The sequence below is a fragment of the Cololabis saira genome, chromosome 4 (assembly GCF_033807715.1).
Source record: "Cololabis saira isolate AMF1-May2022 chromosome 4, fColSai1.1, whole genome shotgun sequence".
Lineage (NCBI taxonomy): Eukaryota > Metazoa > Chordata > Actinopteri > Beloniformes > Belonidae > Cololabis > Cololabis saira.
In genome coordinates this window covers 29392858-29463990 of record NC_084590.1, presented here as the reverse complement: position 1 = coordinate 29463990, position 71133 = coordinate 29392858, and the positions used below count along the sequence as shown (strand labels likewise).

General features: G+C 39.8%; 6 protein-coding genes across 8 annotated transcripts in view; 3 read left to right on the top strand and 3 right to left on the bottom strand.

Annotated features, from left to right (window-relative positions):
* sik2b (salt-inducible kinase 2b) overlaps positions 1–8506 on the bottom strand; it is a 51552-nt gene extending 43046 nt beyond the window's left edge. For all 3 annotated transcript variants that reach the window (XM_061719355.1, XM_061719357.1, XM_061719358.1), the window contains exons 1-2: positions 8035–8506; positions 2943–3059 (exon numbers count right to left, since the gene is read on the bottom strand). In XM_061719355.1, coding sequence (XP_061575339.1) covers positions 2943–3059; positions 8035–8172 — 255 coding nt within the window. In that variant the 5' untranslated portion in view covers positions 8173–8506. The remainder of the gene's footprint in view (positions 1–2942; positions 3060–8034) is intronic.
* A 3738-nt stretch (positions 8507–12244) lies between these two features.
* laynb (layilin b) lies at positions 12245–16693 on the bottom strand. The gene is made up of 7 exons (XM_061720327.1): positions 16482–16693; positions 14863–15169; positions 14518–14672; positions 14127–14171; positions 13627–13704; positions 13348–13465; positions 12245–12996 (listed from the first exon to the last, which is right to left on the bottom strand). The coding sequence occupies exons 1-7, from the start codon at positions 16552–16554 to the stop codon at positions 12669–12671; spliced, it is 1104 nt and encodes a 367-aa protein (XP_061576311.1). The 5' UTR covers positions 16555–16693; the 3' UTR covers positions 12245–12668.
* Positions 16694–24135: 7442 nt separating this feature from the next.
* LOC133442353 (zona pellucida-like domain-containing protein 1) lies at positions 24136–27453 on the top strand. The gene is made up of 10 exons (XM_061720325.1): positions 24136–24260; positions 24425–24651; positions 24787–24977; positions 25095–25167; positions 25249–25346; positions 25466–25549; positions 25635–25806; positions 26602–26701; positions 26786–26809; positions 26904–27453. Exons 1-10 carry the CDS (start codon positions 24167–24169, stop codon positions 27059–27061), a joined length of 1221 nt encoding a protein of 406 aa, XP_061576309.1. The 5' UTR covers positions 24136–24166; the 3' UTR covers positions 27062–27453.
* Positions 26814–29081, bottom strand: zgc:162608 (uncharacterized protein LOC100037332 homolog). Its single transcript, XM_061720326.1, has 2 exons — positions 28709–29081; positions 26814–28622 (listed from the first exon to the last, which is right to left on the bottom strand). Exons 1-2 carry the CDS (start codon positions 28819–28821, stop codon positions 27770–27772), a joined length of 966 nt encoding a protein of 321 aa, XP_061576310.1. The 5' UTR covers positions 28822–29081; the 3' UTR covers positions 26814–27769.
* A 5387-nt stretch (positions 29082–34468) lies between these two features.
* On the top strand, positions 34469–45552 carry LOC133442524 (uncharacterized). The gene is made up of 19 exons (XM_061720533.1): positions 34469–34706; positions 34835–35058; positions 35624–35785; positions 36146–36325; positions 37101–37221; positions 37356–37448; positions 37566–37767; positions 37861–38023; positions 38565–38753; positions 38845–39019; positions 39623–39762; positions 41603–41779; positions 42074–42207; positions 42314–42471; positions 43195–43422; positions 43929–44267; positions 44348–44496; positions 44741–44999; positions 45518–45552. Exons 1-19 carry the CDS (start codon positions 34589–34591, stop codon positions 45550–45552), a joined length of 3246 nt encoding a protein of 1081 aa, XP_061576517.1. The 5' UTR covers positions 34469–34588.
* Positions 45553–46241: 689 nt separating this feature from the next.
* On the top strand, positions 46242–63412 carry LOC133442523 (uncharacterized). The gene is made up of 13 exons (XM_061720532.1): positions 46242–46513; positions 46606–46763; positions 47032–47172; positions 47499–47640; positions 47859–48010; positions 48212–48337; positions 48490–48679; positions 49253–49327; positions 58335–58463; positions 59315–59374; positions 59442–59543; positions 63048–63199; positions 63287–63412. Exons 1-13 carry the CDS (start codon positions 46348–46350, stop codon positions 63410–63412), a joined length of 1719 nt encoding a protein of 572 aa, XP_061576516.1. The 5' UTR covers positions 46242–46347.
* Positions 63413–71133: the final 7721 nt, after the last annotated feature.

The following is a 71133-nucleotide window of genomic DNA, read 5'->3' as shown; positions in this document are numbered from 1 at the left end:
CACAAAGCAAGATTACTCCAACACAATGTGATTGAATGTTTTCCTAATTAAAAGTAAATAATTTCATTTAAAACAAAATCCACAACATTTTTTTAAAGTAATAATAACGATTGGTAGGGTTCAGTTCACAAAGAGCTGTTTTATGTATTTTGCATTGGAAAAATAAAAATACAGGAAAGAGAGATTGACAAATGATACTAAACTTCTTAAGCAACAACAATTTCCATCTGTCATCTTGTAAAAGCATATTAATATAATTAAAGGGAAATATATTCTATTGACGTCATACCCGATAACTTTTGAGAGTTTGATGAATCAACATGGTAAATATATGGAGCTGGAAACTAAAGTAGAATCCAACCATGATTAATATCCTTCTTGACACTTACAGTTTACAAGAAAATCTACTGTTTGTAATTTTTGTCCTGAATTTAAACTTCAGATTTAATAGTGTGTCTAACGTGTCCAGAGGATAAAATAAGTACGACAATTCATAATTCCAAACACAGAGATCCAAAGACATCAATCTTCTAAATTTAAAGAACTCTTTTTCCACATTTCATCACGAATGCTGGAAAAAGAAATACAAGACAGTGATATTAATGTAACTGTGACAGTAGCCAAGCCACAAAAAATAAACAATCACTTTCAAAATAAGACAACATTAAAAAAAAAAATCTTAAAAAAATGAATGAATAAAAAAAAAAAAAGATAGATATCTTCTTCTTGACTTATTTGGGTATATTTGACTAAATAATAGTGTAAAAAACCAACATTGCTGTGTAGACAAACAAAACTAACAAAAATGAATAATGCTCATCAGACTAGTAAAGCATCTAGTAAGGCCGCTGTATGTAAGGTGTATGTAAGGTGATGGTCAATAAAAGGTTGATCCAAACTAGATTCATGTTGGAATCCAGATACAATTGAGATTTAATATTTCTGAACATCTTATCTTACCCATAATATTTCAGTGCCACCTTCATGTAGTGCAGAACACATACAGACGTGCAAACAGTGGCGACAGTCAGTCAGTCATTAACTACGCCCCCACATCCAACTATCCACCGGTGCAGGCTCTGTTCAGCTGCAGTTGTTTGCTAATGCATTAGAAAATGACCTGGATCGGTTCTGTGCTTCAACAACCTGGCTGTTTAAGTACCAGGAAAGAAGATCAAAAGCAAGCAGCAGTGAATTCTGCTCCGTGAAGCAGATCTCTGGGCGCTGCGCACCCCCCCCCCCAAACAGATGACACACTGCGCCTTCACTGCAAGTGTTACATATTACATTCTGACCCCTGCTCTTTGATGACAAACCGCGAGCAGGTTTCGACAAGATAAGATTAGACTTTAACTTAGATCTAACTAACAATCAGACATGAGTGATATGTGCAATTACCAAAAGCACCAAGCTGTGTAGTTCTTTACCGACTTATTTAGGACTAATTTACATTTTAGCTCAATAAAAAGGTTAAAACAGAGAGAACATGAGAGCAAAAAGCATCTCGACTTCAGCAGAAAGCGTTTCTTCAAAGACTTTTCAAATCATGGACTTGGATCAATTCTTAAAATTAGATATTATTGTTAAATTCAATCAAAACGTTGGATAGATTCCCATCTGTCCAAGACCTAGGATGAACATATCTAAAAGGCCACCCTGAATCCAATATCTCTACCTCTGCACAGAACAGACAGGAACTGTATCAGGCTTGTTGCTGAGGATGTTTCTGAAGCTGTTCTTTGTTTATACGAAGTATTGTATATAAACAGTTTCAGTACTAATGATTTGTATGTTGATTGTGAATGGTTTACTTTGTGTGATTAGCATGTAAATTGTGTGTACGGATACAGGGACGCCAAATTTCCAGTATGTGTTCACATACATAGCCATTTAAACAGACTGATGAGACACCTTTAAATGTGCATTATTTGGGAGTCTTTTTTCCCCCCACAGTTAATAGAAACATTAAAGAAGGTTTAAGGGCCTATAATGCCTTTATTTTATATTCTTAACATGATTTCGAAACCTTCTCTCCCCCAAAAGAACAAATACACACACATACATGCTTGTTCTCTTAAGCTCTTTAAGTACTTAAAAAAAAAAAGGCCATAAGTCAGAGGACATCTTAAACCTCCACCACATGCACCCACGTGTTAATGATCCACCACTGGTTACTTCCTCTAGACATATCTTGTAGACCAAAGTCTTGCTTTCCATCATCTAGGTTCATGTTGATTTACACATGCCACACCCTCGGAAGGAACACAAGCCAAAGCTCGGGCATCACGAGCATCATTGCAAAATGGATCACAGAACATTAGCCTTCACCAGAGGCTGTGTTTTTGGCTCATCAGCATCCGTCAGAGGAGCTTAAATTAGAAAAATCAAAAACAACATCTATGGATGAGAGACAAACAAGCCCACATCAAGTTGGGCCTCTGAAACACTCATCACATCAATCACAAACTAACTTTCTCTTTAATTAGCACACTCTATTTTTATTTATTCTTTTTTTTTTTTTAAACTAGCAACCTTGGTTGTGGTTTACCAACTGGAGTCAATGTATACAGTCCTGACACATTCTTCTAACATTGGTAGAAAAATACCAGTGCAAGACAGAAAAAACATCCAAAGAAGGAAATAAAAGTCTTTCAAACATATCAATTAAGACAACTTATAAATTTATAGACAAAAGCAAAAATAATGAAAAAAAAACAGACAGTTATTTCCACAGAGAGACAGCATGAGGGGATATACATATTTTCATTTGGGAGTGATCAAAAACAAATACCGTGGGTAAAAATAAGGAAATTCTGTGATAAATGAATGAGGGGAAAAAGCATTATCTTCAAAAACGGATTTATTTTTCCATATTTTGCATGAAAGGAAGGAAGACAAACAATCCAGATCACTGTAGATAAGTGCTAACGTTATGGACCCACCTGGTAGAGCTTAATGATGTGAGGGTGGTCCAGCATCTTCATGATTTTAACTTCCCTGTAGATCTTTTCCAGGTTGACTGCATCCAGTTGGGTCTTGTCGATGATCTTAATGGCCACCTAGACAACAAACAAGCATCAGCAACAAAACCGTAAATAGTCAGTTTCTTGATAATATGCAGAGGCACTGTGAGGTCTCACTGGGCTCAAAGGACACAGATAAACACGTCTCCAGACTCAAAAAATGCTGGTGTAGACAGCAATTTAATTTTCAACAAGCAGGAAAAAAAGACAGTGTTCTTTTTAGCTTTTTATAAAAACTGTTTATAGAGACCTAACTCAAATTGAGCAGGAGCTAAAACCTATATAAGCAATCTCCATAATGAAGCATATGATGACACAGCAATGTAGAGGCATCCCCTCCCACACACACGAAGGACATGAAGATGTGCAAAATGCACACTCAAAATGTTATCATTACAGTCTTAAATTAAAGATGTCTGCAAGGTAAATAGACAATACGACCCTCTTCTCCTTCAGGCTGTCTCATAAACAAGGAATTCATCAGCGTGATCTGAAGTGCTCCAAGCATCTGTGAGCCAAGCTGGAGAGGTAAACAACAGGAAACCTCAGTTCTCAGCAGTCACACCACAGCTAGACGAAGCTAAACAACTCATGTGAAAGTGACTTGGTTAGGCTTTAGCTGACAAACTCTTTTGATTTATCAAACTATTTAAAAAGGGATAAAAAACAAAAAAAGACTTTCAGGAAATAATCTATACTCCATCACTTAGAAAAGAGAATATTTGCTGATTTTTCTGATCACCTATGATTTTAGACTGTTTTTTTCTTTGGCTTTTGGGCAGGGATGCTTATCACAGTGTCATTTTCTCTTCTTGATGCTCAGATAAGCAGCAGATTTACTCTCGTCATATTACAAAAGAATGTGGAGCTGGAGCAGTGTGTTTAAGAAAGAGATGAGCAGCTTGATGACCCCTGCAGTTGTTTCTTCAACGTGCCCACTGTGTATGAGCAGCACTGAGATGAGTGAAAAGGACTACATTTTAAATGTAGGAGCTCAATTAATTGCAAACAAGCCCTGATAATACTCTTCATCTAAACAAATTCTGTAACTTAATTGTAGCCACCTTCAGCATATTTGTAGTTGCTGCTTAAAACGAGCATTCATAGGCATTTTAATAGGTTTAACACTAATTATTATCTCCCTTGCGACAGCACAGACAGGTTTGCAATCTGGGACAACGTCCTGTGAAGAAATCTAAATCTTATAACGACATTCCAGCTACAAATTAAGACTCCTAGGGCCATGAAAATGCAAATCCCTACTCTTGTAATGAGGGACAACCTTCCCGTTTAAGGATCTAAAGTGATTACAATGGAAACAACACTTAACACACAAACATAGTGCTCTTTTTAACACTGCTAACAGAAGGCCAGTTGAAGACGTACTTCAAGTTAGTGGGAATTTAGCTTTCATGAAAAGCGACGATAGCAGGAAGGCTGGATACTTTAATGGTCAAATATGGATAAATGTATGACCTCATGTATGAGCTCATAGATAAGACCACATGGGCCCTGAACAAACTCACAACCTCCAACTAGAAGTTAATTAGACGAATGTGTCTGTATTAACACACAGAGACAACTGGTACAAAAAGTGGGTTATGCACACAGAACTACACCTTCTAAGAACGTACACTCACGTTCACATCAACGCGATCTGCTGTTTCACGCGTTATTAACCTCAGGTTATGTTGTGTACATGCCTCGGGCTAACAACTCTGATGCTCCGTCACTGTTTTCTAGGAAGGTTGCAATATGAAAAGTTAAAAACCCGCCTCTCAAGCCACCCTTGACCACGGTAACAAGTACTGACCAGCATCGGGTCACCTCCTCTACCAAACCAGTGACCCGAAAACAGCTGACAACATGACTGTTTTCATTCGACAAAAAAAACACCACACCTGCTGAGGAAAATTCCATTCAGAAAACAAAAACAAAAAAAAACAAAAAAAAAAAACACACTGGGTGTAGTGTTCACCTGAAATTAAAGCTTGTATTTCTTTAGCTGTCTATTACATTGATGCAGATTAACTGGCTAGACTAACGCTGCACCCCTTCACATGCTTTAATAGCCAGATTAACATGATAAGAGTCTTAAGAGACATTTGCTTGCTCTGTTATTTAATAATCTAGCCAGGGTTTCATATGAATGATATAAATATCTTTGTTTTTCTGTAAAGCATAATAACTCTGCAACAAACAACTAAAAGCTGCATGTTTCATAGATTGAAAAGTGTGCAAATGTCCTTTTACTAGAGACTCCTGGCTTAATCACTCCCTGTCTCACAAGACAGCTTCTGTACGCACTCTGAACACTGTTAATGGCAAATTCCTTCTGGCTCTCTCATTGCAATAGATAACTATGGCATTCTTTGGTTCTGCTTGACAAAGTTTTATCTGCAGACATCTGACATCAAACTCCAAGTTAACTCAGTGAGTTAATATGAGTTAATATCAAACCCTTAACAAACTATGTTAAGACCCCAAAGCAAGTGACAGAGGATGACTGTCTGCGAAAACATGAGTGCAAAACACTTTGCTATCCAAATACAGAGCTCTGACTTGCACAGCTCTCTGCCCTGTTGGGACAAGACGACACTGAATCGCATCATTATTTGGATTACATAATGGGACCACCGACCCATGCTGCATGCCCCACATGCACAGCAACTAGGAAGTTTACACTGGCCAGACTCCGGTATTGATGTGCATTGGCGCTGACTGTGTAATTACCACGGGGGAGTGCAGGTGTACGATCTGGTGTGAGACAGAGCATGCATATTTAGACTTTGTGTTTCCCAGCAGCAGTGATGGTCCGACCTCTTACTGGAAGTGATGATCCTAAAGGGGGATGAACGTGCAGGAAGTCACTGCTCCTGTACCTGCAGGATTCAAGCTCATCCAGCCTGTACAGGAGCAGCAAAGTGGACGGCAGCTGCTTGAGCAAAAGTTTGTATTCAGGGGCTTTGAAGCGGAGAGCAGCACCTCGCCGTCTGCTGAGAATACTACAATTGTCAACTGGTGTATAAAAGTTATATTTTAGTTTAAAAACCTACTGCTGGTCTACAAAGCACTGAATGCTCTTGGACCAGAATACATGCTGGATCTGTTAGTTCCTATGAAGCTCCCAGACCCCTGAGGTTCATCTGGATCTGGTTTGTTGTGTGTCCCAAGAACCAGAACCAAGCAAGGTGAAGCAGCATTCAGTTATTCTGCTCCTCACCGGTGGAACAAACTTCCTGTAGACCTGAGGTCTGCTCCAACTGTCAGCTCCTTTAAATGAGGCCTAAAAACATTACTGTTTACTCAAGCATACTCTTAAATTAAATACTTAACTGCTGTACTCTACAGGTACTGCCCTTATTTTTAACAACTTGTGCTTTTTATTATTTTACCTTCTTTTCTCATAATTTTATCTCATTTTATTTGTTATTTACTGTCTAATTATGTCTTGCCGCTTTTATTGATGATGTAAAGCACTTTGAATTATACGGAAGCGTATTGCATTCACTTGAGAAAAAAAAAACATAACATAATTATCTCAGAATTACGAAATTTAACGACTTGCAAGAAGCTGTCACTCACTTGAGAGCTGGATTTCATGGAAGCAAACATGCTCCTGTCCAGTTTAATCCAGTTTTATTTTGCTTTTGGTTTGAAACATTGGGAGATACTCTTGTCTTTAAGTTTTATAGATGGTATTGTTATTAGTTTGTCGACTTTGCGCCTCAGGCACCTCAGGACTTTGCGGTTGTTCAGACGGAAAGCCCATTCTGATCTACTGGACATTATCTCATTAATTCAGAAAAACAGAGCAGATTTTTTTTTTTATTAAAATGTAATCTAGTTAAATCAGATGAACAGAGCAGATTTTTTTTAAATTAAAATTTTATCTCGTTAATTCAGAAAAACAGAGCAGATTTTTGCAATACGCTTCCGTAGAATTACCCTGTGTTGAATTGTGCTATATAAATAAACTTGCCTTGCTCCTGTACCTGCAGGATTCAAGCTCATCCAGCCTGTACAGGAGCAGCAAAGTGTCTGCTGAGAACACTACAACACTGCAAAAACTCAAAATCTTACCAGGAATATTTGTCTTATTTCTAGATAAAATGTCTCATTTTTAGTAAAAAAAAAAAAAAAAAAAACCTGTTTCAAGTAGATTTTCACTTAAAATAAATAAAAAAATCTGCCAGTGGAACAAGATATTTTTGCTTGTAATGAGAAGATAAATCTTGTCCCACTGGCGGATCTTTCTACTTATTTCAAGTGAACATTCACTTGAAACGGGTGAAAATTGTCAAATAAGTTATTTTTCTGGTAATGACTCTTGTTTTAAGTGTAATGAGATTTTCTGACTAAAAATGAGACATTTTAACTAGAAATAAGACAAATATTCCTGGTAAGATTTTGAGTCTTTGCAGTGTAAGGGGGGATGAACGTGCAGGAAGTCACATTTTTAGTAAAAAAAACAAAAAAAAAACTATTTCAAGTAGATTTTCACTTAAAATAAGTGGAAAAATCTGACAGTGGAACAAAATTTTTTTGCTTGTAATGAGAAGATAAATCTTGTCCCACTGGCGGATTTTTTTACTTATTTCAAGTGAAAATTTACTTGAAACAGGTGAAAATTGTCAAATAAGTAATTTTCTTGTTTTAAGTGTAATGAGATTTTTTGACTAAAAATAAGACATTTTAATTAGAAATAAGACAAATATTCCTGGTAAGGTTTTGAGTCTTTGCAGTGTGAGGGGGGATGAACGTGCAGGAAGTCACTGCTCCTGTACCTGCAGGACTCCAGCTCATCCAGCCTGTACAGGAGCAGCTGCTTCAGCCAAAGTTTGTATTCAGGGGCTTTTGAAGCGGAGAGCACCTCGTCGTCTGCTGAGAATACTAGACTAAGTGTCAAACTAGGAGTATAAAAGTTATATAACTCAGCAGGACAGGACAGCAGCCTGAAGTTAGCTCCCTGCAGGGCTAACTTAGTTCCCCCAGACAGACACTCACTCACCTCGGTCTTGGTAATGCGGTGTCTGGCCAGCTTCACGACTGCGAAATTGCCCTTTCCTAACGTGCGCTCGATGTCGTAGAAGCCCACTCGGACCGGACCCCGGATCTGCGGCTTGTGGGCGCTGTCAGCCATGACCATGCTGGTCTAAAGGACTGTTTTAGTGAGAGGAGGAGGTGGCAGAGACACACACACACGAGGAACCCTGACTGGAGCAGCTAGAGATAAAGAGCAGAGGAAAACAAAACACCCGCCACCTCCACCACCAACGCCGCCGCCGCCGCCGCTGCTGCTGCTGCTCGAAGCGTGTCCATTAAGAGAAAAGAAAAGGACAAAGTTAACGTGTGCTCTGCCCCGCCAGCGTGAAGCAGGCCATTTACTGTCACACCGCAGTCCTCCGCTACAATAGAGCTATAATATTTCAGCTCCAGGCACCTCTATCAGCTACAGAGCACACGAGTTGACTCGCAAAGAGGCATCATGTTCCCCAGTTTGACGTGCATTGACGTCAGAAGAATCGACGCAAAACTTACGCCGTAGGGTTACGGCGTAGCCTACGGCGTAGGTTACGCGGCGACGCGCTGCGTATCTGCGTTGGTGTAACGCGGAACCATAAATCAGCCTTAAAAAAGCCATGGGGGTATTTGTACAGGGGGCGGGGCCACGGAGCGGCTCCACATTCAGTGCCAATTGGTCGCCAAGGCAACCAGACCCACCTCTTACGTCAACCGGTAAAATTGCTATTCTGAAATCTGTTTGCTTGCCTGTCTGTCCTCCTTGATTGCACGCATAGGTAACGTTGACATTTTTTTTTTGCCCTGCAGGTGTTGTTGACCAGGTTTTTTTCGTCTTTGCTGCAGCTTAAGAAAATGGGTGAAAAAATGCATTTTAAACCAAACCTGAAACTGCCACTTCGACTTGCTGAGAGAATGCCCTCTGCAAAAAATGAATGTCAAATTAATGAATTAATTTGTAAAAAAAAAGAAGATATGCACTGAATTCAAATATGAATTCCAAAGTGCGCTACTTTAAATTATATACGAAATTACACTATAAAATATTTATATGATACGATTTAATATGCAGAATATTATAGGAAAATAGACGTATTATTAGTCACAATGACAGTTTTGTTGCCTACACGACAGCGCCATCTGTTGGTAAAAGCAGAAAATTGACACAAGAGCCCACATTTCCCTTTCCTCTACTAAAATGTTAAGTTAGTAATACGTTTACTCGCGCAATGCCTCACAAGTACAAACACAGTTAAATAAGTAGAGTCATTTTTTTAATGTACCCACGTGAAGAATTGCAACCACAGTATATTGTAACCAAATACATCAAAATTACTTTCAAAGATTGGGATGCAGCACACGTTCACACCCAGCAGTGGTCCTCTTCCTGTGGTGCAGTGACAGTCTTAACAGTGAACAGTGGATTGGTAAGCAGACAGGCAGAGCAGAGCAGAGCAGTGCTCCAAAGGCCTCTGCTGTCACGCGCAGACTTCCTGAATGTAAGAGTTCCAGATGTGCTTTTGGCATTTCCTGTCTAACATTCTCCAAGAACACACTCGGCTTCTCCTCACTGGGCTTGCTACATCTTTCCAAATCACTAACCAAGCAGCCCACTCAGTGCATATTCAGAAGGGGAAAAAAAACACAGGCATTTGTATTCAGAAGTGTGCATCCAATTTGATTTAACACATGTATAAGAGAGGTACATGTGATAACAAGCTGAAACCGATTCCACATTTGTAACCCTTAAAAAAGTCTCAGGGTCGTCAGATAAGTATTGACTCCACAATCAGGTGGAGTCATGGAAAACCCTGAAGCTTTGAGGTTTGCTTTGACCAGCAGACTTCTGTCATCAGTCCTTCCGTGCATACTGTCCTGTTCGCTGACATTAGGGTCCAAACAGGAAGCTTTATGCAGGAATGGTAACACGCTTCAAGTTTACACAAAAGGCTGAAATACTCCCTGAAGGCAGAGGGCCAACGGGATCTTTTTGTTCCTCTGTTACAGTAAACCAGGTGACGTTATCTCTTAATAGCTGTGTAGTTTAATTTGGGATTGTTACAGAAAGAGTAACCTTGTGTGAGTCCTCAAAATGTGCACTTTCAGCACTAACAGAGTCAGATGTTTATCCTGCTAACAACACCTAAACCAACAAGCTGACGTTTCTACATTTACTTTATTTAACATATTGAAAACATTTTTTTTTCAAAAGGATTAAGCAGAACACAAGACTAAAGTAGATGGGTGTCAAATACACAAAAATGTTAGGTTTTCATAGAAATGGTTGTAATTACAATCATTGGCCGGGTTTCCCAGATCAGTTAAGTAGTTCTTAACAGCGAAAGACTTCTTTCAAACCTTCTTAAGGAGCCTGTGAAAGAAAATCGCGTTTCCCAGAGTCGCTCTTAGCTTAAGTATCTCTTTCATTAAGAAGGAAATGAAAGATGCTGCTGACCCAGTCTTTACAACCATCTTAGTGAACAAAGACTCACAGATCCAGCCGCGTCAGGCAAATCAATATCACACCAAGCAATGAGATATTAAAACAATGCACCCCGCACAAGTTTTGATCTATTTTATACTTTAGATTTATATTGTTTAGCATTTATTGGTGACAGCAAAGGGGGGAAAAAAAAGAAAAATAAGGAATAACAAGTGTGTTCCTGTATATGCTTTATGCATTACGCACAAATAAAACGATCATCATGAATATCATTTATTTGATGATTTGGCTGCTATACAGCATGTTCTCGCTGCAAATCAACCGCGTCGCCGTGCGCGAAGCAGAACTGTTTTTATGAACGCATTCGCTGTCGGACCGCGCTGTCCAGGCAGCCGGGACACCGATCCTCCTGCGCCGTGCCCGAGCGCATCTATGTGATGACAGGGAAGCAGCAGCTGATCAACGGGATCCTTTGATGAATCGTTCATTACAGTCTCAAATATAATCAATGGTGTCGGTTTATATTAAAGAATCTTTTTGCCCAGAAGAAAAAAGAGCGAAGACAACGACCCATAACTATTTTCTTCTCTTGAAAAAACCCACCTGCGGGATGCAGCAGCTTCAGAAGAGCAGGAATACGTGCGTGGCGGGGATGATCTCTGCAATCTGAAGCCCTCTATAATTGTAAAAAGAATTTCACTTATCACGGGTTCTTTTTGGAACATAACCCCTGCGAAAAACCAGGGATTGCTGTAATTCCACGTTGCGATTTGCGAAACTCGCCTTCTCTTGGCTCATGTTTTTGAACGAACACACACGCCCACCACGTTTCCTCCCGGTTTCTGCGTGTGGGGAAAAAAAGCCTCACTGTAGCCAGAAATAACGGAGTAACGCACCGTTTGGATGAAAAAGGGTCATTGAATTATATTTATCATCTTAATTTTTCATTATAACGCACAGGCAGCAGGGAATTAGTGCGTTAGGTAGCAGTGCTGCGTGTGAAAATGCGCTGATAGTGATCGGTGATCGATTTGCCTGGCATCGATTGATTTGGTTTCAGAACTGGACAGCTGCTCCAAAGAGCTTCTGAAAGAGCGAAACTAAAGAACGGTGTTAAGAAGTCATCTGGGAAACACCCGTATCTTAGGGTTCTCTCTTAGTTCAAACCTTCTTTGAACCTCTCTTAAATCCTTAAGAGAGGTTGGATCTGGGAAACCCGGCCATTGTCTGTTAATGTTGTGTTTGAGAGCCTGTGATGTGTCATCACGTCCAAATGGGGTCATTGATTTAAGCTATTTCTGCAAGCTGTTTTATGACTTTTGCAGCTATTCACATTTTTTCTTGAAAACTGTTCAAATTTTAACCAAAAACATCTCAGCAACTGTTAGATATTCTTGGAAATTTGGAACCAGCTATGACTTTTTCTGACTTTACCATTAGTTTCCCCACTTATTTAATCAAAAGTTTACCTTTTGTACAAATTATGTACGTCTGTGATTAGGAGCCACTTCAAAGCTTGACACCCATCGAAGTGTTTCAGCACTTTTGGTCCAACTGCCATGAAAAATCTTACGTGTCTTGGTGTTTTCCCCAAAATGACTTGATGACTCCAAACTTTTTTTTTCTATTCAGCTATTTGTTTTGTCACAAAATGCTTACAAAAAATATATAACATAAGCTTATCTACTATCTGGTACATATGGAAAATGTTATATATTTTGCTATGATGGCGAACATGGACATTTTTCTGTCACTGTGACGTTATTAGCCTTTGTGTCCAAGTTATCAGGGTTAACCGTTAAACTCAGAGTCGCATTAGTAAGGCTGTAGGCTTTTATTTGGAGTAATGTTAGCTTTTATTAAAAGGAATTGACAAATATGATTATCTTTAGTGGGTAAATATGGAGTCATAGCTGACAAAAGAGTGGGACACATTCCAGATGCAATGCTTGAGATACACACAGATAACAGATTCAATGTTCCACAGCCAGTCCAGTCCACATACGTCCAGGCCAACACAGGCTGGTGTGTAGTAATCCCACACCTCACAGGTAACCAGTAGTCCTCGTAGCAAGAAAGGTATGGAAAACAATTTCAGTTCTTCCGTCGAGCCGGGTCATATTCATTTGTCGGGATGCGACTGATACACTTCTGCAGAGCCAAGATGAGCACCAGCAGCTTTATCCATAGATCTCATTTTCCACCCATCCAGTCTGACCACGGCCACGCCGGGTTTGAGCTTTGCAGGTCTCATAGATGTCATTGGTCACAAAACCGGTCTCCTTGTTCACACTTGGCACATTCTCATAATCGTCACAGTGGGAGTCCGGTGAAGGAGCACGGGCAAACTTCGTCACGATGTCCGCTGGCATTCTGTAGTCCACAGCAGTCTGAGGCAGTCTGGTAATGTCACTAAAGGCATAAGGTCCTTGTACGGGGCAAGATGAAGCTGTTGTTGACATCCACGGCTTTGATCTGCCAGTACAGCTTTTTGTCTCCACTTTCCTCCTGAATATGCATTAAAAAGCAGTTTGAGCATTCTGATACATATTTCATCAGTGAAATGACAAATTTTCATATAAAGGAAAAAAAAACCCAACTTATTTTCTAATAGCTTCCTGCCACAAAATTTCCACAGACTTAAAATATCAAAGCTGTAGAAGTAACAAAAACTCAGAGGAAATGTGTGCACAAGCTGCCAAACTTGAGCAATACATGGGGAGGAGCTGCTTTGGTGTTTAATACTGGTAGAAGAGAAAGTTGTGTAACAGCATTATATATGGAAATAATATTCATCTTCCTCTGCAGAACAACACATAGTTTCCTTTAATTCTTCTAACATCTTTTACATCGTTTTACCTTTTTCTATGTTGTTTGTAGCAGAAGAACCCAGAAACTGCGAACAGCAGCAGCACGATTGCAGGAATAGTTGCATAAAGGACATAGGAAACGTGGAGGGTGTTGTCTGAAAAAGATACTGCAAAGAAAAGCAGATTCTTTTTTTAAAAACTCAACTACATTCAAACATGACCTCTGAATGTTTACAGAGCCTCAGCACCCTGTCACCACTCAAAACACACATTTTTACAAGTTTCCCTAAAGCACAAAGGCAAAGGCACAAATGTATTATTCTGTCACCTGATGACTCAGGAAGTCCTATTTTTATCCTCTCATCATCTTCTGTAGTTGACACTAAATCTGGCCTTAGAGATGGAACTGGGGCAATCAGAAAACAAGAGACAAAGTTGAAAATTATAGTAAAAAAAAACAAAAAAACAAAGCAAATCATGACACATGACTTGTTTATCTAAGCACTGGAAATGGTTTCAAATAACAAATTAATTCCTTTTTGTAAAGTTTAATTCATTTTTTTTTTAAATGTTCTATTTCAATAATATATAATGACATTCAACTCCGAGCAAGTTTAAGCAGTTTAACCCATGTCAGACGAAAGTAAACAACTCAAACCATGATGCACTTTCACCACTAGAGGTCTTCATTTTGACACGAAAACGTTGGCAAATAAATATAAAACATAATCGATCACAAGTAACAAGATGGTAGTTTACATGTTCCTGACATTTGTTAATATAACTACACATGGATTTACAGTTGCACGTGCTCACAGTGTGTTGTACCTGGATGCGGCGTGTTCTTGTCACCTTTAGATTCTGGTAGTTTCTCTGCAAAAGATGGAGGAGCAGAGTCGGTTCAAAGATTCAGATGAAAACCTTTAAACAAATACCAGGCATATAAGGTGTTAATTGTTAACTGTGTGCATAGAAATTCAGTGAAGTCACTTCCCAGATTCATATGACTAAAACTCAGATTTTAAGCATACATCTGTCTAAACATCCAAACTCTTTGGACTCGCTGCTTTTGCTTTGCCGAGAGCATTTGAGAAAAGGTCTCTTTAAAAAATAAAAAAAAAGAAAGAAAGAAAGATTGCTCAGGATGTTAATATTTCCGATATTAACATCCTGTGTAATATTTCAGAGAGCTTCAGAGCCAGGTACAGCGTCTGCTCACCATCACGGTATTTGCAGACAAAGTTGTTCTTGGAGCTGCAGTTGTCATCGTTCCACTGGAACAGGAAATGACCTTCGTCAGGTGGTGCGTCGGGCTTGTGGTACAAAACCACACACATTTCAGTACCACATGAAGGCTCATCCCAATGCCAGTTCCTACGGAATATGAGAGGCACATATTCAGGGTTAAAATATTTATTTTGCATTCTTACTGTCAGTATTACCTCACATTTAATGAATAGTCACAAGGCACGTCCCACATAAGCCTCAGGTGATCACATTATCTTTTCTCAGATGCCATATGTTCCAATTTACTGCATCCACAACATTAGAAAAAGACAAAAACCTGTACTTGGCCTTGCTTCCATCCAGCCAATAGTATTGCGAAGGGCAACCTGGGCTGGTGTTCCTGGCCATGTGATGTTGTGGATTGCGGCGGAGCCCGATCCAGAAATCACCATCTCCAACCCTCAGCTCTCGTATGATCCTCTCTATCAGTCGCTGTTCGCCCTCCGTCTCAACGCTGAGCAGTTCGCCTCCATCCACCCTGCAGGCCTGCACGGCACCCTCAAAGGTCAGCCTCCGCCTGCTGTCCTGGATGTAGAACGCCTTGTAGCATGGGCGCTCTGTCCCGCGCCGGCAGATTCTCTCACCTGGACACCGAAGTGTTAATTGAAGACACGAGAAGATGATCAATACATGCTTTTCCTTTTTTTTCCCACGTGCCAAGAAAATTATATACATCCTGCAGAATCAGCGTAGTGTGTGAAGCACGTGGTACTGACACTAGGGCTGGGCGATTTTGGACAAAAATAAAATCCTGATTTTTTTCTCTGAAAACCCGATTTTCGATTTTGATTTCGATTCTTTTGGTAAAACTACAAAAGACAATGGAATAAATTGTTTCAAATATTTTATCTTCATTTTTAAAGAAAAATAGCAAACAAATTTCCCTATTGGGAATGAAGTGCAATTGAAAGATACTGTAAATCCTCCTTGAGTTTAGTAAAGTGACATTTACAATTTTCTTGACCAAACAAAGATGACTAGACGAGCTCTGTCTGTAATGCAGCCAGCTGCAAAAAAGGAAAATCGATTTTCCGATTTTCCTTTTTTTAACATCGTCTTGATTAATAAATCTTAGATTTAAAATCGATTAATCGCACAGCCCTATGACATGGTAGCATTTTATTGTATTTTTTACAGTCTTGTTTTTGTTAGACAAGATATGGTGATATGTTCTGTCACATCCAATGTGCATATTATAAATCCTGAAAAAAAAAGTAACTGCTGTTTTCAAGACTGATCTACCATTGCTTAAAGATCAAAGTTAAAAGTGGAGACATTTGAGTGGACATGAAATGTAAACAGCCCACCTTATGAAATAACATGAATGATATCAAGCTGTTAGATCACTGTTTGGTTAATTGCCTCCTACTATAACCTAAAAGGCGCAACTGTTGTTTATTTGTAACTATAGTGTAGTCATATAAGGGGTCTTACGAGTCCAGTAAGTAGAAGGCTATAATCACAGTGTTTTCCCTATATCAACACTGGTGAAGAATAATACTACTTTGTTGTTTCCAACCAGTAATCTGAGTGGAGAGCTGCTGTTTTTTGTGTGCGTCAGTGGGTTTCAGTGCTGCGTGTGTATCAAGGCTGATTTATGGTTCCGCGTTACACCAACGCAGAGCCTACGGCGTAGGGTACGCGGCGACACGCACCATATAGTGCGTATCGCCGCGTACCTTACGCCGTAGGCTACGCCGTACCCTACAGGCTTCACTCTGCAGCAAATAGACTGCTGCTTGCCCTCCAACTTAGTAAAACTCGCAAATTTTAAATACACTTCAGGGTAGGAGGGTTACATCTGGATATTCTCCTAGGTAGGACTCAAAAAAGCTCATCGAAGTGTAAAAACTCAGTTTCCCCCTCTTTCTTCCCTCCCCGGGGCTGATTTCTTACCGTTTAATTTAGACGCAGATCCAGGGTGGAACAACACGGCGATGACGGTCCCAAACAGCTTCATAAAATCCATCTCTACATGTTCACGCGATGCTTGTCACATATTTTGTGAAGTTTTTCTTTTTCTTTAGAGGAATAAAGTTAAGTTTCAAAGGGTGTGAAGCACCAACTTGGCCAGTAGTTGACGGTCTGTTCAGTAAAAAAAAAAAAAAAGTGGGTCGACTGCTGAAGGCTGAAGGCGTGCATATGGCGTAGGGACGGAAAAAAAGACACAGTCCAAGATTTTTTTTTTGAAAGAAAAAAAAAAACAACAAAAAAAAAAACCAAAACACTAATCAGTGTTCAGCAAAAGAAAAGCACCAAAATATAAGTTTCTACATGAATGCAGCCAGTGTGCAGTTCCACAAAAACAGCCCAAGTTTACAAAATCCCATTTTACATATAGTTGCCTAATGTCATTATGGACTAAAAGGAGCTCTTTGTGCGTACACTATGTGCTCTATCATGTGCACTGAGTTAAAACAATCCGTGTAGCCTATGTGTCATCCCTGCTCCACACTCAGTGTCAGGGGGGAAAGGAAAAACAAACCAGGCTAATTTTAAATCTTTAATTGGCATAACTATGTGTGAGGTGGCTGGTGAGTCACAATACTGGCAGAAAAAACCCCACTAAACTATCTAGCAAGCATTAGAAAGGAAAGTGACCAGAGTTTGCTCTACAAAGAAGTGTTTCCGCCATGACAAAGAGGAGGATAGTGTAGAGACAGAAAGATATAGAGGGAGGAAGACAGTAGGATCAGCCAATGAAAAGGAAAACACCCAGAGGAGGAAGAGACAGTACCCCCCCCCCCTCTCTCTTTTATCTAGGCTCTCACTTCCTGCTCATTGCTTTGGTTCAGTTTCCAGGCATTTTTTCTTTAATTTCCAGTCTATTAGAAACTGAATTTGTACAGTAAGTGGAGTTGAAATAGCAGCAAACGATGTAGAACAGGGTTTCTTCAATACAGCTTTTTACCAGAGGGTTATTATTGATGTTTGGTTGTATTTATTGTAATTAATGCAGCATAAATTCGTTTTTTATGTTAAAGACAGGAAGGAACAGTCTATTACTTTTAGAATGTACCATCAAGCTCTTGTCGTCTCCTGTCTTTAGTATCAGCCAAAACCATCTTAAGTAACATTGAGCGGCTGTTTTGGACGTGTCTTGTGAATTGCTTCGTGGCACTATGTCAAATATTGTTGAAAGCCGCCCATAGAGTTGTGGTGGACATCATGGCTGAAGTAACAATTCTATCAGACTACGTGACTTTCAGAGCTGGTAGATTGCAGGGCTGTTCAGACTATACAACTCGCTAGTTGATACACCCCTCCTGCCCACCTGCCCACCGGCTCTGTGACTGGTGAGTCAGGTCTAAAATCATGTAGTCTGAAAGTTCCACAAGACTCCAAATATTAATACTGGAAGAGAAAACAAGAGACCGAACAAGTGTAAATCTTTGTGTTGTAAAAGCAACTTAACGTCAACCCCTACAGGGGGACCATCTTAGCATAAACTTAAAAAAAGTTGGATGGACAATGGGGAACAGCTGGAGAAAGAGCTTCTTGTATGAAGTTTTCTGTTCATTTTTGTAGTTGTAGTTTGTATTGCATTTTAGTTTTTTGTTTGTATTGTATGTTCCTCAATGTCAGCACAGCAGGTAGTCATGATATCAGTCAACAGTTTCACTCTTTTCTGTATAAACGTTGCAGTCACATTGCAAGAAAGATTTATTCAAAAAGTTCACATTAGTGGTAAAATCTCACATTTTAACAAACAAAATCAATAATAATAATAATAATAAAATTTCAGGAAATTTTGATATGGGCATGCCCTATTGCCCATTCGTCCCCTCTTGCTGCTTTGGTTTGGGGCTGTAGTATTTGTGTTCGGGGTGGTTCTATGTCAGTTTGAGGTGTTTACGGTTGCATTTCATTCATTCCTGTGCTCGCTGCAGGGGGTGTGGTTTAGGGTTGTTAATAAACCTTTGGGGATGGGGCCGTTTGGCATGGATTTTGACATAAAGTTTCCTTAAATCACAGCTTCATGAAATTTGAATATGTTGAAGTCCACAGCGTGCCGAGTCTGGGAACATTTGTACGATGTCTCTACGATAACCTGTTGCCTAGCAACAAGCGTCCAAAGTCAAATGGAAAAAAAGAAAAAGAAAGTTAAATATTGCAAAAACCGTAATAATTAGCATGATGAGGTTGTACGGTCCTTTAGTGCCAATCAGGCCGAGTGTTTGTAAATTTGAAAGATGTATCTACAATAATGTTCAACTGAGCAATAAGCGTCCGAATTTTCACCTTTTTTTTGCTTTTTGGCATCTAGCGTTGCCACGGTAACACTTTTGACTGAGAAAAGTAATGCGCGGCGTCGCAGGATGGAGATGCACATTTTGATGTATAACACACCTGGGTGCACGTTACGGTTCGGTCGAAGAAGCGGCTGAAGAAATGGAATAAATTTCGCCAAAATTACACAATTAATTCAAAATGGCCGACTTCCTGTTTGGTTTCGGCCATGGCGCCAAGAGACTTTTCTTTAAGTTGCGACATAATACAGGTGTGTACCATTTTCGTGCACGTACGTCAAACCGTATTGTGGGGCTTGAGACACAAAGTTTTCTAGGGGGCGCTGTTGAGCCATTAGGCCACGCCCATTAATGCAAACCGTGAAATATCAAATTTATCGCCAGGCCTGGCTTGCGTGCAAAATTTGGTGACTTTTGGAGAACTATCAAATATGGACCAATCAGATGAAGGGGGGGCGCGCTTTTTGGCATCTAGCGTCGCCACGGTAACGCTTTTGAAAGAGAAAAGTAATGCGCGTTGTTGCAGGATCGAGACTCACATTTTGATGTGACACACCTGGGTGCATGTTACGGTTCGGGCCGTATTAACTGCTGAAGGAATGGCATAAATTGCGCCAAAATTACGCGATTAATACAAAATGTTCACAATGGCCGACTTCCTGTTCGGTTTCGGCCAAGAGACTTTTCTTTAAGTTGCGACATGATACAGGTGTGTACCGATTTTCGTGCATTTACGTCAAACCGTATTGTGGGGCTTGAGGCACAAAGTTTTTTCTGTCTGGACCAATCAGATGAAGGGTGGGCGCGCTTTTTTGGGGTCTAGCATCGCCACGGTAACGCTTTTGACTGAGAAAAGTAATGCGCGTTGTTGCAGGATGGAGAAGCACATTTTGATGTATAACACACCTGGGTGCACGTTACGGTTCGGGCGAAGAAGCGGCTGAAGAAATGGCATAAATTTCGCCAAAATTACACGATTAATTAAAAATGACCAACTTCCTGTTTGGTTTCGGCCATGGCGCTAAGAGACTTTTCTTTAAGTTGCGACATGATACAGGTGTGTACCGATTTTCGTGCATGTACGTCAAACCGTATCGTGGGGCTTGAGGCACAAAGATTTCTAGGGGATGCTGTTGAGCCATTTTGCCAAGTCCATTAATGCAAACCATTAAATATCAAATTTTTCGCCAGGCCTGGCTTGAGTGCAAAATTTGGTGACTTTTGGTGACAAAGATAACAACAGGCATTGCTTGGATAATGTTTCATATCAGAATGTTTGTATCATTTGTGGCTGATACACATTCAGAGTCAGCAACAATGATGTTTTAGTAATGACAGATGGAAGAAACATGGGATGTCAATTAAAAAAATAAATAAAGGTGAGGCGAGAATGCTCTGTGGTGCTGTTCTGTATTGATCTCCCATCTAACAGAGTTCATTTGCTGGTTGTCATCTGCGGTATGACTGTTGCTGTGAGTCTCTGTGCTCATGATATGCATTTCAGTCATGTGTGACTGGGTTCCTGTAACATGTGATCTGGACCTTTTTCCAACACCAATTCAGTTCATTTAGTTTTGAGTTTGCGCTGGAAAATGCTTGTCATGAGTGCGTCACAGATACAGTCTGCATTAACCTTTCACTACATAGTTTGTAAGATTTGCATTTTAACAACTGTCATGGCATTGCTGTAAAATTTCTTAGGAAACTGAATAACATAATTCTCATTCTCCACACCCCACAGCCATTTTCAAGACGGTTAATACTACACTTGTTACCAATTTGTAATTACGTAAACACAAACTGTCAAAATGAGGTCATGAATAAAACAATGACATGAAAAAAAGCCAGGCTGTTTAAACTCCCCATTTGCCCCATTTGATAGTCCAGCTCTGAAGCAAGAGTCCCAAGCAAAAAATGTTTATCCTCTTTATTTGTGATTAATCAATCTTTTGCTCATTTAATATTTTTCGCACCTCTGTTCACTGGAAGGAATGTTAATTATGCTTACATGAAATCAATACAAAATCTATCGCTCTGCTTGTGTGAAAGTTGTATTTCTGAGCTTGTTTTCTTCTTCAGTATACTGGTGAATCAGTCTTTTAGATGCGGAGGCCAAAGAGACATTTAAACTTTACTCAGTTTTGTCCAGCAGATGACACCAAAAACTCCTGTTGCCAGGCTTATCAACAGCATTCATTCACTTCTACTATGAGTAATGTATATTTCATAGACACAAACAGTAAAAAGTCATTTACAATGTGCACTGCAGATAATGATAATCAAACAACTGGTAATAACTTTAACTGGTAATAACTTTAACAGTAAGCATTATTGTTTCACAACACTACACTTTTTTGACAGCTGTTCACTGACATTTTAAAAACATTGCTGCAAAAATGTTATCAAGCAGAACATATTTCACAAATAATATAAACTGAACATTTAAATGACAAATAATATTTTAAAAAGACAATTAGAACCCAAATATATATTTTTTGATATAAATATATGTTTATCCCCCCCAAAAAATAAAATACAAAAATGGTGTCATTCATTTTGCTGCCAGGGCATTGGGCTTTTTAGCCAGGCATGGTCTCAGCGGTCTGTTTGTAGAATTAACAGCACAACAAAACATATGATCTTTAAAATAAGAATGACTATTAATTTTTAGGCCACAGCTCAGAAGTCAATGACGTCAACCATTGCTATCTGTAATAACTAACTGATTTTGTACCAAATTATACATAGCTTACACCTATTTCTGCTGCAAAGTTGGACATTATCACAGGGTCCAAACAAAATGTGCCTGTCCACAGTAGAGGTAGGGAGTAATTCACCACTTTGTGAAGCATTACGACTAACAGTGTAAAACTTCAAAATTACAGTTCATAAATGATTGAAAAATATCTGTAAGGGCGAAGGAAAACAAATAAAACCTGTATTGGTCGCACGTCCTCAAACAGCGCTGGATTGAAAACAGATTGTGGAAAAAAGTAGAAGGAACATTTGAAAACCATAGTCTGTGAATACATTAATATAAATTAAAACTCAATCAAAGGAACAAGATGCTGTAACCCCTCTGATTTCTTTGGAGCTAACCTGTAATTGAAGCTGGACTGGTGTGACTGCAAAAAACTTTCTGTTATCTGACAAATTAATATTTCAAATTGGAACCCTGCATATCCAAAAGCAGATATCACAAACATAACACTTCAGGTCAAGTTGAACTAATCTCAATTTTGCCACTTTATCCCAGCCATGTCTGGTAGTAAAACCTTTTTAAATGTTATTTTGGGGGGGACATTTTTCCACATTGTGTCCTCCAGACTAAAAAGTATTATCAAACATAGTTTAAAATCCAGCATCCATGTTGTTGAGCACTGGCCAATCTGTGAAAGCACCATTAGTGATCAACAATATTTAGGTTTTGCAACATTTGCTGTCATCCAGTTGAAGGTAAAAGTCGGTACTTTTATTTTTGCACAGAATTATCTGGGGATTTTCCAACATTATCTCATAAAAGTGTTTTGATTCATGACAGACAAAGGTCCTTTATAAGGTTGCAAATGTCGATAAGCAAAAGAACTTCTCAAATATTTCTGCAAGTGATGTATTATATTCAGACCCAGAAGGGCCATTAGCTATACTGATAGTTTGCTTTGCTGTGCATGTCCACAGGACAACACTCATAAGCTTCCCAGTGTATCCTCTTTCTTCCACGTCTAAATCAATGCCTCCTCTGGGGCTTGTTTGCATTGTTCCCTGATGTGCTTGCATGTAACTTTTGTTGCTCTTGATAAAAAAGAAAAGAAGAGAAGAAGAAAACATCGTAGTTGTTCACAAGTCACTGTCACAGCACATTGTCCTTACAATCCAGTCGATTTAACTCAATTTATCTTACTAAAGATAACAACTGTTACCCTATATGTATGCATTTACATTTCTCCAAGTTCCTGCCTCATCAATCTCTGTACAGGTAAACACTAAGTCCAGACATGCTTATATCATTTCCATCCGGCCCCCGCAGGCAGGTTGGATGGCAGGATTATTTGGAAATGAAGCTGATATCGTGACTGAAGTGCAGAAGAATGACCACTGTGCCGTTTCTAATCATGCTTCCTTGGAGGTATGTTCAGGTGGGGCTGAAGACATTACAAAAGAGTGACGCATAGTGGATTGTGTGACAAACCGGAGGGACTTCTGTAAAAGCTCTGACGCCTCCTTTCATTTTATATTTCTGATAAACAATCGGTGTTCTCAGTGGAGCAGTGACAGTTGTTGCCTACAGGTGTGTAGAATGTTTGCAGTGCTGCTTTATGGAGACAACAAACACGCACATACAGGAGACCTTGACAAAGATTTCTCTTGTTTGACAGACACTGAACACTCATATTGTGATCATCTTTCAAGCTTTTCAGGTGTTTTACTCTAAAGTCACGAATGCAGGATTGAGGACAGATATCGTTTACACAGATTTATTTTTTATGTCTTGGAAAATGTACATTTTAATGTTTTGACATAATGATGTATAAAGTTTTTACATAAATATATTGAAATTACTTAAATACATCTATTTCCAGCATTTTCTTTTTTTATCAGCTAATCAACCAATTTTAGAGTTAAAATCTGTACAATCTGTGAATAAAGGAAAAGAAGGATGAAGGAGACCGGTAAAAAGGCATATTCTCTTCTAGCTGTAACGCTGTTATTTAATTGCAACAAGCTCAATGATGCTCACTGCATCAGTCACACAGAGCCAGGTGTGACCATCAATAACAACATCTCTAATATCGGTCCTTAATAACCATTTCTGATGGGGGGAAATCTGAAACAACATTTGCACTTAACCTGAGGGATCCCACTGACACATTCATCTGTTGGAAGAAGATCTGACAATGGATTGTGCCAACGGGTGCTTGTGGGTGTGGGGGGTCTATAATGAGTCGAAGGAAGGGCTTGAGAAACAATCTGCTGCAGCTTTCAGTGTCCTGGACATTATAAAAGCTGTATTACTCATCTACCTTTGTGACAAACACCTGCTCAAGCGACAGCAAGGTAAGACCCTCATAAGACCCTAGTTTGTTTTAAAAGGGATACATATGCATTGCGTACGTGAAGTTTTATTGCGCAAAACAATATTTGCAGTATTTATTTACTTTGCAGACTGCATTCACTTTAGACTCTGAAACTGAAAGATTATTTTTAAAAAGCAATCCTTATTGCTGCATTGGTGCATTTCTTATACTCAATTGGAGAATTCTGGTCCTTCTGTTTTGTCTCTCCCTACCCATAACAGGAACAACCAAGCTGAATAAGACTCCTGCGGACAGCATGGCCCTGTCCCTTTGTCTCCCTCTGTTGGCTGTGCTCCTGCAGCCTGCTGCATCTCTTTACAACTGCTCGTCTCAGTACGAAAGGACCCCTGGTAGGCTGTTTTCACTCATCACAGAGACTAAATCCTTGTCTCCAGCCAAATAAGGAGTTGTTTGTCACAGATGTACATTTTAAATCAATCGACTTAGTGCCTTAAATTGCTACAAAATAATCCTAATTCTAAGGGTTTCTCTGTTTTTTTTCGTCTTTTTTCAGACAACTCAGACATAATAGTTGAGTGTGGCACACATACAATCACCCTGGAGATCAACCTGTGTACGGCTCAATGGGCAGGCTTCAATGCCTCTAACTTGGCACTCAATGGGAACCACAACAACACACAATGCCAGGGGTCTGTGGACGACAGTGTGGACCCTCCAATCATCCGGTACCAGCTTCCTGTTAACAACAGTCAGGATAATCCTTGCCGCCAGTCCCTGCAGGTCAGAATGTTTCTGCCAGAAGATGTTGAAAGATATTTATGTGAAATGATTCTTATATTGTGAATCCTTCATGTAGAGTTGTTTGATAATTTATACAACTCTAAAAACAGTTGTGTCTGCTGCTGTCTTGGTCAGATTGTGGATGAAGCCCCGGATCCATCAGGCCCCTTCAGTAGCTTCTCAAGTATCCAGTCAGTTATCATCACAGGATACGTTGATACCCCCAGATCTGATGTCGGGTTGATCAGCTACTCAACAGACCTCTATTATCATTTCTCCTGTCGTTACCCTCTGGAATATCTGATCAACAACACAGAAATTGTTGCGTAAGAAATGAAGAATTCTTACTCTGTGCAAAAATCTGATTTATATTGTATGCTTATGATCTGTTCAGAAAGTGTGATTTAAGCAAAACCTGTAATCTTGTACTCTGATTTCTTTAGCTCCTCAGTCTCGGTGGCAACTAGTGAAAACAATGGAACCTTCATTGATACACTCAAAATGGGTGTTTATAATGTAGGTGAAGTCAAATTATTATTAAAAGGATTAAAAGGATTTATTTTGATTAGTCTTTTTTGCTTTGTCTTTTTTCGTCAGGATTCTGACCATATCTATCCATTGGTAGTGCCCTCAACAGGACTTGAGCTACGAACCAGGATCTTTGTGGAGGTCAAGGCTGTGAACCTCACAGGAAAGTGAGGAAATCCTTTTTCACTGAGTGGATATCCATAATGCATTAGCTCGTGATAAAGCAAATGCTAAAAGTGAATGTGGACCTCTTATCCTTCTAACTCGATGATTGTTCTGATTTTAGTTTCCATTTGCTGCTGGATCACTGTTTTGCGACTCCCACTCCTTACAACATGTCTCAGAGTGAGCAGCACAACTTTTTCACTGGGTAAAGAAGAGCACATCATTGGTATAGCATTAGTATAACATTTGTAAGTAAAAAGAAAAAATGGAAAAATCCTGTTCTTCACCAGATGTTCAGTCGAAGACAGGACAACTATGACCAACAACGGTCTTTCCACTGTTGCCCGGTTTAACTTTGAGGCCTTCCGCTTTGTTCAGCATCGTGACAGGGCCAAGTCCAGCATCTACTTGCACTGCATACTGAGGCTCTGTGAACCGACTAATTGTCAAGTGCTGCTGTCTGTAAGTCCAAAACCTGAGAATAAGCTGTTCATAAACAATTGCATTAGAAGGATGCAGTTAATCGGCTAATGCTCATGTCAGAATGACTTGAGAAAAGTTTACATTTTAAAGAAATTATACAGGACTGTCTCAGAAAATTAGAATATTGTGATAAAGTTCTTTATTTTATGTAATGCAATTAAAAAAACAAAAATGTCATACATTCTGGATTCATTACAAATCAACTGAAGTATTGCAAGCCTTTTATTATTTTAATATTGCTGATTATGGCTTACAGTTTAAGATTAAGATTCCCAGAATATTCTAATTTTTTGAAATAGGATATTTGAGTTTTCTTAAGCTGTAAGCCATGATCAGCAATATTAAAATAATAAATGGCTTGCAATATTTCAGTTGATTTGTAATGAATCCAGAATGTATGACATTTTTGCATTACAGAAAATAAAGAACTTTATCACAATATTCTAATTTTCTGAGACAGTCCTGTACGTAAAATGTGCCAATAATGATCCTTTTCTTTCGCACCCATGATAACAAGCTGAAGTCTATACTACTGCCAGTATATTAGCTAGCTAAAAGTAATTAGAAGATCATTCTAAAACATTTGTTACAAAGGTGATTGAATGAATCAAATCCAGGTAACCCCCATCCCTCCTCTAGAATGCTATTCTCCTCAATTGCCAAATGACAAAAGACAAATTAACCATTCACTATTTCTCAAGCTTGACATATATGTTAAAAATGTCTAGTTTTTATGTATTTGCATAAAAAAAATTCGAAACGGATGTTTTTCAGTCTTGTAATGCCAGAAGAAAACGGTCTTTGAGTCCATTTGGGGAAGAAACCAACGACTCAGCCACTGTCTCAGTTGGACCTCTTTACACGGCTAGAGAAGGTTTAATTTTGCTGTTTTGTCATTTCAAACATTACCATCATGAACATTTTTACTGACCTTGTCTCTTATCCTCCCTCAAAAAAGATGTACCAAATGCAGCTGCCTACAGTGAGTATCCTTTATTTGTTTTTAATCAGGTTACACAAAAAATCCAGAAATATTTGTTGTAATGTAATCACTGATCTCTGTTTGTGTGTATCAGGTAATAATGTGGCTCCAGGGAAGGATGACGTAGACGTGGCAGGTCTGGTGGTGGGGATGGTGTTTGGATCAGCTGCTGCTGCCTTACTGGTTCTTGGTGGCTGGTTTGTCCTGAAGAAGTATTATTGGGTTGGAGGACGATCTCAAGCATTTGAATGAGCTTTCAAATTGTCTTGGACTTTTTATCTCTTGCCAGGTTGTAATTTAGGGCACAAAATTAGATTTTTGTTGTTGATTAATCTTAATACCAGATGTTCTTGACAAGTGACCATGTAATTCAAGCAAGTGCTTTTTATTTTTTAATTATTTTTATTTTACATGTGTGTACTAGTGCATTTAACAGTCACTTAACAGTTAGGAAGGAACAGTAAACCTGAACTGTGAAAAAGAAAAGTTAGTTCTGTAAGCTATTGAAAAAAAACACAGAAACTTTAATGAAGGTATACGTTTTCTTTTATAATAAATGTACATCTCTCTGCAACATGTATTGCACATAATCTCTAATCCATTGCTTAAAGCACTTTTGAGTAAAATGGAGTGTCTGTCTTAAATAAAAATGAATGAAAATTTAAAGCAGATTAATTTTGCATTATTAACTAGCTGGCACTACGCACAGTGACTGAAATAGAAAAAAAACAACTTAAAACTAACTTTACACTAGTATGAAAAAAATACCCAACTTTTCTCTCACCTACTATCTATCACAAGGCAGCACCTTTTGAACATGGTACAGAAAACAGTGGAAAGTGGAAGTGGAAAAAAAAAACGGTCAAATTAACATATTCACAAATATTTACAATGAGCTTGCTATGAGTGTATAGGATGAGTCTCTTAATGTGATTTAGCCTCAGCTAAAGTGTATTCATATCAACGCACAGAGTGCAGAATATCTTGGATCAGGGCAGAGAGTTTAACTGAGAAGTCCCCTTGTAAAGACCCACCCTGGTCCGTGGACCAAGAAGAAGGCAGAGACAGGACGGAGGCTCCCCGAACCTCCTCCTCCACGGCAACCAGCACCCTCTCCATCCGGCCCTGGAGCTCTTGGCTCTGCTCTGCTGCACTTTGGCAGAACTGCTCCATGGTGCCTGCCACTTCAGCTTCACGAGGCTGTGCAGATTCTAGCAGAGCTGCAAGCTGTGCTTGAAGGGCCCCGACCCTGTTCTCTGCCTCCTCCTTCAGTAAACTCACTTCGTGTCCCAACCTGGAGCTCATTTCCTGCCAGACCTTTGAGTCAGCTGCCTCTCCCTCAGGATCGCTTGTCTGTTTCAAATGTTCAATCACGCCACTAGCAGTGGTATGGAATTCATTGATCATGTTGGCCAACTGCAGGCTGCTGTGCCTCAGGGTTTGGCTGATCCAGTGGAAAACTTCCTGGTAGAAAGTTGGGCTGGCCTCTGCCTGAGCAACTGCTGTCTCCATGCCCTGCAGATAGAGCTTCAGCTGGCTGCACAGACCTTGGGTGTTGCTGCTGACCGAGCTCTGAAGCTGCTGGGTGAGAGGGTTCAAACGCTCTCTCATGCTGGCCAAGGTGGCGCTGAGTTGGGCCGGAGATGGGGACAACCTCTCCCGCAGCTCGGCCAGCTCTTGCTGCAGACGGACCCGCAGGCGCTCCGACTCCATAGTGAGCTTGTGCTTCATCTCCTCTGCCACAGGATTCAGGGTGTCATCAGATTCATGGTTGTAAAGATCACTTTTGTCAATGATGCTCTTATAAAGCTTACTGTGGAAAAGAAAGAGTAGAAATTTGTTATAAATATATTGAGCTATTTCTTGGTGAGTTCACTGTCAGATTTGTGGTCAACTTACTCAACGTTTTTTGCAAGGTCTGTCTTGTCATGAGCCTGGTTCCCCTTTGAGTCAAACCAGGTCGCCTCCCTTGTGTCACCGCGTAGAGGGTATGCTACAGACCAAGAAAACATACATCAGAAAACAATACAACATTTTTTTTTCAAAGTAAATCTTTGAGGAATAATAAATACCTAAAGTTGATGAGAGTGACAAGATGAAGATCACAAGCTTTAGATGCATTTTTTTTTCTCTGTGGAGGGACAGATGAAAGAAATTGATAAGAATTTCAAGTACAAACAAACCCAGGACTGAGATCTGAACATTGCCGAAAATAATTGATAACAGAATCTTCACAGATTCCCTCTTACAAACAAAAGATCAGTGTGAGCGAGTGTGGCAGGCCTTTACCTGAGGATCATGGGTCTGTAGAGTGACTTCTCATCTCAGCGGACTTATAAAGGTCTGCGTTATCAGTGGGGCTGCCCAAGCTTTGTGTCAACAGTCAACACGTGGAGGGTCACATTAATGGTGCAACACAACATATGCATACACACAGCACTGTACATACACACACATACGCACTGAGTGAGGTCATGTCAATATGATCCACTGTGTGAGCCTCATAAAACTGAATCCGTCAGAAAATTCTTAGAGCATTGCTGTAGAGAAATGACATCACACTGATAAAGATCAATTAAGTCCTAAACAGTGATAAAAAACATATACATTATATATATATATATATATATGGGTGATTATTTAATTAAGGGAGTTTTTCTGTCCCCAGGGTAGATTTTCAAGAAAAAAAATATTTTTAGAAAAAACAATTATTGCATTTGTTAAAGTTAGGTTGTAGTAGCTATGAAAAAAATAACTGTGTCTCAATGATGACATTTTAATACTTTTTCAGTGTGTTGAAAACTCAAATGTGCAAGAATTTCACTGTTTTGGGTTTGTCCCCAACCCAGACTTTTTGACCGCCCCTCTATAATAAAGCAATAAAAAGTGCTAAATTCATTAAAACTTTACTTTGCATTTCCTTGTAACAACTTAAAAAGGCCTTTTTCAAATTCATATAATTTATATTTGTTCAATTTGCAATTTATTTATAGTTAAATATCGCTGTCCCTCATACATCTGTCATTACCATCACACGCAACATTTTAGAGAGCAATAAAGTTTTTACAAACAGTTATTTACATTGTTGCATGCAAATTGGATGCTCCACAGGAACATTCCCAGACATGAGGCAGAAGCCTGATCTTTTGATGCTCACATATGTAAGTAATTTGATGTTTTATACATCCTAATCTGAGAGTAGGTTTATTAGGCGTCATTACCAAACAAGTCACTAGTTGAGTATTTTAATTCATTAATAGGAGATTTCCCTTTATTTACATATATTCAGTGTACAGTGTGCCTAGCTAACCAGTTAGCTTAGCTAATCAAAAAAATTTGCCAACATTTTCTGCAAAGAGGGAGAATTGTCATTACCATCACGTGTCATTACCATCACAAAAGTGACTGTGATGGTAATGACTATCAGTGATGGTAATGACAATTTATCTGTTAATCACCTTATAACTAGAATATATTAGCTTAATTTATCATGCACTACTTTACTATGATACATAATTGAACAGTGACAAACCATAATTTACATTATTTTTGTTTGAAGATGTCAACATGGCCCCAGCTAAACCAGCTTAACGGTCAAAAAAATACAGAGACAAAATCAAGGAAGATCCTGAGAAATATCAGCAATATCTTGAAAGAGAAGAAGAGATACAAAAAAAGAAAAGAGACAGGAAAATTGAAAGCCATCTCACAATTATCAAAGCGGGAACAAAGATGCAGGAAACGACAGTGGAAAGTTAATCAAAGAAACAGTAGGGCCAGTAATAATTCTGCAGTGTCTGTACAACCGCCTGGATGAGCCATCCAGTGTGATGTGGATCTACGAGCCAATAAGATTCGCCGCGTTTTCATTACGTAACCAAAATGCAAACCACGCCCACAACTATAAAACCGTGTAACTGCATGCGAGCGTCCGACTATCGTAGCACTGCGTGACATCAGACGCTCTCTGTCCATCTCCCTCCAGCAGCTGCCACTTAATTGAGGTTTTTGTAGTGAAATGAGGAGATATCATAGAGATAACTTCTCATTTCAACTAACTGGATCAGCCGTTCCCCATCCGTGACCGTTTCCTACAGCGCTTTCAACCGGCTTTCAACGCGAGCGACAGGAAGAAAATAGAAGCAGGGCCAACAAATGTTCAGCTCAAAACGGCGCACTGCGTCGTGCTGCGTCGCTGCGTCCAGTTAGAACAGTCCAATAGAAAATAAAAACATGGAATTGATTTTGTCGCTGGCGCTCGCTCGCATCGCATAAAGCCTGAATTATGGTTCCGCGTTAAATCGACGCAGAGCCTACGGCGTAGGGTACGGCGTAGGGTACGGCGTAGGGTACGGCGTAGGGTACGGCGTAGGGTACGGCGTAGGGTACGGCGTAGTGTACGGCGTAGGGTATGGCGTAGCCTACGGTGCGCGTCGCCGCGTACCTTATGCCGTAGGCCAGGGGTGGGCAATCCTGGTCCTCGAGGGCCGGTGTCCTGCATGTTTTAGATGTTTCCCTGCTTTAACACACCTGATTCGAATTAATCAACGTCATCAGCTTGTCATCCAGGGCTGCACAATTCTGTTAATGACACGGTCACTTGTATCATGTTCCAATGAAGCAGGGAAACATCTAAAACCTGCAGGACACCAGCCCTCCAGGACCAGGATTGCCCACCCCTGATGTAGGCTCTGCGTTGGTGTAACGCGGAACCATAAATCAGCCTTAACTCCGCCGGCTGGAGCTTCCACCATTTTTTCGTAGCGGTGTATTTCGTCATTCAGGCAGCCAATCAGCACAGTGCCTCATTATCATAGCCCCGCCCACTCAGAATCCCACATAGAAAATTAGGTTAGAAACGGTAAAGATAAAGACATGGCCCAGAGGCTGAATTTCCAATTTATTTAGAAAAAAACAATCAAAAGCTTGTTTTTAAGACATTCAAGGCCTGTTTAAAAAATACATTAAATGCCATAATAGATCCCCTTTAATATGGGTCACGCCACTGTTGCTGTGCATGAATTAAAATGCTACACACTAATTTGAGAGTGCTGAAATCTTTATTTTCTATTTTATCATTTTTGGATTGACACCCATCATATGGGAAATTTGAGTTGAGCATGCCAATTCTCTTGTTTGATCCTTTTTTATGTCAGAATCGAACCAGCCGGCCCGAAGAAGATATTATTACATAAGCAATGCTGTGGTTGTTCACCAAATAATTATTTTAGTGGAAGGTTAAGTGTTCAAAAGGTGTTGTTTTTAAAAAGTAGTGTTTTCTTTATCTTTGTTGTCAAAAAAACAACAAAAAAAACACCAGTGTTAATTTTTATGTCATTACCAAAACATGTTGTCATTACCGGAATACATTGTCATTACCGTCACAATACACTTTTTGACAGAAAATGTTGCTTTTTTGTTAACTTGGGTTTTACCTCAATCATTGTGGTAATGTTTAATTGTCTAAATTTGCATTTTCTGAAAAAATATGCATTGCAATTCAAATATTCTCATTAGTATGCAATATTTCATTGTTGTGACGAGGCAATATATTAAAAAGTTAGAGAGAACATGGTGTTAAAATGTATTTTAAATGTACTTACAAATATTTAGAACATGATTCTTAAAGAGCATGTTTTGTACTTACTGGAATGATTGTGAAAACTTTGCTTGTCAAATCATTTTGTTTTAAAATCAGTGTTTTGTTTTTGTGATGGTAATGACATTTTACTGTGACAACTTTGAAAAAAGCATCATAATATCAAAATGATCATGAAGTACAATCAAAGCTATGCTAAGATCTTTGTTCCAGACCAATTGATAAACCTTTTGAAATAGAAAAAACAGAGATTAAAGAACTTTTTTTTTTCAAAATTCCAAAAGTCAAAAGTGCCCCGAATTGAATAATCACCCATATATATATATATATATATATATACACATACATACATATATATATATATATATATATATATATATATATATATATATATATATATATATATATATATATATGTATATATACACATACATACATACATACATACACACACACACACACCACATGTACATAACATAAAACAATGTTGAACAAGATCATGCTTCATCGCAATAAAGGTTTAATGGAACAACCACTACTAGTTCAAGAGGTTCAAATTTGTATGTTAAAAGTCAGATAAGAAATTTGGCGGAACTTCTAGCTTTTTAGTTAAAAAACATTGTTTTCCAGGAACTTGAAATATTGTAATATTTACCTTTCACTTATTTTTGAACTGAAAACTACAGAGAATAAATTATATTTTCTTTAATTACAGATGATGTAAAGTGAGTTTTTTCTTTTTATATTTTGTTTTAAACAAAAATAAGGCATTGAGTTTGGGGCCAGGACACAGAGCTCCTGTTTTGACTACGTGATTTGGATGCTTGACAATATACAGTTTACTTATGAGTGTTTGATCTACTTGTTAGAAGAAAACAATTCAAACTTCAGAAGTCCAAGTACATGTAAATGGTGATGATTAATCCAAATTCTGTACTAATTTATGTTAAAAACTATTTGAGGTTGAATTTTGGTTTGGTTTTTTTGTGAATGGTTTGTGCTCATTTGTATTTATGAATTGCAGTATGGAGGGTTTTGACACAAATGACATGGATATATGGGTGAAAGTTGATTCCTGTTCAGTTAGATAAAGCACAAGTCTTCCCTGAAGGATCACAGTCCATGGCTACAGTGATGAAATACTCTATGTAGGTTATTCTAGTCATCCAAAGTCCAGCATTTTTTTCCACTACAATAACAGTGTGGAGTAAGAGCTTGGCAACTGAACATGAAAACAGCTACTGTTGACTGCTTTGAACATTGATGAGTTGCTTGTTGTCATAAGTACACCTAAAACACAAAATGTGCCCCACAGAGAGCCTTGTTATACAACTATGGCTTGAATGCACATGCACAGTCAAGAGCCAACAATAGCGTTATATATTACACTATAAAACTCATTACACAAGATCACGTGTCAGAATGACCGGCAAACTCAGTCAACCTCACGTCATCAAACTGCGGCTCTCTTTGTCATTCTAATATAGAGCAAAGGGTAACCATATGGCAATGGTTGTTGCAGAGGGATGAGGTCAGCATTATAGGAGCTATCAATCAGAGATTTATAAAGATTTGCCTTTAAAGCATATTTTTAACAGATAGCAGCTGCTTTAAAAAATGTATTTATAAAAGTCAGCTGCAGGCTTAAACAGCCTGTAATTCTCCATACTTTAAATCAGGGGTAGCGATTGGATTGAATGATATTTGTCAGAATAATTTATTTGGTTTAACCGTAGAAGTAGCAGGTTTGCATAATGGGCAGATGCTTGCTCTAAGCAAAGCAGTGGTTACGTACAGTGTTGCCCCAATAAACTTATCAGTATCATAGTAGAACTGAGGAAAAACCAATGGGGTAAGGTGGTCTTGCAAAGCCTGGCAGCCGCTCTTTGTTAATTCCTACTGCTTTCTAATAAGCAGTCACTCCACTGTCCTTGTCATCTAACCTTGCCTATGAATCATTCAGCAACCCTACTAAGGCAGACTAATTACCCTACTATAAACCTTGCTGCTCTGTCTTTTCTCTGTCCATGTGTGCAGAGGCAGCAGGCAGGATATTTTTGTCATGGGATGAAGCAAATTTTCTTGGCAATGGCCAAATCGAAGATTGTGGATGCTACATACTACCTGTTTGAAGTAGAGCTGGGCTTAAACCTCGTGTGTCCTGAGTGACCCTATTAATAATGTCCCAAAAATGTATGCGGTTTCGTAATATGTGGCTGTTTGCTTCATTGCTGCAGATTTTGGCTCGTGGAAGCAACATCAGTCACCATAATGGTGAGAGACCATCCTGCCAACCAGGTAGGCTTTCCTGACTGCATGTGAAGGTTTGTAAATAATTTTAATATTATTAAGATCATAGTAACAAGATAAAAGAAAGATAAAGATATGTTACCCTCAATGTCAGCACATATTTGTGTATACATTAGGTTTCTACTGTCCAGTGGACAGTTTCATTCCAGTCCCATGTCCGAAGGGGACATATGGGTCGACAGCTGGAGCTACATCCATAGAAAGCTGTCTAAAGTGTCCTCCTCACCACTACTGCCCTCGATCAGGGTTGTACAATTCCCTGCCCTGTGGCTCTGTGGCCCAGCAGCCTTTGTCTGGCCAAGACACTTGCACCTGTCCAGGAGAGGGTCAGAGGTTTCAGGTAATGTTGGCATGATTGTTTTCTCACATGATAGAAGGAGCAGCCCTGGCTTTCTTGCAGCCTGTATCCACGTTCAGCAGTACACGCTACCACTTCCCTATTTATTGTGAGTTATGCAGTTTTCTATCATTGCGAAAGTACTTTTATTTCTAAAAGCTATGATTTCTTTGTGTGAGACTATGAACTCTTGGGATGCAGTGCGTGCATTAATAGTGTCACAAGAGTACCTTGCTCACTGTCTCTCCGAAACTCTAGACTAAACAATCTGTAGCTCCAAGCCGAAAGTAGTTCCAGATCAAGTTACTTTGCAGCAGGGTCTAGTTTCCCAGGCTGCTGCACTTTCACAGGTGTTGAAGTGTCCTCTCATCACTTCAGAATAAAGAGAAAGAGATTTTTCTTCTGGCTCCTGCATGGGTGTTTGTCAGAGAACTAATTTCATATAAATAAAAGGCAGGAATTAATAAAGAAAGGAAGCGGAAGAGGAAAGCTCAATATGTAAAGTGTCTTTGTCATTAAATTGATTGAATTGTGTAATTGACACACCTTTTATTGTTTTTTCTCAAAGCTCAGTGATGGCCGCTGCGTTTGTTCCATCGGCTACCAACCTGCCAACAACGCAGATCTGTGCATGCAGCAGGTCTACAGTGTCTGCAGAGACGGGAAATCTCGCACACAATATGGAGACTGCCTTGATAAAAATCGGTGGTCCCTGCACTGCAGGCATGAGGTTAGGCCCTGTGCACTCCTAACACTCTACAATACATCCACTAGAAGTAGAGCAAAGGTAATGGTTTTATCGAGCGTAAAATGACACCAGACAGGAAACATCCTGTAGATATGAGAAATAACTATGTTCTGTTTGCAGAACATACTAACTAAACTCACTCCACATCATCAAAGGTAATGAGTACAACCTAGATGTCTTTGCCCTTTACTCCATGAACCTGACAACATTTTATCTCCTGGATTCTTAATAAGTCCACTTAATAATTAACCGTAAACTGTTTCCTGTAACTTTGGTGAGCAAGGATTTCCAAGTTTTAACTGTTTAAAAGGATTGATTAAACTAAATATACCTTTCCTGCAGGTGTGCAGATCAGTGGAGGATTATCGTGGTTATGATGGGGAATTGGGGCTGTGTATTTGCAAGGAGCCTCCTGGTAGAGCTGCATGTAGCGGCCTGTGCAGGAAAAAGTCAGCTCCTGAACTGAAGCTCCGCTGCCATCCTCACGGATTCATGGAACTGGTGTGGAGCCATGACTCTCAGGTGAACCTTGGCACAGATTTGCACAATTACTGAGGGGATATGATCAGAAAAAGCATGCTCATATTGTTTATCTCAGGTAAAAAAAATAACCAAATGATAAAAAATAAAAAATAGCAAGAATAACCTACATCCCTAAATTGCTGTTCTTCAATTGCAATACACATTTCCATGTTGCATTTCCACAACAAAAAATAAAATAAAAAAAAAAAAAAAACATAATGCATAGCAACATATTGCAACAATGCTTTTAACTGTTGACCAAATTGCTGGAATAAAGTACACTTGATATAAACAATTTTATCAATTTTAGACGTTTTAATGATTTGATTTCAAATCTCCAAACCTGTATGTGCAATTTTTATGGTCATATTATCCAATTATTACATCTTTACCCAGGTTAATTCATATATTTATTTGCTGGATGTTTACCTTGTTTTTAGATGTTAGATTTTCTTAAATTTTGCCTCAAACTTTATTCATTTTTATTTCACAAATCATCCTGCAAAGTCAGGCACTCTAACAGTTGGATGTTATTAAACTGTTTATGCTACTTAAGCATTATGTCTTTACTAGCAGCACAATGTAGAGAGTAAAAGAGAGTTGCCCCTAATGAGCTCAAGAACATAAATAACAGCTGTTTTAGCAACAATGCCTGATTAGACAATGCATGCATCCTTACAATGTCATCTTGAGTTCCCCAACGGAGAAAAAAGCAGAACAGCTCCTGCGGTGCAGTAACCTGTTATTGACAAATGCTTTTATTGTGTGTGTGCAGTTGTCGAGCATCTCAGGCAGTGTGCTAGAGATGATTTTTAAACAATGGGATCCCCAGGGGAACCTGCAGTGCAGCAGCCACCTCAACTCCACACGTCCCGTCTATATTGTTCAGACAGCAGGTGAACACACACTTTCAACACACAAACACGTTTGCACACAATGGGTTTTTTAGTCCAGCAGCTGTTTATAATTGTTCCTCCCTGTCGTGCTGATGCCTTCTTCTCTCTCCATCTGCCTCTTTGTCCGACTGCAGAAGTAGGATTCCTTGGCCTCATCGGTGACCTCTCAGAGGAACTTCAGCAACTGTTTCCTGACAACACACAATGGGACTCTCAGAGCTCAACTGGTTCGTGTCAATGGCCAGCATTTTCTGAAGAAAAATAGCAATGACTGCATGGGAACAGTGAACACAGTGAAGCTATCATTTCTTCAATAATGAAAGTCCTGTGTTATTGATTTTCAGAGGAGGACTATGACTTCTTGCATGTGGTGACTAGTATTGAAAATATCAGTCATGCAGGAAAAGAAAAGAATCCCAGAAAGTGGAGAGGAGATGAGAGGGTTATTTGGGAAGAAGGGAGAGTTCTGAACCCAACAACGTGTCTCCATCTGGGTGATATTTTACTGTTTACTGTTGACACTAATCACTATCCACAATACGATGTGTAAGTCAGGTTTTGGTATTTCTTTCTATCTTGCTATGAATCAGAGGTTTTGACTTTAACACTTGGTTTAAATTCTTTCTTCTTGTCTTTTAGTAATAACTTGTACAACACAAACAGTGACTTTGACTGGGGGGTGTTCAGATTGCTAAAAGAAGAGCTGACACTGTCTTGGACTCCACCGACCTTCTTTTCTGTGGTCTTTAGCCAGCCTGGAGTACATGTTTTCACACTAAGCAGCAATCAGCACAAACACTTGGTAAATATATTTAAAATAATATAAGCATTGAAGTTACACAGTTAATTCCTTTAGTTCTTGAGCAAATCAATTTATGCATTATTTTTTACAGCATATTCATCACTAAATTATAGGCTCAGATTAGAGGCTATTTTAAACCTACTTCAACATTTGAACAACAACTCAGTACTTACTTAAAATACAATCACTTAGAAACACAAATGTAATGTAACGGTAGTCGGTAAGTCATATAATGCAATACATTTCATAAATGTAATTAATTTTTTTTTAGATACTGAATTATTTCCAAATGAAGTATTGAAACTACTGTACCTTATTCTAACAATTCAAAAAATTTTCATGCAAAAAAAAATAAATAAATAAAAGGTTTCTTTGTCATATCGTAAAAACATAATCCAAATGTAGTCAAGTAATCCTTGATAACATGACTACAATCTACAGTATCTTTAAAATGAGTCCTTCTTTAATTTTTTCTGTGCTGACTGCTTCTACTGTGACGCATGATCAACAGCATCTCACCACTAACTTTCATTTTTCTCAGTATGTGAAAGTAATGCCAGCAGGTGGCCAGTGTTATGAGCCTGGCCCTTTCTTCCCTGCGGTTCCCCGTCACATGACCAGGATGGGAATCAGCAGGAGACGTGATCTGTTACTTCGACCCGACTGGCTGGTGACTGGAGGGCTGCTGTTTGGATGCGTGGTCATCGTCTGTTTATGTGTTACACTGCTGGTTTGTTTCCAAACACCTTCTGCCACAGCATACTGACACTGTCTTCAGAGTGTTCTGTACTTTCATGCATCTATTCTGCATGTACATGTAGATCTTGTTCAGGGAATATGGGTGGCCAGGGAAGGAGCCGGTCAAAGCGCGATATCGCATGTTGCAGCTGGCTTACCAAATGGACGACTATGCCTCAAAAGGCTCCAGGGTGATGTCATTTAGGAAGACTCACCGCAAACAACAAGCAAGAATGACACAAGACTCTGTTCAGCCAGGTGAAATGTTCTAGTTATACATCAAACACAAACATGCCCACTATGTTCATTCATCAGAACCCTTAAGAACAAAACATGTCATTGCTTTCCTCCCAACATAACACGCACCACCTCATCAGTACACTTGCAGCAAGTATGCATAACACAAACTGTGTTGACACATGGGAACTCTGAAGATCAAGAGGTTGTGGGTTCTTATGCAAGACAGGCAGTGACCTTAGGGGTGGTGCTCCCACCTAACCAATTACAGCTGAAATGCTCACGTCAAAAAGCTGACCTCACGTGCAGAGACTAACGGCAAAAATGAAAACAGTACAAGTATCACATCACAGGGCAGTTTCTTGGGATTGTTATTGTGCAGCCTCAGATGTGAGTATGTATAAAAAAACAGACCCACAAACCACACATTAATATTCAACTGTTTGCACTAAAACATGCACGCAAGTCTGTGTCACATTCTGAGCTCATTAAACTTCAACGTACCTACTCTTCAAAGTTGTCCTTGAAAGACAGGTGTTGTTTGTGTTTGTTTTTTTTAGATAATTTTTGCAGTATTGTAATTGCGCTCCTTCTGCCTCTAGGTTTTTAATCTCTTGATTGTAGTCTGCACAGGTGCATCTGACGAGTTCTGGGATTATGAACACCAGGTGGATCTGGAGGCATTTAGCAGCAGCACCTTCTACAGCCTCCTGCTCAAACAAAGCCTGTCTGTCACAACACAACTGGGGCGGCTCACCACTGAGGTCTGCAGCTGTTCATTTATCCTAAAATTAAACGGAGGGTGTATAAAAGGACTGTGCATTTATCTTGCATGTCACTTTCTGGGACTAGTCCTCTCTTTTGGAATCCCTCTGATTAAATGAAGTAAATCACATCATGCCCATATCATGGTTTTATGGAGGACTTATGACCAGCTTATTATTATACAAGCTTTTAATTAACAGTTTAAATAAGGCAGCTTTTATTTGTGTGGCACGAAAGCCCCCCTCGCAAAAAAATACATCTGTATTTGCAAGAACTTTCAGTAAGCCCTTGATTGACAGTAGAATACTTACTGTAAGCATCAAGAACCTTGAGAAATGTATAACATTCATTATTAACATTCATTCCTTAAAACATATTATTAAAATAAGATGTAAGAATATGTTGATCTCTATTAACCTAGTTATACACTTGATATTATTATTTTCTCATTGTCATTTCTTCACCAATTAAATAACATCCACATACGGGACAAGTGGGACTGGAAGGTGTTTTGCAATAACAGATTTGTGCAAGTGTCCTGGAGATGATAATTCAGTCATTCACTTTAATTTAAAAGCAAAAAGTGCAGTTTTGATCCTGATCAAGGGCTGCAGCGGTAGTCTTTAGGGATGTTTCCGTTCGATTAACATGTACTTTGTGGATTGTTATGTGTGCTTTGTTGATTTGTTTGTTGTATTTGTCCACCAAGATCAGTTTTCATTTTCAGTGAGCACACAGGAAAGCATCTTTGCATTTGCAGGTGATGTAGTCTCCATGGCTAAATCAAGCCATACCTGACAGCAATTTACATTTCTAAAATGAGCTTAAATGAGTGGTAGCTTTATATTCAAAGTTAAAAACGACAACAACCCATGCCTGGAATACAGGGTTATGTTCATTAAAATCCTCAGGGAGTATGATGGATTGTGCGTGGAAGGACCCTCTTTCTCCCTCTTGAATTGTGTGGGTGCTAACCTATGGTGCTAACACTATAGAGCCCTCAAGCATTTAGAGACTTGATGTACACAGTTACTGACGTTTGAAATTTTAACCTTTGACTTTCTTAGCTCAGCAGAAAGACTGTAAGTGGGGAAACAGCAAGCCTTTTTTTGCCCAAGATAATGAAATCTTTTAAAAATGCTTTTATATCCCACAAACCAAGAGCTCTTTTTGAATTATCTCTACAAAAATTTAAGTAAAATCAATTACGTGGATTATCTAGACCCTGTGCAGGAACTTCCTCAGACGGATTGACTTTATCGACTTCACCGCAAATGTAGAATTGAAACAAATAACTGAATATGCCTTATCTTCTTATTGAATTCCTTTTGAGCTATTTGTATTATCTCAGCTTGAGGCTAGAGTCTGGATGCCTTTGTTGAAAGGAAGATTCAAAGAATGCATGTTCCATCATGTTTATTTCACATACCTTAATTTCCTTCGAGCAGCGCTTGGGTAACTTGCTTCTTATCTCTCCTTTGTGTTTTCTTTCACCAGTTTCTGACCCTTCCTCACACAGACCTCGCTGATGTAGTTCAAGCCCATTCAAACTGATTAAGTATCACAAGTGATACTCTGGTTTTATCCGTTTTCTTTGCCCTGTGCTCTTCCTGTTTTTACCATGAAATTGCTGGATGTTGTGTAGAAGGCATGAGATTATTTTTCCAGCCCTGAGGACAGCTGAAGCGATAAAGGTGAAAGAAGGGATGATATGCCGCAAACGTTCATGTTTCACAAGATGCGTTATGGCTGGATGGCTGCAGGATTAGAGGTGTGATCTGATTATTACCTTTTCTGGTGATTTTTTTTTCATCTCTATTTATGTTTTTGTGTATCCAGGTAAAGGAGCTATATCAGGGAGTGCTCGGGAAATTGCATTTTCTCCACCCACGCATGATGAGCGAGGAGAGGGTGGGGGAGGGCTATGAGAGGATGATGAGAGAGATGGAGAGAGAAGTGGTGAGACGAAAGTCTTTGGCCTCACAGCTGAGAACTTTACTCGACAGTCAACTGCAGGTTTGTATTACACTATAGCAGTATATCTCACCTGATATACAATTATAGAATTCGCTGAATAAATCCCTGTGAGTACAAATACATAAAAAGAATGATGTACATCAGTATCATTAGAGCTTTATATATTTCATGTATTTGCAGTATTGATAAATAGAAGTAAGAGTGAAGCATTATTTGTGATATTTGGGTCAGCAGCAACAACGCCCAGACAATGTCACCTTAAGTAGCCAAACAAGAAGGATGAATGCACTTGATGAGAGCACAAGTATCTCAGTGGTGCCTGGTTTCCTTCAGGTTCTGACCAGAGAACAGCAGGCCAAGCAGAGGGTGTACAGCGTGTTCATGTCTCAGCTCAGAGAGTGCACCAGGCTCCTGCCCAAGATTTATAACAACAGCAGCCAGGCTATCTGTGAGCTACACCAGCAAATGTAAAGTCTCATTTTTACATATTACATAGGCATCAATTTCATGTGGCTAAGCAGAACTTTAATGTAAACTCCATAACATGTTCACCCTGTTCTCCATCTCTTTCAGTTCGATCCAGAAATGGACTTGTCTTGTGGATGAGATGGGGGAGCTGGTGTCAGCAGAGTGCCATCGTCAGGGGGCATGGGGGTTGTTGGGTGAGGGTACCGGGGCCAAGCTACTTTGCCCTGATACAGGAGCTGTCCTGACTAAAACTGATATTTTTGGTGAGTTGAAAAGTCTGCATGAAACAAAATGGTAAAGATAAACACTTGAATCCGACAGAAACAGCGACATCTACTGTCAGAGAAAAGAACTACCACAAAAAAGACAATTCATGTCACAAAGGCATCTGTAGTTATAACATTGTTAATTACTACCATGTAAATGGTTAAAACTACGACGGAGTATTAGGGCCAAACTAAGACAAAACAAATGGAAATTACGAGAATAAAGTCATAATATAATGAGAATAAATTCGTAAAATTACGAGAATAAAGTCGTAAAATTACGAGAATAAAGTCGTAATGTTGCGAGAATAAAGTCGTAATATTATGAGAATATAATTTATGAGAACTCTAACAGGAAGAGCTTCTTCTCCCTGTGTTAAAATGAGGAATCATCTTGTGAAGTTATATTTATATATTTATAATATATTAAGACTTTATTCTCGTAATATTATGACTTTATTCTCGTAATTTTACGACTTTATTCTCGTAATATTACAACTTTATTCTCGTAATTTCCTTTTTTTGTTTTTTTGTTTGGCCCTAATACTCCGTCGTATAAAACAAATTACATTTGGTACTGAGTAAAAAAAAGGTGTTCTGAATTCTAATAATGTATACAATAAGTGAATTGATCACTGGTGTTCTTCATCACAGCTCAGTGCTCTGCTGAAGTCTGTCTACAGTATGAAAATGAGCTAAAAGTCACCTGTGTCACCCCAGGTCCTGACGGGTCTCTGCGTCTGTCTCGAGCACTTCACTGTGATTCAGTGACTGGTCTTATACGGCCAAATGCACACAGCCACATGCTGCTGAGCAGCGGCCACACCATGGCAGTGCCACCTGACTTCTTTCTTCACCCGCAGACCGGCAGAGTTATGCCCATCGCTGGTAACGTGGCCTATGATCCCACCAGCTCCACATTAGTGCTCACAACGGACCTTTGTACAGGTATAATGAAGGGAGAAGAAGGGGAGAAGAAAATGAGATCCGAGTTTAGTTTAGAGGACCGAAAAGCATGAAACAATAAATGTAGTTATTTTTACAAAATCAGATGCTGTCTTTGGGACTTTGCCAAATCGGAAGGAACATGTTTACAAAAACTGATGAAGCGCTGAGGGAAAACTAACCATCCAATATAATTTGATTGAGGTAATTCCGTGTGAAAAATCCCTTAATTTAAACCCAATATAACAATTTCTTGCTGCTCGCTTGCTCTGTTGGTTGTTGGAAAGCATTTGAGCTATAGTTTGACATTTCTAACCCAAAGACTGCAAAACTATAAGACAAATAAACCCCAGCCACTCCCAGACAATATAACTAATTGCATCCATTAAAGGTCACTTATACGGATGGAAAAATGACACCATAAGATGATGAAATATATACAAACATTTTGCAATGTTGAGATTGATGACATACAATCTCTACGTTAATATCTGCCATTTTTATTCTAGGTGACAACAGAAAGTGGGACAGTCCCCTTCTTCCTTTCATTCCTTACCCATCCTCCTGCCACTTGGGCCAGCCTCTGCCCAGCAACCGATTCAAAGGTCTCAGAACAGGGCAGAGACTGCAGCTGGGCATGCCCATGGCAGACCCTGACACAGGGGTCCCAGTACCTGTTATGGCTGTAACCATCCATCCACAGAGTGGATTTGTCTATCCGCTGGGAAGGCTGCATGTGTGTCCAGTTACCCGTCTGCCACAACCCATACAGATGGGTTATCCCATGCTGGACTCGAGGACAGGGAATGTTGTGCTCACGATTGGGGTCAGTTTAGATCCAGTAACAGGTTCGTTCTGCAGGGTCAGTATAAACTGTATGCAGGTTTCTGTATCCTCAGTCATTTAAAATCATGTTGTGCCTGTGCAGGAGATGTGCTGCCAGTGGGTGGGATCCTTCTGGCTGAGTCCTTCATTGAACCTCTGAGTGGAAGGATGGTGAGAGTGGGAGGAGCCAGCATGAGGGCTGGACAGCTGGTGCCCAATGCAGGAGGATACCAGACTTTACTAGACAGCAAGGTTTTTGATTAGCTCACTTGGATTTGACTGTATTAAAAAAAAATGTCAGTTGCATCACAGTCATAAATGCCCTAATTGAAAGATGAGTGCATTGATGACTGTGATGCAGTTAATTCATCGTCACTTTCACCACAAAGATCTGCTGCTGTATGTTTATGCTTATGATTCACATATTGCATTTGAAACATGAAAATGTGAAATGTCCTGCTATGAAACACAGTTTAAAGCAATGTATGTTTTCTAGGTATTGATAGAAATGTTCAAAGCTTTGGATCTGCTGAAGCCACTTACCGAGGAGTGGGGTTCAGATCCAGCTTTACAAAGTACACAGTTCCATCCCCGCAGTGAAGCTGCAAGTGCTCGGCAAGATCATCTTCTAGCTACAACCAAAGAACTTGAGCAAGCCTGGGAAAGAAGCCTGCATTGCCAGCTGCAGCTGCAGACCAGACTGGAGATGCTGCTAGACTATATTGTGGGTCTCCAGCAGGATGGAGGTACTTTAGGTAAGAAAATGCCAGTGACAGCTGTGAAAGATTGGTGCAATTTATTTCTATTTACATAAAAACCTTTGTTATTTCTCAAGCTCTGCCTTATTTTCTCTGTATATACTACAAGACCTTGTTGGTTTTTCATCTTCCACACCCTGTTGCCTCATTTTCTTTTCCTCCTGTCTTGACATAATGAATCTGCTCAACGTGGAGCAGAAAGGTATGAGGTGCTGGCCTGTTGTTCTTTTTGAATACAACTGCCTTGTTTTCAGTAAACACTGGGGCATAGAGCCAGGACCAACTTAACATTTAATATCCAGACGCTTGATGAGATGATTTTCAGTAATGACTATGGAAAAACAAGAGGGAAAAACAAACATCTGAGAAGTAGCTGGTAATTTAGCATAATTAAATATTGCCCGGAGTCATATTATAGGAAAGGTCAATTTGTATGTTTATTAAGAGGGAAAGCATCTGATAGTAACCTGTTCTTATATTTAAGACGTCAGCTAATCCCACTGACTCCTGGTCAGATGCCATCCAGAGACATGCTGAGAGAACACAATGAGGAAGAAATTAAGTCCAAACACAGGAGAGTTACAGAGCAGACGAGTTAAATAGTGTTCTGATTCAGTTATTTTTCATTGTCTAGTCTTGGAAGTTCTGTATGAGATGACTGATTCAGTGGTGCGTGTCTTAATGAATGGATGCTTAAAAAGACACTCAGGACAGTATTTCCACTCATTGAAAATGTTCCCTGCACAAAATAGAATTGAAACTACAGTATTACAGTAAGAAAAAAATAAAGTCACAGACTCAGAGTCCGCTCTTCATTAGAATTTACATTTAATGTAAATAACTGTTAAACAGTAGAAACCAGAGTGCCTGTTTCACCACGATGTCATACCAAAGTATGAAATGGACAAGACTGTAGTAGGACAGTTGTGTTGTGTGAATTTCACTTGATAATTACTTTTCATAGACATCTACAGAAAATCTATATTTTAACAACCATCACATAAAAAAAATCTATCTAACTCACAATATTCGGTGCCTGAATATTTGCTTCGAAAACAAAAAGTTTAAAACTCCTACCTCGAGGTAAAACCCCTGATGATGCTTACTATATGTCAGTAATGAATAGATTCAAATACCCCACTTTTAACACTTCTTACTTCTTCATTTTAACTATTAATTGAATTGAATTATTTTGGTTACATAAAGTGAGCTTGTGCCACGTACATTTTTTCTTTTTCAGCATTCATTTAGGGGGGTAAAAAAGTATTTAAATGTGTCAGATTATGTTTTCTATTTAAAATATCATATATATCTTATATATGTGGTGTCATTTAAATTAGGAGAGATGCGTCTTCAAAGTTCAAACACGTGTTTGCCCGCTCTGTTGGGGATGGAGTATCCCGATCCTATGGGATCAGGCCTCACCGTACCTGTGCTTGGGTGTCAGATTGATCCAGCATCAGGGAATCCAATACCCTTGGCTGGAACCATGGAGGATCTGAATGGAAAAGGTATTGCTGTAAAGCAATATCTCATTCATCATCAATAATATTACACTGTAATAGAAACTGTGAATTCTATGCATCTACCTTTGACTTTACAGGGCTGGTTGCAATACGTTATGCTTCTCAGACTGTTGATCCGGTCACTGGGCAGTTGGCCCCAGTAGCTGGAATAAGGCTGGACATGTTTAAAAAGACCATTGTTCCCGTCACGGCTTCATACTGGCTAATGATGGCAGAACAAACTGATAGTGTGCAGGTGGGGAGATAACTATAGAAAACAATATTTTTATATTTGTTCCCATAGCAAAACCTTTCCACTTAGAAATACATTTGGAGATTACAACTCTTCCAATTTCTACTTGCATTTGTTTTGCAATCATGTCAGAGCAGAAGGAGTTTTTGCTGAACTCATGAAACGGATTTTAATGCTTTTAATTAAGTGCTCATTTAATTATTTTCTAATGGTGTTGAATTAAATGGGCAAAATCCTATATTCTTACATTTTATTTTACCTCATATGCCAGGTAGAGGCCCTGCAGAGAGAAGTGTGTGTGAGAAACTCTTACTGTCAGCAGCAAAGGCAGCGTGATGAAGACATTCTTACTGATCTGGATGCAGCCTTATTCCAGTCTCTCCTTCGGATAACAGATGCAAGCTTTGATCAGGTCTGCAGGGAACTTGTGTTTTGATTGGACGTATCTTTTGCAGCTTCTATGCAGACTGCATGGAGGGGGCATTTCAAAGGGGCTGAGTTGTATGAACATATATAAAGACAGGAGAACTATGAATGTTGTTGCAAGCAGCATAGGAAAATAATGTTTGTGCAATCTTGACATCCTGGAAGTAAATGCAGATTTCAAAGCCAGTGTTTATCTGTGTGTTTTCCATTTCCTGGGGTTTCATAGTAGATTTGCTTTTGTGTGCATGTAGCTTGAGAGCAAATATATGCCACTTTGTCATGTTCAAAGTCTAAGCAGGTACTCTCCTGCAGGTCCAGTGGGCAGGGAAGCAGCTAAGGGAAGCAACCATGGAGCTGCAGGACGCGGCACAGACTGAGGCCCAGAGAAGAGCAGCTCAGCGCTCCTTCTTGGCCTTAATCCTGCCCCCACATGTGTTACACATCCTCACATTTGGTAAATTTGCTTGCCAACTGGAAGAATGAGGAAAAGCAAGTAAATGACTTTGATGAGCAGCAGCGCCATTAACGTCATCATCTTTCTAAGAGGAGACAAAACATGCCAGTATCTCATATTCTTACACTCTTGCACTCTTAAGGAATTTACATAATGACACTTCCATATTTTATTTAGGCTAGCACTGCGTGCAGTTATAAATACTCGTTTGTGTCTAGGTGATGAGGATGAATGGGACCAGCACTGCGTTTGGCACTCAGCGCTCATGTCTGGCCTTGATAAGTTGGATGTGTATATGGATCAGCTGCAACAAGAAAAAAAAAAAAGGATGACACAAGCAGGAGTGTGGTCTACAAAACTCCATGCAATGGTCAGAAAAAGGCATTGTGGTTGTTGTTTGTTTTTTTACACAACTTACAGTTCCTGAAACAGTTTGACAGAATGTTTCCTTTTCTATTTTCACCCACAAATGAAAAAATGCACGCTATTGAAAATTGGGCAAGGATCCATATTCATATTACATATATACTGGCATGAACCCCAAAGCATAATGTGGTTATTTGGCTTTCAGGAGAGTGAGCTAAGACAGAGAGAGCTTTGGGAGCAGTGTAGTTCCAGACAGACGGAGCTGGAGACTGCTCTCAGCTCGTTGCATTTTGACAGAAATCTTTCTCAGCTGCGTGCCGACACTGCTCAGGTAAAACCATACACCCTAAACCGCACCGAATGAATGAATGACACAGTATTACAATGCACTAAAATATATAATGAAGACAATCTGATTGATATTAATGGATGATTTAATCTGCTTAGTTGCATAAATTGAACTTCTTGTGCTTGTCTGTCCAGGCAGTACTGTGTGGGAACTTTTGGTTCAGGGAGTATGGTCTGGTTCAATGCAGTGGCCATGAGCCAAATATAAGGATGATGGGTCTGCTCCAGCAGAGAGCATTGCCTGTGCTCAAGAGGCTAAGCCAGTTGCTGGGAGAAAAACAGCCACCCAGCTTTTCCCCCAGTACCTGCAATCAGCACATCTCTGGTACAGAAGCAGTGCTAGACAGCGGTACAATATTTACCAAATGACCTACAGCAGTGTCTCCCAACCCTGGTCCTGGGGACACACTGTCCTGCATGTTTTAGATTTGTCCCTGCATTGACACACCTGATTCTAATTAATGGTCCTCACTTGTATCTGGGTGCTGAAGCAGGGGAACATCTAAAATATGCAGGACAGTGTGCCCCGAGGAGCAGGGTCGGGAAACACTTACATACAGGGTGCTTGTCGAGAACATTTTTTAATATATACTGAAATTACTTCTCTATTTATGCCCAAGATGTCTTGCAATCAACAAATCCCAATGATTGCATGAAAACCAAACTTTCTTCCAAGGACCCCCATCTTAGACAAATGTTTTCAGATGTAGAGTCACACCCTGCTGATACTGCCTGTAGTAGCAAACATTTAATACATAATTTATTAACATTTTTTTAATAGACCCTGGAAAAGAGAAAAAGTAAGACAGTGTTGCTAATCGTTTATCATGGATTGCTAATAAATTGAGAATTTTCTTATTTTATTTTTTACATAATTCTGACTTCTCACATGTTGTAGGTTTGTCAACAAAGCAGGCCTATTGTCTGGAGATACCCTCTAGAGTCTGGACAGCATCTGTGCCTGTAGTTAAAGGTATGTTTTTTGCAAGCCTCATAATAACATGACTCTAAAGTGCTTGAGGAATGTCATGACGTGGATAGCCTCACTTATAGTTTTAACAGTCATTGTAAATATATTTTGGATCAGATTGCTCCTGTTAAATCTAATTTAGTGATTAAGAAAATCCCATGTCCATGGATTAATGTCTGTATTCAGGACATGAAGCATCTCTGTTGGAAAACAGAGCGTCTGTGGAAATCCACCAAATTTGAGGTACATAGATTGCATCTTAGGGAACAGATGTTTTCCTTAAATGAAATGATAAAAAATGCCAGATCTGACTTCTTTCGTCAGTTGATAGTTTTAAATAACAAGAAGCCCCAAGTTGTGTTTGACACCACTAGTTCTCTTGTGTGTCCTGTTGCTTATGCTACACCTGTTTCTTGCAAAGCTGAAAGCAATGCATTTTAAAAGTATTTTATCAGGAAAATCCAGGATATTAAGGCTAAACTTCCACTCCCCTCGTTTTATAATCCTGTTGTTGAGCCTGCACCCCATAATTGGTCTTTTAATCCTGTAACCCAAGCTGATATTTCAGCTTTGGTAACCAGAATGAAGCCCACTTTTTGTCCATATGATGCTCTTCACTGTAAACTCTTTTTATAAGTGTTCGATGCCATTGGCCGCTAGGTTACTAAGCTGGTTAATACCTCACTGTCTTCTGGTGTTTTCCCCAGTTCCTTTAAACATGCCTTTGTGGAACCAGTTCTCAAAAAACCTAGTTTGGATCCCACCGATCCAAGTAGTTTTAGGCCAATATAAAAGCTCACATTTCTGTCTAAAGTCTTAGAGAAAGTGGTCTCTGAACAATTAACTTCCGTTTTGGAAAAGTGCAACATCTTTGACCCTTTTCAGTCCGGTTCTTCACAAGCATCACTACAGAAACTGCCCTGCTCAAGGTATCTAGTGAAATTATGATTTCTGCAGACCCTGGGAAATGCACTGTTCTGATCTTGTTGGATCTTTCTTCGGCATTTGACACTGTCAATCATGAAATCTTGCTAACAAGACTGCGGGATTTGGTTGGAATGTCTGGACCTGTTTGTGGTTCATTTCTATTTTTTGTCAGGAAGGAGCTTTAGTGTTTGAGCAAACCAGCTCTGACTCTGCTGATTTGTTGTGTGGTAAACCTCAGGGCTCGGTTTTGGGTCAACTTTTGTTTTTATTATATGCTCTCCTGTTGGCTAAGAAAATCCAGGAGTTGTGTGATGTTTCATACCATTTATTTGCAGACAATATCCAGCTGCACTGCTCTTTTAAGGGTTCTGAGATTACAAATTGAATTCCTTGATGGAGTGCCTTGTGTGGCCTTATACAGTTTAAGGGCGCACGTGAGATTCTGGGATGACCAATACACCAGGGACAAACTGTTGTGAAAATACAAAGTCTTATTTTATTTAGACCCCGTCCACACGTAGCCGGGTATTTTTAAAAACGAATATTTCCCCCCTCCGTTTATAAAAAAATTTGCATCCACACATAACCGAAGATCTGCGTTTTCGACCACATTCATAAGCATTCTAACCTGTAGTAGATCATCTGCGGCTCCCGGGGAAGCTGCACTCCGCGGGCACCGTAGGGTGCGCGTCGCCGCGTACCCTACGGTTGTAGGCTCTGTGTCGGTGGCAGTAAGCGGTGGTCAAGACCAGAGACCATTTATTTAATAGCTTGGAGAACAGATGCTGGATCATCTGTAGTAAACAAAAGGCGCACGTGAGAGCAGATTTGTTGTTGTTTTGGCGCATAATGTGACGTTCGAAAACGCAAAACTCCGAGTTTTCAAAAATCTTCACTTTGCCCGGAGTTTTTTTAAAGCTTCGTTTATTTGCGTTTTCGTGTGGATGACAGGTCAAAACGTAGGAAAATATCTCCGGTTTAGCAGATATCCGCAGATATCCGGCTACGTGTGGACGGGGTCTTAATGTCTGTAAAAACCAGGATTCTTGTTAAAACAATACAATATATAACACAATCACATCTCCGTATTTTGGGGCAGGGATGAGGGGATTCTCGCTAAGGACAGGGCTGAGGCCCACCAGCAGGGGGGGTTACCAGAGGAATGGATCAATGGTCCAAAGATTCACACCATGCAGACACACGTGTCACACTAACTGTAAACTAAAAGAAAGTAAATTAAATAAACCAAGAACTAAAAACGTAGGATAATATAAATCAAGAGGCACAGCAAACTAAGGAAAACTAAGCATACGTGAAATTCACACACACGGAAAATAAAGCACCATCACAAAGGATTGGCTTGCCACCCCGCCGTGGACGCTCAGCACCTGGAAAGCAAAGAAACCAAGAAAAAGGGGTATTAGGAGATGATCAATCAAAGACAAACATACAAAACCAAATATGAACAGCACAAAAGTATGGAAAGAAAAATAAAGAAATTAACCAATGTGGTTACCAACCACACACAACGTAGGAACTCAACAAGCTCTCGAGCCCCAAACCAAATATATAAAAAAAAAAAAAAAAAAAAAAAGAATAAACCGAGCCCAAAAACCTATTGGTTATCTGCAGTTATAAGTAGACCTCCTGCCAATAGGTTTAAAGCAGGGGCAACAAAAATAACACAAATTAACCCAAAAGAAGAATATCCCTCACACCACGCTCCAAACACACACACACACGCTCTCTCTCACACACACACACACACACACACACGCACAATTGCTAAAAACTAAGTCTATCAAAAAGTCTTGGATGCTCGAAGGTCTTGCAGCCTCTTCACGTGAGCGTCAGTCCAGTCAGACCACGGTTCTGGGTTTTTCCCGTAGACAAGAACACTGGCAAGAACGGCAGTGGGGGCTAAAACCAGCAACACCTAAGGACGTACAAAACACTTAATTGATGCCACAAATAACTGCAGCGAGATCGGGATTCATAAAGATAAAAAGACACATACCAGGCGATGTAAGGCTTCTTAATCATTCTAAAGCGGTTCGCTGAATTTCACGAGTCGTCTGCGCTGCAGACTCTCCCAGCGAGCCAATCATCCTTCAGAAGGCGCAGCTGCGACCGACTGAAAGGACGCTGAACGACGGACGTGCTAGAAAAAGTGATAGGTGCAGGTCGGCAGTAAATTAGACAAAAGTAACCAAAGGGGGCCGTCACAGCATGCTGTAACCAGCCGACTACGTACCAGTTGCATGAATTCTTGCCACAAGATCCGCTTCTGACACGAGCCGGCCAAAGCCACAGGTGGATGAGGAACGAGACAGGAACCGACTGGAACCCGCAGTGGGCGGGGGCGAAGAGTCGCGCTTTCTTTCTGGGTTCACCATCACTTCCCCTTAAATAGGCTGGCGACGCACGCCATTGGTCAAGGCTGCGCACTCACAAATAAGCACTTAAGTGCGTCTTACCACACTTGCACAGATAAATCAGTGGCTCGGAGTATATTCTCTGCGGTTGAACTCAGATAAAACTGAAGTGCTGGTCATTGGCCCTGATGATGCCATTCCAGCTATCAACCAGTTTTTAGGTGATTTGAGTGTCTCATCTAACTCAAGCCTAAAGCCTGAGTTATGGTTCTGCGTCAAAAACGACGCCGTGCCTACGGTGTCACTGTGACGCCATCGTGAACCCTTCGGACTTCTCCGTCACTCCATTTCGCCGCGGTGCAGTACCCCCCGTGACCGCTAATTCGCGATCTTTTTCTGAATGGTTTATCCAAGTTTTTCCGGTCACAGTGAATCAAAGAGATAAGGACAAGTATTGTGCAAAAAAACAAAACCAAAAAAATCACACATACACGAAGAAAAGAGCGCTGAAAGTTCACGACTGCTTCAAACCGGAAACCGGAAATGCGTTGCTACCAAGCGAACCAATCACAGCCCTCTCGTCTGCGTTTGGTCTGCGTCGCCTCGGCACGTAGTTACAATTTTTGGGAGGTGCACGTCAGTGACGGCGTGTAGTACGCGTCGACGCGTACCTTACGGCGTAGGCATGGCGTCGTTTTGACGCAGAACCATAACTCAGCCTTAAGACATCTTGGTGTTGTCTTTGACAAAGACATGTCATTAGAATGACACTCCAAACAGCTGATGAGGAACTGTTTTTATCAGTTAAGGAATATTTCGGAAATAAGAACAGTTGTTTCAAAAAATGATCTGGAGCTAATTAGGGCCCGAGCACTGACAGTGCGAAGGCCCTATTGTATCTGTAGGAATTTTTTTTTTTTCCTTCCAACGAAATGAGGGCTTTTTTGCCCCCCTAAACGTGCCTCAAAAGTCACCAAATTTTGCATGCAAGCCAGGCCAGGCGAAAAATTTGATATCTAATGGTTTGCATTAGGGTTGTCCCGATCAGGATTTTTTAGCTCCCGATCCGATCCCAATCACTTGAGTTTGAGTATCTGCCGATCCCGATTTTTCCCGATCCGATCACTTTTTTTGGCTCCCGATACATTTCCGATACTTTTTCCCAATCAGATACATTTTGGCAAAGAATTAAGTAAAAAAGTAAAGTAAAAAAAAGTAAAGTAAATTAAGTAAAAAACTGTATTGTCCATTCTCTCCAACATGGACATATTTTTGTTTTTTCACTGACTGCATCATTGGATCAAAACAAAGCTTATCAGCTCTGGTGCCACAAAATGTAGAAACATGAAATTGTAAACTAAAACAAAAAGTTCAGAATAGTAAAATAACAAAAATAAATCAATTTCACTTCAAAAGGAGGTAGTTTACTTACAAGGTTTAAAAGTTGAATGACATCCAGTCAAACTCACAATCAATAAGAAAATGAAAATACATTTTGGCTTAACCGTAGTGCAGAATTCTCAACAGCATGAAATGAATAGCAGCAGATATTCATTGTGGCTGTTATAGTTTTCTGTCACTGTGTTGTGCTGATGTCACGCAGAGCGTAGGAACCAATTGTGGTTGTTCAGACACGGACCCTTTAGACCGTAACACCAGCCTGCAAAATAGCAGTCCGTCATCCCTGTGTTGTTACCGAGTCAATAAAGTGGACCAAAAGATGATTTACGAGTGACGGATAATCATTTACATAACACTACAGTCACTTTTCTCCGACAGCTTTTCTTTGTTTTTAAAACTTTCAGACCGTTTATCTGAGCGTAGCCTAGCTGCTGTTAGCTCTCTGTTAGCCACGCTTCCTTCCCCACCAGCACAAACGATTCTTCAGCCGCCGGCGCTGCCCAAAATCTTACAATAAACACACATCAACTGTCTGTATTGTTAAATGCAATTATAAAATGATTAAATAATTAATATATGTTAAAACATAGGCACAGAGCAATAAGCAAACAAATAAGACGAACTGGCCTGGAGCTGCTGGAGCCGCTCTGAGCTGCAGCTGGGGCTCAGAGCAGAGCCGCCCGGCTCTTCTGGCCGCTGCGCCGACTCCGCGCTCCCAGCGCTACCGGGTCGCGGAGTCGGAAACCAGCCGGCCGAGCCATAACAGTATGTCCCGATACTTTTTTGGCCGATCCCGATCTTTTGAAAATGACGTGATCGGGACAACACTAGTTTGCATTAATGGGCGTGGCAAAATGGCTCAACAGCGCCCCCTAGAAAACTTCGTGCCTCAAGCCCCACAATACGGTTTGACGTACATGCACTGAAATCGCTACACACCTGTATCATGTCACAACTTAAAGAAAAGTCTCTTGGCCCCATGGCCGAAACCGAACAGGAAGTTGGCCATTTTGAATTAATCGTGTAATTTTGGCGCAATTTATGCCATTTCTTCGGCCGCTTCTTCGCCCGAACCGTAATGTGCACCCAGGTGTGTTATATATCAAAATGTGCGTCTAGATCCTGCGACGAGGAGCATTAATTTTCTCAGTCAAAAGCGTTACCTTGGCGACGCTAAACGCCAAAAAGCGTGCCACCCCTTCATCTGATTGGTCCATATTTGATAGTTCCTACTTTCTGCCATAACTTTTAAACGGGTTGTGATAAAGACATGTGGGTGGTGTCATCAGACTCGTTTTTGAGTCCTTGAACATAATTGGTGCAAATTAGCCCCGCCCCATCTAGTTTGGACTACTGCAACAGTTTGTTTTCTTGCTTAAACAAGAAAGAACTGCCTCTTTTCAGCAAGTCCAAAATTCTGCAGCAAGGTTGCTGACCTGCTCAAATATAAGGGCTCACATCACCCCAATTTTAAACTCTTCACTGGCTTTCCGTCCCTTTTTGGTTTTAACTTTAAAATCTTGGTGATGACATTTAGAGCCCTGCATGGTCAGGCCCCCTCCTATATCAACGATCTACTAGGCCCCTACACTCCATCTCGGAGGCTGAGGTCATGTGACAGGAGCCTACTCATGGTGCCTCGTACCCGCTTTAAGACTCGAGGAGATCACTCCTTCCAGGCCGTCGCACCGAGGCTGTGGTACAATCTCCCGCTGTCTCTCGCCAATATGTTCTCTGGACTCAATGCTTTTAAGAACAAACTTAAAACCCACCTGTTTCTCCAAGCTTTTAAACATCAGTAGTGAGAGGGTTGTTTTATGACCATCATGTTGATTTTATGTACTTTTATTCTAGGAGTTTTTTTTATCTGTATCATCTTGTTTTTATTGTATTTTTACTTTTATTGTATTGTTTTATTTTTTGTGAAGCACCTTGTGACATTCCCTTGTCTGTGAAAGGTGCTATATAAATAAACTTTACTTACTTACTTACTTACTTACTTACTTACTTACTTACTTACTTACTTACTTACTTACTTACTTACTTACTTACTTACTTACTTACTTACTTACTTACTTACTTACTTACTTACTTACTTACTTACTTACTTACTGACATATCAGTGTGCGGCTACAGTGTGCATGTGCATAATGTGTAGAATAAGTAGTTCACTGTGGGGGCTGCTTCCTGTGAAGTAGCACTGCTATATCACAGGAAGGAGTTGAAACCGACTTTGGTTTCCTCATACGGTCTTAAAGCTTTCACAGGGAAACAGAGAAGGTCCACTAATACATGTCATGTCAAACAAACTAGTACAAGTAAAATAGACAAATATTAAATATTTCTATAATTTTTTCTTTAACTTAACACAGTCAAATATATTTTTCTCTGTCAAACAACAGCTGAAGTACTATCCACTATGTAACAGTCAGAGAGAACATTATTCATGCCAAGTGGGCGTGTTTGATACGATTTGTCTACAAGCCGTAATGGGACATTAATAAAATATTGACTGAACCTCTGATTGAAAATACAAACAAATATGCAAATGTGTGAGAACTGGATGACCACATGGATATATCACCAGTGTCACTATAAACTATGGCCAGTTCCTTCAAGAAAATCTGTCATATGACACGATTTCACAGAGAGGCCACAGTGTCTGAAAAAGTCACACAGCCCTCCCACATGTAGCAGAAATGCCCCTCAAAGTGTATGAGTTTGAAGATGTCATACAGACACGGCTTCATAACAGACACCTCAACTCAATTTTATTTGTAGAACACTTTTCAAACATCAGTGACCCAAAGTGCTTGACAAAACAAAAAAAAAAAAAACAAGCAAAGTGGGGTGTTGTTCATGCAAGAAGTTATATCAAACCTGATATCTTCATCACCTACATCACATCTTGTGGCTTTAATGTGGTCAGAAGTGACAGAGAGAAGTTTGGAATAACTGATTCACTGGGATGGGGGTGGGAGGTTATTTATTTATTTATTTTTTAAATATTTTTTCACCAGACAGGGTGGGGCTTCTCCAGCTGGACGTAGCGCGTGGAAGGATCACGTTATTCCGGCCAGACCCCCCCCCCACCTGGTGCCCCGGCTGGCCGGAGGGGGCATGTGTAGCCCAGGACTGGTGCATGTTTATGTGAGGGTAGAACATGGGGAGAACATGCAAACTCCACACAGAAAGGCCCTTTCGGGTGGGGGGTTATTTTAAAGTTATTTTAAAGGTAATATAAAGTTCAAGGGGGCTTTTTGTCCTCCACCTGTAGGACTGTTTGAGTTTCACCTTGGCAGACCCACATTGCAGTTGTTGTTAAAAATCCCCCCTTCTAACATTTGTTACCCTCATCCCACATCAAAGTTAAGAAAAAGAAAAACATCACGTCGTTCTGACTACTCAACCACAAAATAAAAGGTTAACAGACAGTAATTCAAACTGTGAGGTAAACATCATAAAATCGTTCATTATCAAGGAGATATTTAAGATCGTCCCATGAATAACTGACAAATACATTAGCTCAACTTGCCCCCCCCAAAAAAGCTGGTATGGGCAGTTGGTAAACTTTTTTATTAACTTCCCTTGAGCTAGTCGTTATTTTGTTTCCAATATCCATAAATATATAGCATAAGTCCAAGCATATTGACGGTTATCATTTGCATAACTCATCAACTGCCAGGAAGCCTCTAATGCAACAACTGCATATCTGTTTTTGTCACTATGTCACACATCAACATTAATGAAACTAACCCACACCGCTACTGACAAAATCATGGCAAAACAACTAAAAAAACGGCTCAAGAAAGTGATGATGGAGGAGCAAGCGACTTAACTTCCATGTATATAGGGGAACATGCTGAGCCAAAAATGTCAAAACTTGATATGTACAGCTTTTTGTGCGTCTTTGAAGCAAAAATTATGGCCTTAAATGTTTTTATAACTTTTCACTGTGGTGTTCACGTCTATGAAATGTATATACTGGATATTCTTTAGTTTATGCATTAAAGACACCATCAACTAAGGTAGTGAACATTTTCTATCCTCCTAAACTGACCTCTTTCCTTATCCATTAACTTGCTTAATACTTTTCACTTTAAAGGCCTCATCAATGAAATTTCAGGTCCACAAATTGTCCTAAAGTTAGTTAGAATGCTTGTTTATTCTGAGGCCTTTTGGTTAACGTGTAGGGATTAACTTTTTTTCTTTTAGCTTCTTTTACTTTTTGTCTCTCCTTTTTTTTACTTTTACATGTGACGATTATTAATTTCATATAGTGAAAAGGTTTTCTTTATGTTTACAAGGAATATCCACCCAGTCTTTGAGGGACCCTGTTAGCCTGGCTCAGTCTCAGGACGCGAGTCTTCAGACCAGTTCAGAGCCGGCTCACAACTCACAAAGACGGATCGCATCTTCTGGCATTCATTCTCAGGGTGAGACAGAGCAGTCTGATTTTAATGAATGAGAAAAACATTTTCACACTGCAGTGAACTGATATGCGGGAGTTCATGTGTTTGATGTAGCCTTATGCAGACATTGTCTACTTTTTAACAGACTACCTTATGAGAACATACACACAAATGTAACCATTTAAGCTATTATGACTTAAAAAAACATTCAATGAAATGATAACTGTTGATAAATGTAATATATAACCTGCCAAGGAACTATTTCAGTAACATGGGAGTGCCTGGATAATCATAGCATTTTATGCCATTGCATCAAGAAATGTAACTGAAAACTGTACGATGTTAAGAAGAAGCCATTTAGTTTTATGGGACAAGGGTCCTTTCAGATGGACAGAAAGCCATTGGAAACTATTTTTGTGGTGATTAGATCATGGTTCAGCTTGATTTTTGGAAACAATAGTTCTATGTGTGAAAGACTAGAGAGAACATCCATGTTGTTATTTAAATTTATTTCATTTTAATGTTTTATTAAATGTAATTTATTTTTATGGCTCCAATTCAATTTGATTCAATTTCTTTCATTTCAATAATAAATTATTAATCCATGAAGAGAAATAATATAATGTAAAACTATTATATTATATCATTAAATACGCCTGCTTTTTCCAGTTCAGGATCATGGGGAGTCATTAGGTTGTATTTTTTCTTATCCTCATTTCCTATATTGTTGGAACATATCAAATAAAGGATATCGAAAGTATTTATGAGGCATCAATAGACCCCCCCCCCCTTTCTTTAAAAAACACAGAAACTGACTTACTGGCTGGGATGGAAGTAACTTTTGTTAAAAATGTTGCTTTTCTTTTGACCAACAGAGAGCCAACAGTTGAAGGAATCAGCCCAGTGTTTACACACTGCGGTTCCCACATTTCCAGGTATTTGTTGTAATACATATATAGTAGCTATACTGCAGTTTATCAAACCATGGTTCTGATTCCCCAGAAGAGGAGTGGACCAAGCTGCTGAAGCTATCTCCTCTATTCCAACTCTTAACAGCGGTGGAGCAGCAGCTGAAGGGCTGGGGCAGTAAGGCAGGGCTTCTTGGTAAGTTTCTTTTATGATTATTACGTTTTTGACGGACCAAAGCACCTCAGCTGGAAACATGAAATACGTGTTTATAGAGTTTGTAGAGCTGCATCTCAAACCAGAACTTTTTGGAAAGTGCACAATATAGAGATGAGGATTTTGACAAAGTCAGGATAAACATCACTCAAAATTAGTTCTTGAGATATTTCATCCAATTAACTAATGATTACAAACATACACTGAAGCAGACAGAGGGAGGTATCTTGATGGGGGAACAAATGCTTTAGCAGGTGTTCACGCCCCCATCATTCCTACACAAGCTACTAAATTAGTTCCTCTATGACCCTAATCCGTAGTACCTGTTACTCTTATGTGCTTATGTGGCCTTAAACAGTTTAAGGGCGCACGTGAGATTCTAATGACCAATACACCAGAGACAAACTGTTGTGAAAATACAAATTCTTATTTTATTTATTGTCTGTAAAAACCAGGATTCTTGTTAAAACAATACAATATATAACACAATCACATCTCCGTATTTTGGGGTAGGGATGAGGGGATCCTCGCTAAGGACAGGGCTGAGGCCCACCAGCAGGGGGGGTTACCAGAGGAATGGATCAATGGTCCAAAGATTCACACCATGCAGACACACTAACTGTAAACCAACAGGAAGTAAATTAAATGAACCAAAAACTGCAAACGTAGGATAATATAAATCAAGAAGCACAGCAAACTAAGGAAAACTAAGCATACGTGAAATTCATACACACGGAAAATAGAGCACCATCACCCAAAGGATTGGCTTGCCACCCCGCCGTGGACGCTCAACACCTGGAAAGCAAAGAAACCAAAAAAAGGGTATTAGGAGATGAACAAACATACAAAACCAAATATAAACAGCACAAAAGTAATAGAAAGAAAAAGAAATTAACCAATGTGGTTACCAACCACAAACGACGTATGAACTCAACAAGCTCTCGAGCCCTAAAACAAATATATGGAAAGAAAAAGAAAACACAATAAACCCGGCCCAAAAACCTTATTGGTTATCTGCAGTTATACAAATGAACCTCCTGCCAATAGGTTTAAAGCAGGGGCAACAAAAAGAACACAAATTAACCCAAAAGAAGAATATCCCTCACACCACGCTCCAAACACACACTCACACACTCCCTCACACACACGCGCACAATTGCTAAAACTTAGTATAAAAAGTATTGGATGCTCGAAGGTCTTGCAGCCTCTTCACGTGAGCGTCAGTCCAGTCAGACCACGGCTCTGGGTTTTTCCCGTAGGCAAGGACGCTGGCAAGAACGGCAGTGGGGGCTAAAACCAGCAACACCTAAGGACGTACACAACACTTAATTGATGCCACAAATAACTGCAGCGAGATCGGGATTCATAAAAAAAAAAGACACATACCAGGCGATGTAAGGCTTCTTAGTCATTCTAAAGCGGCTCGCTGAATTTCACGAGTCGTCTGCGCTGCAGACGCTCCCAGCGAGCCAATCATCCTCAGAAGGCGCAGCTGCGACCGACTGAAAGGACGCTGAACAACGGACGTGCTAGAAAAGTGATCAGATGCAGGTCGGCAGTAAATTAGACAAAAGTAACCAAAGAGGGCCGTCACAGCATGCTGTAACCAGCCGACTATGTACCAGTTGCATGAACTCTTGCCACAAGATCCGCTTCTGACACGAGCCGGCCAAAGCCACAGGTGGATGAGGAACGAGGCAGGAACCGACTGGAACCCGCAGTGGGCGGGGGCGAAGAGTCGCGCTTTCTTTCCGGGTTCACCATCACTTCCCCTTAAATAGGCCGGCGACGCACGCCATTGGTCAAGGCTGCGCACTCACAAATAAGCACTTAAAGCGACACTACGTAACTTTTCCACCTTAATATCATATTTCCAGAGTCATTGTGATGGTACATCAACTTCCAACAGGTTTAATGACACCTTTGTCATGGTCTGAGGGAGTCTGTATCACCTTCACTGGCACTATGTAACTTTGAGGAGCATGGTAGGAACCCTGCCACACTAAAAAACTACAAATCGTTACGACTTTGACTGCTTTACGGCATACGTCACTTCCCCCTCCTTCCCGATTCGCAGTCGAGACGAAAATGGGCGGGGCGTGGAGCGCAGCTCCGCAGAAGCTGTTGCTGTGTTAAGGCTTCAGCAGCTCCACACAACAGACGTGGGGAAAAGATCCTAATGGTTTAACTTTTCAACGGTTTCCTGCTCGGAGGCAGAACCACGCAGGCCAAGTATCTGATATAACAGAGTAAAAGAGTGAAAGAGCCGTCGGCTCGCTTTGGATCGCGGCTGTAACGACCAAACACACAGTAAAGCATGATTTATGGTTCTGCGTTAAATCGACGCAGACCCCCGGCGTAGGGTACGTGGCGACGCGCAACGTACGGTGCGTGTCGTTCTGCGTCGATTTAACGCAGAACCATAAACAGCCTTAAACCACAAACACTCACACAGACGGGCGTTGGATCAAAACTCGGCTTTTATTCCCCACTTCTCCAGCTAAACGCAGTGGCTGGCCAGCTCTCTGCGGAGCAATTAACCCCAATCTTCAGATAAAACTAGTTTGTTGAGGAAAAAATATTAACTCTATTTGTAGCTGCAGAGGAAAAAAATAATCTCACGAGGAAAACAAAAATATTGCTCACGCCTCTTCAACATAATATAGCAGTCAAAAAAAAAGAGGGATACAAAACATGTACTGTATGTTGTACTATTATACAAATTTATTGAAACACATGGCTCTTCAGGGATTCAGGGATCTCTTAGGGATTTCATATGGATCCAGACCGTTAATAATCATTATTTTCTCCATATACTGCTCCCTGGCTTCCTTGTTTAAGGTATCCCGGTAAATTCAAGTTCCTTTCCAGCAGTTTAACATCTTTTTTTGCGTTCCTTCTGTTCACTTGGTGAAACAGAAAAGCATCCCGTCTCCTCTCATCAAAACAAATGCAGCGACGGGACAGGAGTTTTCCGGCAGTACGCGCTGGTGCTCATGGGAAACGTAGTGTTCTTTCTGGTAAAACACTACCGATTTTGTCCACAAGATGCCGCCAAACTCAGAAAAGCTGAAAGTTACGTTGTGCTGCTTTAAGTGCGTCTTACCACACTTACATCAAATGTTGAGGGACTTCTGGTGAGTTCTAACACGCTAACGTGCTGTGTTGAAAACCCATTTCAGCACTAATGGCACTGCCCTGGCAGAACAGTCAATGTATCCACGTACTGCCTTATTCTTTTTTTTTTTTTTTTTTTTATTGATGTTTTTAGAAGAAACAACATACAATGATAACATGGAAACATGTAATCAAAGATACGCATTATACGTACTGCCTTATTCAAAGTCTTTATTGGAACACAAAAAGATAATGTTAAAGATAATTTTAACTTGTGTTTATGTTTGGTTAAAGTAATTTCTTATGAATGAATCGATATGGGCCCAGGAGTGGTATGCCACCTCGCAGTTTGTTCTTTGCTTTGTCAAGACAGAGGCAAACATTTTGTGGATGTCCTCGATGCTCAGTGGGAATGTGAGGGAGAGCTGGTTCTTTTGGAGCTATCAGTCCTCAACCCCAGGGAGTTCCTGGTCTACCAACATGGATTATTCCTGATGCAAACACTGCATGATCTAAAACTGGTTGGTGACCCAGCATCGCTTCATTTGACAGTATCTTTAAGTTTAATTATGTTAGAATAATATGGATTCTTTTTCTCCTTTCAACAGACTCCATCCGTTTCTCTTCAGATAGCAGCTAGCCTCCCAAACAACAACTATGTCAACAATGCCTTCAGAAATTCCTTCTTTTATCAGGTAAAACTGGAGCAATGTAAACATATACCAGTACTTTGAGTTTTTATTTGTACTTCTCAGAACCATTCCAGTAGCACGGGAGAATCTTGACATATTGCGTTGCCCTGACAGTCAAATAATTAGGTATTGCTGTCCGTGTAAAACAATTTACACTGAATGGAAGATGCACATAAAAATAAAGGCATTATCTGAGGAACAACAAATGATTGATAATTAATAATGTGGGATCTCAAACATCAAGACTTTCCATTTATCAGAGCTGCAGTCTGAAGACTAGTTTCTTCTTATACTGTCTGAACTGAAGATAAAAGGTGTATGCGGGTGAGCTTGGTTCCTGCTAAAATCACCAGTGTTCACGCTTCCCATCAGTGCTCATGCAATTTGGTCTGTGGTGAGTTTCACTGTCTGGTTTGAATCACATTCAAGTCAGTTATAAAATTGGGTTGAGTGGGATTCTCAACATGATTATCTTCTAAGATTGTTTTTCTTTTTTTGTTCATAATTTAATGCAAAAATGTGTGCAGTTTGCTTTCTTCTGAATGGCCTATAACATAGCTTTCATCTGGAGGTTTTAATCCACAATGAAACTTTCCAACCATTATGTTTGTAATAGTAAAGTAAATCATTTATTACTTTTATTCATTACATGTTTCTATATTCCAGTTAATCCTTAAAGTCACTTTCACTACCTCAAACTGCGGCCACTACCTCAAACTGCTGCACCTTTAAAATGTTTGTACTGTACATAGAAATACCACATTTGTTTATTGTTTATTTGTTTATTGTTTATTTTTAATACCAAAGAGCGAAATTACTGGAGTCAAATTCCTTGTTGGACAATGTTCGAACCTGGCCAATAAAGCTGATTCTGATTCTGATTCTAAACTATAAACGACAGATCTGTTAACTGTAATTTTTTATGGCAAGATGGACTATATAATAAACTAAATAAAATGTTATTTCACAGCTGTGTTTTAACATGACTTATGAAGGGGTTCTTTATTAGCTGTAGTGCAACTGTAACGTGTTAAGGAGAATGGTCGTGGGTTGTGTGTTGACAGGAAGCAGAGGAGACGCTCTATGTCCGTCGCCAGAGGCTTCAGTCGGTTGGGGGGTTCTCTCTCATGCTGCTCCACTGCCTGTCGCACATCAAAATCAAAGACATGAGCTCCGACTCCAGTCCCGCCTTCCAGAGACTTTTCTTCAAGGTGCAGAAAAACACTCCAAATTTGCACATGTGTATATATCATAGATGCTAGATCCATTTAGTTTCAAACCAAAGCTTGAGGCAGGACTGAATATTCAAGTTCTAGTAGCATTTATAATTCTTGCTGTTGGTAATATTGTTTTTTTTCTGCTTTTTTGTAATGTGACCTTTAATTTGACTTTGTTTAATTTCGTATCACAGACTCTACAAGAATGCCTGGCAGAACTGTTTCAGGCCAGATTGGGCTTGTCATGCTCGGGTCAGGAGGCCAATTTGTGTGCTTGGCTTCAAGAGGAACATGCCCTTCCAGGGGACTCAACAGAGACTTTTCCAGACTCCCATGTTTCCTTCCTGCTTCACAGGCTTCATAGACCAAGCAGAGGATTGCTGTCTGAAGATGTAAGAATACAAAATTCGGTGATAATTTAGAATAGCATTGTTTACATGCAATGTTTTACACTTTTTTGACTGTTCAAATATCCAGCAATGTGACTGTTTATTTAGCTGTCTTATATTCATATACTGTACATGTTCCTGAGGATTTTTGTGTACGCTTTTATGAGTAACCACTTCTTTCCTTTGTTTTATGTGATTTTTGTTACTGATTATGCAAGCAGGAGCTTGAGAAACTGAAGACAAAGCACACGGACACATCTCTGATATATCATCTTGAAGGATTTTTGAGACAGAGGAGCTCTGAGGGCATCAAGAAAGGAGAAGACCAGACTGGTTGAAAAGGGGATTTCTATCTTTCTCAACTTGTGTGACGTGTATGCTTTTGAAAAACCTAAAACCCACAAAGAAAACATTTTGAGACGCAATTCACAATGTGTGCCAGAGATTAGTGCAGAACGAAACCATGCGCATAGAAGTGAAAAGTGTGCAAAGGAGATGGCGTTTCTTTTTTGTTTGATGTATGGATATCAGATCAAAGGAAACATGATCAATTTAATAACAAGTTTGGACTTGTCTCTGAAAAATACTTGAACAATCTGAGTTTGTATTTATCCTCTCTGTCTTTTGTACTGGAACCCTTTCTGAATAACACAAAAACCAGCTCACCAACATTACTGTACCTGTGGCATCAGAGCCCATTTCTTGATAGCTTCCTTTATATTTTACCATCCATCTTTTGGTCAATAAGCCAGTGATTAAATTTCAAAACCTTAAGGGATGGTATAATGTTTTATGTACTTGCAATTGCCCTCTTGAGACTTATTTTGTGACATCTCTTTAAATAAACACTCACTCTCCATTTATTTTTCTGGTCCTTTTATTAAAAGCACATGTCAGCAAAATAGAAAAAACACAATTGTAAATCAGTGACAATTTTCATGTAAAACAACGTATACATAGGGTCGGACTGTCACAAGCTTTAATGGTTTTCAGAAGGTATTTTGTTTGTTCTGCGATTAGAAGAAGTTGAAAGCAGTTGCATGTCAGCAAGCACCCGCCGCCTTTGGTTTTGCTATTTGGTTCTGTATGTTGAAGAGTGGCTTTGCTGAAATTTCCGTGGTTCCTCTGGCAAAAACTGGAACATTCACGGGTGCTCAGTGGCTTTGAGACCGATGAAAATGCTGATAATAATTAATCCACAGATGATTCCGATGATGTTCAGTATCTTGGCGGTATTTGATGCATCTGCAGCTGCATCTGCATTTCCTGTGGTATTAAAGGTATCCACCTTCAATAAATGATGCTCAAAATTAGTTACAGTCAAAGAATTATAGAATGTATTTTTAGTGACATGACCGGGAAAGTGTATGAGAAGGAGAATAAATCAGCCATTAAATGCTTTAAAAATTAAAATTAAAAATTACTTTTTCTACTAATTTAATTAAACTTTTAAATAAACTGGACGAAACTGTAGAATTAGGTACATAGAAATAATTAAATTTTATGGTAGCCTATATTTTCAGGTATTAACAAAAAATGCCAAGTTGCAAGACACTAAAAATTATTGTTGTAAAATCTATATCAAAATGGATTGGTTGAAAAGAACGGAAGTTTGGGGAAAATTAAGTTTAATGCTTCAGAAATGTTACCAACCTTGTTGGAGTAGACAATGGCAGCAATCCCAAGTGGGAGACAACAGCAAAAAGTGTTGAAAAGGGACCAACCAAGGTAGGTTGGGGCAACAGCACGGGCCCCACCACGTTCCATAGTATCGCTGTCTTGATTTGAAAGCAGTTGGGGCTTTTTGATCAGTCTGAATGTAGTGGCTGGTGGGGGTTATGACCCACATGCTTTTATTTGTGATGGGCGTGGTTCAAATGACAGAAAATTAATGAGGAAGAGGGGGACACAGTGAAGCCAAAGTAAGAGACAGAGAGCGCAAGATGCACACACACACACAAGCACGCACGCACGCACGCACGCACGCACGCACACACACACACACACACACACACACATAAACACACGCACACATAGAAAACTTGTTTTTTCCCACTGTGTTATGGGGTTGGAAGCAACTAAAAAAGATAAAAACTGTAACATTTTAGGAAAAAGCTGGCATCTTCTTTATTATGTGTTACAACTTACAATAAGGTGAACAAAAGTGATGCCAAATAATGAATTTTTTTTACATTTAGTTAGAAATATTTGAAAAGAACTCAGTCTTCTTGAATAACTTTTACACATGACATTATGAGAAAACGTCTAAATTTGCAGATGGGAACAAGAGAAGTCACATTTATAACTAAAATACAAGGACACAGACTTTCAAACTAAAACAGGAAAAACTATGAAACCAAAACCTTGACACTCTGGCTGCACTTACTGGAGCTGCACTTTCAGGAGACACACGGTGCAGTGAATATCCACCCACTGAATCATACTTACATGTCCAGTGTATGAAAGCTAGACAAAAACATGCAGTGTTACCCATTGCAGGTTCCATAGAATTGTTGACTAGTAGTGAAGATTTCCATAATAGTCTCAATAGGAGCCATGTGTTGTGAGCCAGAAATGAGGAAACCTGATGGAGAACTCTCAAATGACTGCCAGAGCTCCCACCAGCATGAATGTGTGTGTATGCAAGGGTTTGTGTGTGTGTGTGATTTAGTTGACACTTTTTGGTTGTGGTTAAGCAATGCTTGCTTGCAGGGGAAGTTGCAGATGTCTTCAAGGTTATTGTCATTTTTTTTTACACTCACTGGTGTGATTTAAGCCAGGGAGTATGAATTATAAATGATTGAAAAATACAATCTTATTCAGGCATGAGAGTAAACTTGTTTTTTGTTGACTACATGTGTAAAATACTTGAACAATCTGAGTTTGTATTTATCCTCTCTGTCTTTTGTACTGGAACTCTTTCTGAATAACACAAAAATTACCTGTGGCATCAGAGCCCATTTCTTGATAGCTTCTTTTATATTTTACTATCCATCTTTTGGTCAATAAGCCAGTGATTACATTTCAAAACTTTAAGGGATGGTAAAATGTTTTAGGAGGATTTACTTCGAATTGCCCTCTTGAGACTTATTTTGTGACATCTCTTTAAATAAACACTCACTCTCCATTTATTTTTCTGTTCCTTTTATTAAAAGCACATGTCAGCAAAATAGAAAAAAAAAACAATTGTAAATCAGTGACAATTTTCATGTAAAACAACATATACATAGGGTCGGACTGTCACAAGCTTTAATGGTTTTCAGAAGGTCTTTTGATTGTGCTGCAATTAGAAGAAGTTGAAAGCAGAAGCATGTCAGCAAGGACCTGTCGCCTTTGGTTTTATTTGGTTCTGTATGTTGAAGAGTGGCTTTGCTGAAATTTCCGTGGTTCCTCTGGCAAAAACTGGAACATTCACTAATACCCACTGGCCCAGAGACCGATGATGATGGTGATAATAATTAATCCACAGACGACTCCAATGATGTTCAGGTTCTTGGCGGTATTTGATGCATCTGCAGCTGCAGCTGCATTTCCTGTGGTATTAAAGGTATCCACCTTCAATAAATGATGCTCAAAATTAGTTACAGTCAAAGAATTATAGAATTTATTTTTAGTGACATGACCGGGAAAGTGTATGAGAAGGAGAATAAATCACCATTAAAGGTTTTCCTACTTTATCTACTAATTTAATTACATTTCTAAATAAACTGGATGAAACTGCAGAATTAGGTACATAGAAATACTTGAATTTTATGGTATATTTTCAGGTATTAACAAAAAATGCCAAGTTTAAAGACACTAAAAATTATTGTTGTAAAATTTATATCAAAATGGATTGGTTGAAAAGAACGGAAGTTGGGGGAAAATTAAGTTTAATGCTTCAGAAATGTTACCAACCTTCTTGGAGAAGACAATGGCAGCAATCCCAAGTGGGAGACAACAGCAAAAAGTGTTGAAAAGGGACCAACCAAGGTAGGTTGGGGCAACAGCACGGGCCCCACCACGTTCCATAGTATCGCTGTCTTGATTTGAAAGCAGTTGGGGCTTTTTGATCAGTCTGAATGTAGTGGCTAGTGGGGGTTATATGACCCACATGCTTTTATTTGTGATGGGCGTGGTTCAAATGACAGAAAATGAATGAGGAAGAGGGGGACACAGTGAAGCCATAGTAAGAGACAGAGAGCGCAAGATGCACGCACGCACACACACACACACACACACACACACACACACACACACACACACACACACACACACATAGAAAACTTGTTTTTTTCCCACTGTGTTATGGGGTTGGAAGCAACTGAAAAAGATAAAAACTTAAAAATTTTAGGAAAAAGCTGGCATCTTCTAAATCGTGTGTTACAACTTAAAATTAAAGCTGCAAGCAGCAATGAACGAGCCCTCGCACCCTTGTGCACGTTCAGGCGTGCTGCAGTGGAAGCGCTTGTATGACTTGCATGTAGATTCTTCAGGCCTGGACATTTAGTGGATGACACCACCCATGACTCTCTATATCAAACCATTCAAAAGTTATGGCAGAAAGTAGGAACTATCAGATATCGACCAATCAGAAGAAGGGGCGGGGCTAATTCATGCCAATGAAGGTCAAGTACTCAATACCGAGTCCGATGACACCACCCACGACTCTCTATGTCAAACCATTCAAAAGTTATGGCAGAAAGTAGGAACTATCAAATATGGACGCATCAGACGAAGGGGGGCACACAACCAGACACACTTACACTCACACCTACGGGCAATTTAGAATCATCAATTAACCTACTATGCATGTTTTTGGACTGTGGGAGGAACCCGGAGTACCCGGAGGAAACCCACGCAAGCACGGGGAGAACGTACAAACTCCACACAGAAAGACCCTGCCGGGCCTGGGAATCGAACCGGGGACCTTCTTGCTGTGAGGCAACAGTGCTGCCCTAATGCAAACCATTATATATGGAATTTTTCGCCAGGCCAAGGACACAGACTTTAAACTAAAACAGGAAAAACAATAAAACCAAAACCTTGACACTCTGGCTGCAGTTAGCTGCAGTGAATATCCACCCACTGAATCATATTTACATGTCCAGTGTATGAAAGCTAGACAAAAACATGCAGTGTTACCTATTGCAGGTTCCATACAATTGTTGACTAGTGGTGAAGATTTCCATAATAGTCTCAATAGGAGCCATGTGTTGTGAGCCAGAAATGAGGAAACCTGAGGGAGAACTCCCAAATGACTGCCAGAGCTCCCACCAGCATGAATGTGTGTGTATGCAAGTGTTCGTGTGTGTGTGTGTGTGTGTGTGTGTGTGATTTAGTTGACACCTTTTGGTTGTGGTTAAGCAATGCTTGCTTGCAGGGGAAGTTGCAGATGTCTTCAAGGTTATTGTCATTTTTTTTTTTACACTCACTGGTAGGCCAGGGAGTATGAATTATAAATGATTGAAAAATACAATCTTATCCTTGCTTGAGAGCAAACTTCTTTTTTGTTGACTACATCTCTTATTATTACAAATTATGAGGTAAGTGTTGACTGTATAGGTTACTTTGTAAAGTCACCAGATAGTCGCAGTGACACTGTAAGAGGGTAAAAAATACTGTTTCTTTTTGCATTCTAATTGTCAAGGTTTGAATTTATAGTTTTCCTGCTGTGCTGAATACATCTTAAATACATGAATGAGCTACTGAAAATTGACATAGTCATTTTTCCTTTCTTTTTTAAGTATTGTCATCCCATCAATTTACCTTGGTACTTAATGCTCCACTGGATACTAGATACAGGAGAGTTTTATTATACTATCTAATCTGTACTATCTAACCTGTGTTCTTCAGCGGAGGATATGCCATAAAACTGCTGAGGCAGGGGCCACTGATTTTAAATCATCGTTAGATTATAGAGTCCATCTCTGCAGTCGACATTGGAAACAAATTCAAGCTTGCATTGTAACTTAAAAAATTGGTTTTATTTTTAGATTACCTCGGAAAGACTGAAGAATTGAACAGATTTATTGTGCAAAGGCAACTAGAATGGAGCACATTTAACCAAGGCCAGCAGTGTGCTGTTGTCCTCTGACACATGACACTGTGGCATCCACGGCAACTACAGTCTAACCACACAAAAGGCCTGTTTGTAAGCTGCTGCAGAAACCATGAA

Bases quoted from the DNA above. Each gene is read 5' to 3' on its own strand.
- laynb (XM_061720327.1), bottom strand. From the start codon at position 16,554: ATGGATTTTATGAAGCTGTTTGGGACCGTCATCGCCGTGTTGTTCCAC. The intron at 14,673-14,862 runs GTTTTTGTCTTT...CATATTCCGTAG, and splicing joins GGAAGCAAGGCCAAGTACAG to GAACTGGCATTGGGATGAGC. The intron at 12,997-13,347 runs GTAAAACGATGT...ATGCATATTCAG, and splicing joins TACAAACAACATAGAAAAAG to GAGGAAAGTGGAGACAAAAA.
- LOC133442353 (XM_061720325.1), top strand. From the start codon at position 24,167: ATGGCCCTGTCCCTTTGTCTCCCTCTGTTGGCTGTGCTCCTGCAGCCT. The intron at 24,652-24,786 runs GTCAGAATGTTT...TGTCTTGGTCAG, and splicing joins CTTGCCGCCAGTCCCTGCAG to ATTGTGGATGAAGCCCCGGA. The intron at 26,810-26,903 runs GTGAGTATCCTT...TGTGTGTATCAG, and splicing joins ACCAAATGCAGCTGCCTACA to GTAATAATGTGGCTCCAGGG.
- LOC133442524 (XM_061720533.1), top strand. From the start codon at position 34,589: ATGTCCCAAAAATGTATGCGGTTTCGTAATATGTGGCTGTTTGCTTCA. The intron at 37,222-37,355 runs GTGAACACACAC...GTCCGACTGCAG, and splicing joins CTATATTGTTCAGACAGCAG to AAGTAGGATTCCTTGGCCTC. The intron at 44,497-44,740 runs GTTTTTGATTAG...TATGTTTTCTAG, and splicing joins AGACTTTACTAGACAGCAAG to GTATTGATAGAAATGTTCAA.
- LOC133442523 (XM_061720532.1), top strand. From the start codon at position 46,348: ATGCGTCTTCAAAGTTCAAACACGTGTTTGCCCGCTCTGTTGGGGATG. The intron at 48,338-48,489 runs GTAAAACCATAC...TTGTCTGTCCAG, and splicing joins TGCGTGCCGACACTGCTCAG to GCAGTACTGTGTGGGAACTT. The intron at 59,544-63,047 runs GTAAGTTTCTTT...TGCTTTGTCAAG, and splicing joins CAGTAAGGCAGGGCTTCTTG to ACAGAGGCAAACATTTTGTG.
- zgc:162608 (XM_061720326.1), bottom strand. From the start codon at position 28,821: ATGTTTTCTTGGTCTGTAGCATACCCTCTACGCGGTGACACAAGGGAG. The intron at 28,623-28,708 runs GTAAGTTGACCA...TCTTTTCCACAG, and splicing joins GACCTTGCAAAAAACGTTGA to TAAGCTTTATAAGAGCATCA.